Consider the following 72,089-nt stretch of genomic DNA (forward strand, 5'->3'; position numbering starts at 1 on the left):
ACCTGAAAGACACATACAAAAATAAAAAATCACTGCCCTCACCTAGTTGCACCCCCAGAGCTCAAGTTCAAGTCCACAAGTCTTTTCCCTTCCCCAATGCCACGTTTAAACCCCTCCAATTCACCGTTCAGTTTATAAAACCCCTTCAGCACAGTGTGATACAATGCAGTTCATGTTCAGTTCCACACAATTCAGTTCATGTTGCCGTGCAATACAAGGATCAGAAATAATCCCCCTGTGACACAGTTTGAACTATTGCACACAATTGCCAAACACAGACATAGACACTTGAAAAACACAACATACTTTTAATTATAGACCCTCCATTGTTTGACTTTTCTATAGCTAATGACCATGGTTGTTCTGTTGTGTCGGAAGTCAACGACTAAAAATAGAGCTGCTGTCACTAGTTTGACACTCATTATACAGATATCTAATAATCTTACGCTCCAGCGGATCAGATGCAGAGCACTCCTGCATATGAGCTGAAACCTGACATGCTGTGTACACGCATGATTTTTTTCTTCTTTTTTTTTTCAGTGTTTTGGCAATGTTATGATCTTGATATAGCAGCGGTGACATCTCACTGTAATGATGCCACACTGAATTGTGCGCCCGCTGCTCACACACCTTTAAGAACACAACAGAATAATATAATTTTCATTTGTTTTTCATAACACAGCATTAACAAAGCCTAAGCCTCAGCCTGAGCTTTTTTTTTTTTATCTACACTTTCTTATATTGACAAATTCTCCAGTTAATTCACCTGTTGCAGTGTGGCTGTTGGTAAAAGCTCTGTTTTATGCAGAGAGAAACCCCCTCAATATCAGCCAGCCAATCAATACAGCTCATCAGTCTTGTCCTCCAACTGAGCGAGCTGTTGCTCCCTGCCTACTAAGAATCACTGAGCATCAGATAGACCAGACACACTCCAATGGTGCCACCCTCGCATACAAATCCTGAGTCCCTCTGCTCCGCTCTACCTACTCTGCTCCGCTAGGCTCTGCCACATGCACGCTCCTCCCTAGAGATTGGAGACAACCAGACAAGTAGATAATATTTTAGTGAGTCCCATAATGAGCCTTGGAAAAGATTATTAAGGAGATCTACATATTCTGTGTGTATGCACGCGCGTGTGTGTGAGTGTGTGTTCACACGCTTCTCTATGTTTGTTTCTTTTTGAGGCTATATTTAATGCATGCACTCACATGCATGCATGTAATGTTTAATTTTAACAGATTTGTTAAATCTTTGGGAGCAAATTGCATTAGTGCAGAAGGAGCCACTATCGTATTTGCCTAATGAAGGAATTAAGATTGAGATGAAGTTTGGGGCCAAAAGCTACGACATGCCAGAGAAAAAAAAAGCCCAGCTTGTCTCATCTCATTTTCCTGTAACTCCTGTTAAGAGTTTTGAAATCCCTGTGATTTAGGTTTTCTCTTCTCTGCAATGTAAATCAGTTAGTGAATAAATGGCTTCATGGCTTCATTAATATGTATGCCCATGCTAAGCCTGCCTGCAGTCCTCTGATGTCAACGATGATTTGGAACAAACGGGACGCTATTTTGGATGGATGAGGGGTGTGTGTGAGGGGAAGGGGGGGACTGCACCACACGCGCTTCAACTCCCACAACAACATTATTACTAGGGATTACACGCAACATGAGAATATCATCAAGCCGAGCATGTGCCTGTCACAAGTACAAAGAAACACACACGCGCGCAGATCAAGCCCCATCCAGGAGTGAAATGTACACGCTGCATTGGCTCTGGACTGGGGCCCAGACATGGGAATATGTCCCAGCCGATGTCACACATGAGTACCCCACTAACAGGAGCAGGAAGGTTGCGGTGTAAATGAGGACTTGAAATAGATGGAGAAAAGGAGGGAGGGAGGGTACTGACATTCAGTGGGCAATAAGCCCACTGATCTTCCCTCAGGTCCCATGTTCAGGTCAGACAAAGCAACACGTGGTTCGCATACAGATGTTGAAAGCAGCAGCACTGAGTGAAAGTCAAAGCTGCATTTGCTACAAGGCCAGTGACAGAGAGGCCTAATTGCTCCTTCATCATGAGTCATACTGTAGACTGTTCATGTGCAATTAGCGAGTGATTCAATGAATGTGTTGGTGTGTGCACGTGGGCACATAAGCATGCATGTGAGCACACCAGCTCTGGGGACTGAACTTTGATGTGTTTCCTTTATTGTATCCTCTGGCAGATGATAAGACTACGTGACGTGGGGGGTGGGAGGGCATGCTGTGTGAATCAGCTTCGGCTAGGAACAGCTAGTGAATAGCAGGGCCGGCCCCGCGTTTTTGGGGGCCCGAAGCAACAGTTTTCGATGCGCTCCCCCTCATTCGCAATCACACCGATACATAGCCCCTCTCCTCCAGCTTCACACTACCACAGCACAGCTTTCAGTGTGGAGATGGCCTAAACCATGTGTACAGCCTTGGGATACAGATGTTGGCTTGTGCATTTCATTCATTTGCTTTATCTAGGGCCCGATCAGTCTGATTTGCCATGTGATTTTCACTATGTAGCAGAGGAAAAAAGGCTCAAAATTCAGATTCATTAAATCTTCAAATCAGTCCTCAGTCCTCCAAAACATCCTGAAGAACATTTCTTGAAAAACATTTAAAAGATTATCAGAACATCATACTCCAGGATTGAAAAAAAAAAAAAATCGCCCTAATATGTTTTCTGGCTGTTTTATACCATGGAGGATGCCTTAGTATCTTGATATTATACAGTTGGAATTATTTTGCTCTGACATTCTCAGAGGTTACAGTGAGCTGAGGAAGACAGTGTGGTTAGGCAAGAATAAACAAAAATAGGGAGGCAGAGTTAACATGAAGAGTGCAGCTGACTGCCGTGTTCAGGTGACAAAAATGTAGGTAAACTCTAACAGAAGCTGAGTTTATTTACTTCAACAGTCTGTTTTAACTGAGAATATGTATGAATATGTATAATTACTGTTTTTATGTTCTATATGGAGGACCAGTATCTCAACCCAGGGAGTTAAGCAACTGAATATGCCACTTATAGCTGAGACCATCTGTCACACTACACCCATTAGAAAGTGTCTATGGATGAACATAATATTTAGATTTGTGTACTTTCAAAATTAAATTTGCATGCTTAATAGAGAATTAAGCTGCACATTGTTTTGTTGTTGCTTTTCAGCTGTTTTCAGTCGTTTGCTTTTTGCTTTTGTTAGTTTCCTGTGTTCTTGCCTCAGATTAGTTTCTAAACCAGCCCCTCTGTCATCCAGCTTTATCCCAGTGTTGTCAACTCACTGTTTAAATATTATTTAGAACTGAGAGAGAGAGAGAGAAAGAGAAGTGGAAATTAAGCTCTTTGTGGAAAATAAAATCCACATATGTTGCCTGCTATGAATAAAGGCATAATAAGTGTCAGTTGCTTTATTCCTCATAAATGGAGCTCCAATTAAAGCGGGAGGCATTGTCTTGCTCAGGCGAAGAGACGAGGCTCATTTACTGTACCACTTCCAACATCTTGAGAAGTCATGACAGATAAGGAACATAGTACCTCTGTAAAACTCCCTGCCAGTGATTGGAGAGAGACTCGGGGATGGCAAAAAAAAATATTTTTGACATGGAACTGATGGATGTTTCCCATGCACAAAAGCCCAGAATAAAGCCATATACAGATTGAAATAGCATAATGCTCTTAGCTTATAGTGCATTTCTGAGCTAAGTCTCTAAAGGCCTTATGTCCTTAGTCATATAGGGATTTAAATGTATTGTATTCACATTGAGGAAGGAACAGGAGACAGGAAGGAATTTGTGGATTTTGAATGCTTTGGAGGACTGGATTTATTTGTCTTCTCATCCATCCAGTACTCATATGGGCAAATCTGTCTGATATTAAAACCACTCAAGCAGGAGGGAGCTGACTCCATATGGTCATAATTGACACAATTGAACAAGAACATGTACAAGCAATACATTGCAATTAGATAAATAAAAGTTCTTAGAATTCTCTTCATGCCTAACATATGATGTGTGTCCTGCATTGTCTTGGAAGTGCTGTCAGTTTTGGAGAGGTGCGGGTTCGGCAGGCAGCCAAGCCTGTTTACAAGACAGTCCAAGTGAGCAGAGTTGAGTGGCCTTTCTCTTGCCGTTAACGCGGCTTGTCGAGCAACATTACTGTGCATATGGTCAGTCTGTTCCCAGGCGGCCAGGCTGCACACAGACATGCAGCACTCAGAGCTGCCATCTTCGCCTCGGCAGGCAAGCTGGAGAGACACACACACACCCCACACACACACACACACACACACACACACTGTACACCGTCTCCTCTTCGTTCGTCTGCCCTACATCCCATGATTCCAGTTGACAGTAGCAGACGTGTCACAGCTGGCTCGGAGATCAAACTTGAACAAAGGTAGGTTAATGCCAAGTAGGTCACATGTCTTCTTGGAGGCTCCAATCCATTTCGTTTTGACACACACATGCATGTTTTAGAATTCTCTGTCATGCATGTTTTAGAATTCTCTGTCTCTATAAAGGAGGTGCCATTTAAAGTTAAAGTCCATTTACTTCTGTCTATGTCCAGTTTACATTTCCCCCAATCATTTTGCAATGCGTGCTGTATGTAATTACATTTTGCGACATTTACTTGTTTTTTGTTGTTTTTCAAATGCAAACTTTACAGTGTCGAACCTAGCTTTAGATGAACTGCTGTCCCGGCAAACAAAGACGCCCCGAATAAGAAGACGTGGATGTGACAATAAACTTTGTAAGGCGACATGTTTTTGAGGGATTATTTCCTGGCAGAGACTTCCATTTCTTCCTCTGGGTGTCAGGTGATTGACAGTACGCAGAGCCTGATGTAATAACAAAGGATCTCAGTGACTGCTGAAAACTTTTGTCTACATCCTATGTTTACATTTTGACACACACACACACACACATCCTCTGGCCTCGCTCATTCAGTCAAAGAGCCTGAAATATTCTCTGGTCCGATGAGAGGTCTCTGCGTGCGCTGATATGAAAACACTCAAACTCGGTCACAATGACATAATAAATCAGAGAAACTTTGACAAAACCAAATTAAGGATTCAAGATTACAGTGATGGATTATCTAGCTCGGGCAATTTTCAAGTCTGTGGAAGTTGTTTTTCACACTGTACAAAAATGACTGGCAGCAAATGGCTTCTTTTGAAGGGAGGGAAACGAGCCCTGATATCTCCAATTATGCTGACTGTGTGCAGACGCCACCAGGAATAACATAGAGGGAGAGGGGCAACCTAGATGTTTGGCAGAAACTTAAAATTACACCAGTCTTACCCTTACGATGAAAACTTAAAGGTGCAATACATAAAATGTTTATTGTCCCATAGCACAAAATGACTGTAATATATCTGTGGGGTTTTGATAGGTTTGTTGATCAATACCGATGATTCAGTGATTACGCTGCAGATTTCTGGCTTTCAAATCTCATTTTCCAGCCTGTACTCTGTTTGGGAACAAAAACTCGCCGCTTCCCCACACACACCCACTTGCATTTTAGTGTTATGAGTGATCGACTGGTGATCAACTGGCATAAGCAACACATTGCAGTCTCGAGCTGAAAAAGCAAATGACAAAGCAGTATTACAGTATTTTGCATTGCGATATATATTACCTCGTCACTAGATGTTTATGTTTGATCTCTATTGAGCTAGTTCACTGTAAGCTGTGCCAGAGACCTGCCAATGTTATTGCAATTCCTGGCTTGCCAATAGAGATTGATAAAAATCGAATAGATTACTTAATGCCCCTTTAACAGTGTGGTCCTGCCTATCTTTCACATACATTTCTGGAATTTTTGTTTTTCAACTTTGATAAAATAGACTTTGCCTAGGTCTCATATTGCACTTTAATAAATAAATAGGACAATAAATTGTGTTTATGAATTCATGAAAATATCACAATAAATAATAAATACAACAAATAAATGCATGAAACAAATACTGTTACATCAAAGGAAGTCCAGAGACAAAAACCTCTCTATCTATTTCTAACTACCTCTCTCTATCTGGTTTTACATTAAATATACATCAAATAGAGAAACAGAGAAGCTGAGAGAAATACCAGGGGCTATTTCACCGTTTTGTTCAAGTAACATATTTTTTGCATGAATGACTACAATGAGTTCTTTTTAAAATACTTCTCTACTGCCGCACAAGGTGTGAGTGTTGGGGGGGGTAAGAAAAAAAAAAAAAGTCTAATCTGGTTGTTGTTGGACTGCTAGACAGTGTCAGATAGCAAGAGTCAAGAGGAAATGACAAGAAGGGCTTCAGATATGTACAGGTGGGCTTATCTTAACTGGAATCTATGCTGAACCACGCATCCCTAACCTCAAGGCCGATATGGACACCATTTTTCTACAAGGGACGGTGGAGAGGAGAGGGAGTAGGAGAGAGACAGCTGCTGGAGGGCATTTGTATCACCAGGCTAGGAACGGGAGAAGTACAGTATTTCTGTGTGAGATAGTGAGGGAACCTGGAACCCCCACCCTAGACGCACTTACACAGTCACACATGCATACAGTAATGAACACACATACAGACACTCAGGGCTATTAGTGGAGAAGACAACTGTCCTTGTCTCTCTCTTTCCATCTCCCTCTCCGACACACCCACATATACAGGAAAGCGGATGTGAGTGAAGTTGTTGCAGAGAAGTGTACAGGAACTTCTGAATCATTAAAGGCTGGAACATCTGTGTCCCCTTCCACAAAGCACCAGCCGGTCCCTCTGGTGGCTTTAGCCCATCCGTGAGTGCCTGGACTGGGTTCAGAAGCTCCTCGGTTTCTTTTGAGGAGGAAATAGTTCACCTTCTTTTAGAAATTCCACCATTATTTTCTTTTTTTGCGTCCGGTCACTTTACCATGTTGTAGTGAGGGAGAGAGGCGGCATGTGCTTTTGAACACACTTCACAAGTGAATTTATCTGTGTTTGCCCAGGCCCCGCAAACAGCAAAGGAAAATAGAGGACAGACACAGAATCATAGACAAATGCCTCACTCTCTCTCTCCGCCCCACACACTTATCTTATTGTGTCAGTGGAGTCTTTGTGTGACTCGCTGTAATAGTGTAAGAATAATGTCAATGTTGCATACCAGGAATGAGTGGTGGAAAGAAAAATCTCAGGAATCTTGGCATTAAATGGCTTAGAATTATATAATCCGTCGCACATACTGAGTTTTACAGCTCTGTAGTCAGAGCTGTGAAACTGTTTACAGTATGCACTGGCTAGTTTAAGTAACTTTATAATCCATATTCTTAATGTGTGTGTACGGGAAAGTGTGTGAGAGGTGTAAATAAAAAACTGGGGACTGGAAAATTTTGAGATTTGGTGAAATAGCTCAGTCACTGGCTACATTTATATGCACACCAATAATCCAATTATAATGCGATTAAGGCAGTAATGTGGAGTAAGTAAAATGGAGCCCATGTACACACCATACAACAATTATGTTAATGCAATTATGCTCATAGTCGGGGTAACCATGCGATTATGGTTACTCCAACTATGAGCATAATCGCAGTAAGATATGTGGAGTTCTGCGATTTTAATCGTATTATAAAAGCATGTATACACCTTAATCACATTTCTTCCACCGACTAAGTTGCACATGTACCAAAGAAGCGTATCGATAACTGTCACACGCAGGCAACCTGAGTGCCACAGGTAATGCCAGCGAGGATCGCAGTGTCCGCTCCTTTCCAAAAGACCTGCCAAAAGTGTCAAGAGGACGGCATTTTGCAACTGGAATAGGCCGATAAAAATGGCAGCAACAGATATGAAATGGGAGTACAGCATAGTTGTTGCTTGTTGGGGTAGAATTTGCTGATGGTGGGACAATAGAAGTATAAAGTGGCGGGATGGATTTTGAAACTATACCCACAATTCTGCAAATAATCTAATAACCACAAGTAGCATGCAAACGGGATTTAAAGGAACTAGTGCAGCGCCCCGCTGCTGCACAGAGCGCTGTTCGCTTGTTTATTCAAAGTTTATTAATATTGAACGTGTCGCGTGTCCAAATTGCACCAAATCCGACACTGCACATCCTTGGGTCCCCAGCAATACACCCGCCAAGTGTGAAGTAGATCGGACGAACGGTTCTCGAGATATGCGAAGGACACACATACAGACAGAGATTCCTTGCTTCATAGTATGATTGCCGAGTCATGTAAACATCTTAATAGGAGTAAAGCCAAACTCTGATTATTGGCCATAATTGTATTATTAGTGTGCATGAAAATGTAGTCACTCAGCTGCACAGGGCATATAGTGGACAGTCATTACACATAAAGAATAAAGAGCTCACCTGCACGCTACTCTAATAGCCTACAGCTGTGTTTGGCAAAGGAAGGTGGCTGGAGGGCCGTGGAGATAATTGCCGTTTGAAAGGTTGAGCCACTGGTGTTTCATTCTGGGCTTTTTTGATCTCAACCTTTTGTGTTAAGCCCTCTCCAGACGCTATTAGTATTGCCATGGGAGGTCAGTGATTTGATTTTGATTTTGCCCATGCACATCGATAATTTCAGCCAATTTAGGGGGGGGGGGGGGGGGGGTTAGGGTTAGTTAGATACTTGGCTGTGATAATCCGAGGACGGACCCGTGTGAATGAGTCTCACAACATCGCCCATGGTACAGCAAAAAAAGGCAAAACTCTCTTCGAGTGGCTCCATCATTAAGAGTAATGCTGCTGTACTCTGCCACTGGTTACATGGCCCTTGTAATGAAGGTGCCAGGGGAGCAAGTCGGTAATTGCAAGAAAAACCAGGCGACAGTCTGAACAGGAGGTAAAATGACCTTAGCACAGAGTTAACAAAAAATCTAGTAAGTAGCTAGATATACAGTAGGTTTCTGGTAGCTGGAGAAAATCACTGCCATGTTCATGTCAGATGGGATAAAATTTTGGGGGCTCCTGAGGTAATAATTACCAATCACCAGACCTCCCTGGAAATATTAATACTGTCTGGAGAGGGCTTTAGTCTTATCTTTAAACAAATTAGCTTGTGCATGGGCAACAACTGAGTGCAACCACTGTCTAATACTTGAATGACTTGGTGTGCCTTTTTAGCCATTCACTGGGGTTGTTGTGACATTATTAGATACTGCTCTTTTCTCCCCATCGACATGTTTCCAGGCCAAGTGGATCCATTCCCCACTGGGAGCACTCCAAGCCAAGGTGGAATCTAAGCCCCTATAATCTGCCATGTTATTGAATTAAAGGCTTATGCCTGCTCTTCACAGGCATGTCAATTATTCTCATTTCAATGGTGCACTCACTCATTCCTTTTTCAATTAAAGGTAGATCCAGTTCTTAAATGCAAAGGAAGGGATGTGTTGAGAGATGCGTAGGAGGGAGAAAGAAAGGAGAGGAAGACATCATGTGTATCTCCTTTACTCCCTTTCTTTCGCCAGACCTTCATTGGAAAGAATAAACAATTCAGTGTGCTTGTGCTGTACTGATAGTGACTGCCGGCCTGCCATACATTTTGGTTGTCAGTTTATTTCTGCATTTCAAACACACTTCCCTCTCTGCTCCCAGTCAACTATCACAACTTCCCCCATGACACTAACAAGAAAGCACCTACACCTCCCCCTCCTTCTGTTTTGCTTATAATAGACTTTCTGATGGCAGGTAACATGATGCAAATATGTATATTAGGCTTTCAAAGGCCAGTGGACTTGTGAATTAGCACTGCACATTTACTGATTGCCTTTGTCTTTTGAAGTCAAATTGTGTATGTGTGCGCGCATGCGCGTGTGTGTGTGTGTATCTTTTAATTAAGGCCCAGAATGTCCTATAAAATGTTGTTTAAAATCTAAGAAAACAAAAGATGGCCCATTTTGTTCCTTGTTTCCTAATACAATTTCCTATTAGACCAAGTCAACAGGCACAATGGAATCTAATTATAATACCATGTTGAGTTTATGTGGAAAATAAAACATTTAAAAACAACACCTTATTAGGCTTAAGTGATCTCTGTAAAATGTATACTTTCCCTGCGATCATACATTGGTCTGACCTGCAATAGGATGACGTTTGGTGGCGTTTGATATCCATGTCATATAGGTGACTAAAAATAAAGGTAGAAAGGAAGCAGCTGAAGGCTAAACTATGTATTAAGCCTCTAGACATCAGCAGAAAGCCCGGGCAAGATACAACAAACAAGGACAAAGAGGGGAAAAAGAGTTCATTGGGGAGAAAAGAAGGCTTATGTTGAAAACCAGCAAATGGGACTAAGCAGCCTTCACCAAATGGGAACCTTGTGATGGTGTATAAATATACTAACCATCTCTGTGGAAGAAGTGTTGTTCAAATTGTTCCTGTAAAGAACAAAAATGGCAACATAATGAGTTCATAGTCAGAAAAAGTAGCCAGGTGGGTCCAATATTTCCAGGAAGCACTCAGCCTCCTCAGTCCAGGGGAACCAACCGCACAACAACACAATTCCTCATCAACATTAGTAATTTCCAAGGTCAGCACAGCTATTAGTAGCGTTAAGAAGAATGGCAAAGCAAGTGGCATGAATGTAAGAGGCCTTCATTCTGAGACGCTGAAGGCAATCCTCCCCACAGCCACTTTTTCACTTGAACTGATCCACAGACTGAGCCTGTCGCATTATGATGAAGAAAGGTGACAGTGAGAACCGTGATAATTGGTGAGACATCACCTTACTATACATAGTCAGCAAGGTCTTCTGCAAAGAATAGAGGAAACTGTTAACTCCAGCTTAAGAAAGTAAGTGATCCAGAAAAAAAGTGAGTGAGTATGGCCATGTTTTGCACCACAAAACAACACTGACCAGAACCTGGAGTGGAATATATTTTTGATAATTAATTTCAATGACTACAATTAATTGTACCAGCGTTTTTCCTCACTTAACATCTGCCAGTAAGCAACATTAGTAGCAGCACTTTGGTAGTAGCAGAAACTTTCAAATGGACTCAAGCTACTCTGTGTCTCCCAATTCCTCCAAAGTTAATCTAAAACGCTCCCCAGAGACATAAAGTTCAAGTTATCTATCATTATGACAGTGATATTGCTCATGTTCAAAACTTGCTTGGAAATTGTTTCTGGAATTAGATACTGGTTAAAGTGTATGTGGATAGTTTGGGCTTTTCCGCATAGTAGAACTTGATCCCAAATAAGCCTTAAAGGATAAGGCCGGTGTTTTTTTAATGTATTGCTTACTGTCAACAAATCCTATGAAAATAACAAAATCAACAATGCGTTTGCTCTACTCCCGTTACTTTCTGACTTCCCACGTACCGTTTTTAGCCTTCAAATCGGAAGTCATTGGCTCCAATTGTAAGCTAAAAACCTTGAAATACAGCTCACAAAGACATAGTTTCAATTTTAAAAATCGCTAACTGTTACCACGAAAAGTCAGGCTGTTGTAGTTATTACCAAATCAAATTCAAATGGGAACAAATTCTTCATTACGCCGGGGACTATTTTCGGTGCTACGGAACTACTTTCCTGAGATCGCAAACGTGTTTACAGCCGGCTTATTAAGTTGTTTGAGGAAAAAGTCGGCTGGCCCGGTGCATCGTGATGATGAAATATGTTGCCCAGAGCAACGGCATGGCTCTTTGACGTGTTTTTAACCGTTTTTTTAATACAATGGAGTTCTATGGCTACTGGGACATGGCTGCATTGGGCACCGGCTACATGGACGAGAACATGGCAAAACAAAATCATTGCTGATTTTGTTATTTTCATAGGATTTGTTGACGGTAAGCAATGCATTAAAAAACACCAGCCTTATCCTTTAACTGCTACCATCCCCTCCAAATGTGAGACATTTCTTCCACAAACACATTGTTTACACAACCATCCTATGCAATGCCAATAACGAATATATTTGCAATAAAGCAAGCTCTATGCTGACATGCCGCCAATATGCTTAACAGTGTTTTAGATGCATGACTGAAGAAGCTTGGTGTCAGTGGCACCTGGGAGGAAAAATCTGACACCAAAATTAGTGAACTAGTGAAGAAGTTGACACTGTAAGAAACCAGATAAGATGAGGAAAAAACATTATAATGCTAGTATGATACTTAAAGATAGATTGGCACGTAGGCAAATTAATTCTTGATCCACCATGGAATAGATATGCGAGTAGAGAATAGGAAGAAAAGAAGCGATGTGGAGAAGAATAAGAACAAAGTGACGGACACAGAGAAGATAGGTGGACAAGAATAAAAGGAGAGCAAGAATAAAAGAACACGATAAAAGGAGAGGAGAGAACATTGGAGAGGAGAATTAAAAGAATAAAAGGAGAAGAGAAGAAAGGAAAGACGGAATAAAACAGGAGGTATCCAAGAGAGGAGGAATTAACGGAAAGGGGGTGAGGAGAAGATTAAAAGGAGAAATCAAAGGAGAAGGTGGAGGAAAAGTGGAGACAACCAGAGTGGATGAAGAGAGAAGAGAGATATAAAAGGAGAGTAGGTAGGGGACACAAGAGAGAAGAAAAGGAAAGCATAGAGAAGAATGAGGAAACAGAGGAGAGGAGGAGAAGAGAAAGGACAATGCCGAGAGAACAAAAGGAGAGGTGAAGACCACTGAGTTACAAATTACAAATAGTTACAAATAGTGAGTGAATGAGTGAGAATGTAATTTTCCATAACCACAATAGCACATAACTTGTAGATATGAAAATCGCTTTATTTATGTATTTACTCTAATGTAAGATGGGAGATTTTGAGTTACATTATTGAGTTACAAAAAACGATTTAGTGGAGTTTTAAATGAGTCTAAAGTCTTTGAATCTACATGTCAAATCACCTGATCTATCACCCTAATTGTGCCTACCCCAGATTTTTCCTTGCATAGCACCCCTATACACCAGCATCCATCATTTGGGAAGTCTACAAATAGTTAAAGATACATTATGTAACTTTTTCATCATAAAATTTATGCCAGGGCATAAATTTCACAGCGGCCATGGCTGTCGATGTCCCTCTATTTGGCCGTGAAGCCTTATAAATTTTGGCGAGCCCTGAGGCCAGTGTGGCAGGAGTGCCCCTTTTGAGTGAGTGTGTGTGTCTGTGTCGATACGGTTTATCTTTTTTTTTTTTCCTGCCAGTACCGGAACCATAACAGCTGTCTTTGATTTGTTGATGATGTTTTCTACCCAAGCATTTTAGAAGCTGTGGCATCTATGTCTATGGTTCTATGCTCTTGAATGCAGCCATACGTTCACATGAAATTGCACCAAAACTTCTCACGAGAGTGAATCGCGTTGTTTGTGTGGAAGCCACATTAGCTAACAGAGAGGAGACAACATCCCAACAAAAAGTGCTTTAAATCAGCAATGTGGGAGCATTTTGGATAGGCCTGCCTTGGAAATGACCAGGGGGTTGGTGAAGAAGATTGATATCAAAGCAGGAACGGGAGTATTGCAGCATCCATCAATTGCTCTGCGTTTTACAAAGCTCACCAAAGCAGCTGTTAGTCTAGTCCAAACAAACTTTGGCTATTTAATGTAGCCATTTGGGCATGTCAAACTGAATCAACTATTTATATTAAGACAGTCACATATTTTGAGTAGTCCAACTCCTCAATTAAGTCAATAGGACGGCACGATGGCTCAGTGGTTAGCACTGTTGCCTCACAGCAAGAAGGTCCTGGGTTCAAACCCCGGTCCGTCCCAGGTCCTTTCTGTGTGGAGTTTTCATGTTCTCCCCGTGTTTGTGTGGGTTTCTGCTGGGTGCTCCTGTTTCCTTCCACCATTAAAGACATGTATGTTAGGGTTAATACTCCTGTCTGTGCCCCTGACCAAGGCACTGGCAAAAGAAGACAAAATACAAATACAAAATGGCCTTAATGCCCCAAAAAGGCCAAAGACTGCATGAGATCCCCTACTTCCAGCCCCTGTGGTCGGGCATGAGCAGTGGTGGGAATTGATTCTGTAAATTGGTGATATCACTATAAAGTGACTGGGAAGGATTCATTGAAGGTAAAAACCACTGATCAGTTACAACTCGTGGCCACAGATTGCACCAAAATGCAAAAGTTACAGAGTGTAGCATTAAATGCATCAGCCTCGTAGTTATTACCCTATCAAAGTGATTTCCTTTCTAGTATGGATAGAGATATAGATGCATTATCTCCCTCCTCCTCTTCCGTTAGATAATTGCCTAGATTATGAAACAGCTACATCAGGCAGACCCAGAGCCAGTTGGCATACCTGGCAAAGTGTGCATCCACAACAACAAGTTACACCTATATAACTGCAACATCATGTCCATCCTGTTGTATCAGTTCAACTGAAGAATACATGAGGAAGATAGACTTCCACAGCAGCTGTTCCATCAATTATTTCATGTTCATTTTACAGTATGGTAAATATGATATGTAGTAGGTAATTGTGTGGTAAGAAGAAGTAATTGCTGGTAATTATTTTGTCAAGTTCTTAGAAAATACCAGGCAATCAATTTGTTTATGTGGACACCTACCAGGTAAGTGTGTTTTAACAGGCTGTAACACTTACTGATATTAACATTAAAGGTGCACTGCATTCAGCAAGTGTGTAGTACTCTTGTTAATTCAGTGTTACCAGGATAGTATCTGTGTTATTCATGGGTCATACTGTGAGAAGAAGACTGTAAAATAAAGTGATGACATTCACACAATAATTACACTAACAATCTCAAAGTCAAAAGGCATCACTCAAAAAAATATCACTTATTAACTCAGCATTACCATATCTGTGACCAAATAATTAATGAGTAACATTGTGGGAAAAGGACTGTAAAATAAAGTGATGACACAAACTTACTTGGCTGGACATCAGCGGGGCTAAGGTCTGTTGTCAGGCAGGATCAAGGGCTAGTCATGCTTCATGTAGATTGGCTTGTGCTCTCCAGCCAAGGACTTTTCTCAGCACAGTGGCCTTTCAATAGTCAGATCAGACAGAGATTTCTACTTAAAGGGTTGTGGGATCCTGGACCTGCCAGAGATGAGCTATAGCACAGGTTATTACTCTTCTCTCTCTCTCTAACACACACACACACACACAGTCTGCGTATGTGTGTGTGTCCTTGTACTTCTATCCTCATGACGACCATCCATTAACTACATTCATTCCCTATACCCTAACCCTCACCACCACATGCCTAACCTTAGCCCTTACCCTAACCTTAAACTAACCCTAATCCTAACTTTAATTCTAATCTTAATTCTAACTTTAATTCTAATCTTAATTCTAACCTTAACCCTAAAACCAAGTCCTAACCCTAAAACAGCCCCTAGAAGAAGGGAGGACCGGCCAAAATGACCTCACTTTGCAAAAATGGCCTCACTCTGAAGGTTTAAAACTCAAATTGGTTTTCACAAAGACAGTACAGGAACACACACACACACACACACACACACACACACACACATGCAAACACATGCTTATACAAGACCACATTTCTGTATGTCATAGTTCCATTGATTTCTGTCATAAATGGCCCATCAACCACTCTCGTACACACATACACACACACACACACACACCCACACGCACCCACACACACACACACACACACACACACACACATCTGATTGCAAAGTATCCAAGTGACTCCATTTCACCACACCATGTTTGATTTCTCCTTCAAAATCATGTTAGAATTATAGCTACATGGACATTATCATCCCCAAGGTCTGGGACGTAAAACTGTTAGTAGGCGTAAATAAAATATGAGTGCAATAATGCCATGTGCATCGCATGAGAGGGCACAGGATCTCCGAGTGCCTGTGTTTCCATCAGCAGGGCTGCAGCCTTGATTGATGAGACGATTGAGGCTGGGGAGTTTGCTACAAATCAGCAGCGTTGTTACGAGGGTTAGCTGGCTAGCCTGCTATGCCTGGCTCTCCACGATGTGTTTCTGCTGCTCTGCCTGAGAACGGGGTTTTCACAGCGATACCTGACCTCTGTGTGTGAAAGGACAAATGAGGAATGCTTCATTCTGACCACTGAGCCTGCTTGGTCAGTGAGAAAGACTTCCTGCCACTCACACACACATGCGGACGCACACACAAATAACCCTGATCGACAGTGCATCGCTCCCTCTCAACCCACCCTCTTTCAAGTCACGCAACACAAGCACACACCCATATTCGCCCTCCACCCCGGTCCTCCCGCTGCCAATAAAAGTATGAAGAGCGAAGACAGTGAGATGTAGCTTCCCGCCCTGGCACAGGGGGTGTCTGGGTAATATTCAGACAGCATTGCCTCGAGCGATGAAATCAAGTGAAGGCTCCCTGCAGAGTTGGAAGTTGGTTATTAAAGACTGTTCTCTTGCTGTCAGGGTCAGCACAGACCCTCTCATACCCATATCCACAAAAAAACACCCCACAGTGGTAGACACAGGAAAAACAAAAGCTGAGATTGTGTGTGTTCTCAGTATACGACAGACTTTTCAAAGGTTCCCTCTCAAAATAGGGTTCTGCTCTTGAACAACGTGAATGATGTCTACAGTGAGCTGACACATGAATGTAGCCAATAGGAGACCACAGAAGTCTTTAAGTGGTGCTGTATCATGAAGCTTTAGCCGGATATAGGCCAAACTCAATATCTCCTGTAGTGACATCACTAGGGGGTGAAGTCTCATAGTCTTATACATTTTTACTGCTTTGCTGTAGATCCCTCTACGCTCCTTCCCATGCCTTTCTATGCTTTTGCTGCAGCAGTTAAAATCATGAAGAATTAAGTTTGTCGAAGCCCTTTAATTTCAACGGAAAATAGCCTATCCTGTTAAGTGCACTTGCGCATCAGTCGCTAACAGAATTATTGTTATAAGATTGATTTTGTCTGTGGCTCATCCTTGTAACCAAATCACAGCCTGATATTACTTACCATAGCATACTCCCTCACAGGGTCTGTTTAAGTATTAACCACATTATCTTTCTCATTATATATGTAATATGAACTGCTAAACACTCAATCACTGAACACTTTAAAGAAGATATATATTCCCCTGTTACTGATCTTTCTAAGTTCACCCAGGCAGCTTCATCTGCTGTATAAATTATCTATTTTTAGACTGATTGTTCAGTGGATATTTTAGCACAATCCCATGAGTATTTAAAAAAAGTGTGGCTTTTCTTTTATTGAAGCTATGTCATTCCATGCAATTAACAATGGAGACAGATATTTACAATTTTTGTGATTGGTACTAGTGGTGTAACAATTATGCGATTCGAATTAGGAAGACCGGGCTACCTTTGTTCAAACTGAAATGATTCAATCATGTGGCTGTAGCTTATGCTGTGTTTATGTGATGTTGGAATCATTGGTGGAACAACTTGATGGCTCAAAGCAATGGCTTGGAAGTGTTCATGCATTCAAAGTCATTTGAAGCCGTCAAATGCCATGACTTAAGTTTTCGGTAGACTTGGTTGCTCATAAAAATTACTCTCAGCTTTTTCACGTGACGTAACTCACATGCACATATTGAGTACATACATTTGAGTTCATGTTTTACATCAAACCTAAACATTGCCATGTCAACCACAAATAAAAATAAATAGTTGTGTCCAGAGAAATATCAAACAAAGGTACATTATGTGTTGCAGTAAAATGTGCAGCTGGTCTGAAATTTAAGTTATTTCATGGTCCCCTTATATAGTTTCCATGCCTATGTACAATTCTAATGACATAATCATTCTAACATTGAAATTTCTGTTTCATAGCTGGGTAATGTTGATTACCACATGATTTTGTTTTGTCGATTAGCCTAGGGTTAGGGTTATTTCAGTCGTGGTGAAATAAGAAAAACTTTTGCTAAAAATCAAAACTTCTCTTAGTAAAAAAAGTTATTGGCTTGAGTTGGGAATATAATATAATATAATATAATATAATATAATATAATATAATATACTATGTTACGAACAAGTAGAGTGAGGCAGTCATCCTCCTGTTTGGTTGAGGCTCCTCCGTAAGTCAGTCCTGCACATTTCTGCCAAATGCACCCATACCAGGGAGGGACGCATTAAATAAACCAATTTTCGCTGCAATAGTGTCATTTTTTCTACAGCCATTATACCATGTTATCAAAATTAATTTGAGTATGATATATTGAGGTAAATATTTTATAGGGGCTTAAAATCAAGTTGGTTTCAAGGAAAAATGTCCATTACTGTGTGGGATCAATTGGGTATAAAGACTTTTTTCCCCCACTTTTTTCCCTCAAGTAATATTTTTTTTAATCAAGTGTCCTTACAGCAATGCCACCCCTTCTACCCTCCATGTGTCTATGGGAGCTTGATTGAGGGATGTGGATGGAGGAGTGACTGTGAAAAACCACCTCTCTGAACAGGTGAAAACTCGTACAATAGTACAACATTCAACCGATAACTGTTCACTGATGGCATACGCATGATCACCCGAGTTAGGTGACAGCATTACAAAAGTGCCCAATTTGCATAATGTTGTTGCAGATGGCCTTAAGAATTTGTTTTGGAATTAATGCTGCACGAAATGAATGACAGCGAGCAGAGAAGGGCAGTCAACATCGGTCATGGTGATAATATAAAGACAAGTGGCATCTCATAAAGGTTAGACTGCAATGTGAGCTCATGAAGAGGTCAAAGCTGTCAGACGTGCGGTTTAGAAAAATGCAATGCAGTTTTTGAAATATAAATTGAAGATAGGTATTTACACTTGATCAGCAATTGCTAGCTTTACATTAAATTATTTGCATGTCACCCCCTGCTGAAATACTGTTGCCCTACTACAGGCTTTGGGCTTTGTTTAAATTGAATTAAAGTGATTTAGTGGAGTGTTTTTTTCACTCTGAAATGTATTATCTGAACTCATGAGTTTTAGGGGTAGTTTGTGGCTTGAAAGAGTTTAAAACAGGATTAAAACAGACCTGTATTTTGAGTTATGAAAAGGCTTATTTTCCATGTAAAGTCAAACTCTTTGTGTGAATATACCCAAACTTTAGATGTCCAAATGCTGGGTTGGATGTCTAATTCAATTTCTTGTTAAGAAACTGAGGCATATGAAAGGATACTGCTTAGGTATACTCAGATGGTAGCAGAGGTGGAGCAACAGGGTTGGAAACCAAGGCTACATCCTGTGGAGGTTGGATGCTGAGGGTCTGCAGCCAAGTCCACTTGAAGACTGCTCAGTAAATTAGGCATTTGTGGACAGAGCTTAAAGCTGGCGGTGAGGGGTATGAAACAGCAATGGGAGCCACTCAGTGGATCTGGAAATAAAAGGAGTCACACTGGGACAGGCACAAAGCACCTAATGTAGGCAAGGGCGGATATTTCATTTCACTGTTGGGGGGGACAATAAACAGAAACATTTCTCAAGAGCAATTCCCGAAGGGGACAAAGGTGCCGCCGAAAGTACTGTTGTATTAAATGAATATAGAGGAAACCCTTATTGGATAATTGATAGGTAAATAACTTAAGTGTTGTACCAGCATGTTCAAATGTTTTAAATAATTATGTTAATAGTAATAATAATAATAGTTACAGCAGTGTTCCTTATCAGTCCAGTAGCCTATATATACAGGTTTTTGTATGTTCAACCAGCAATACCAAGAATGGCCAGTATGTGGCAATGGTACACCATATATGGGTGTAGTTTTCCTAATTACAATGAGTATGGTGTGATCTCATCTAACAGAATCTCCACTGAGAACCATCATGAAGATGGTTTCAGTATGAATTTGCCTTGTAATCACATTTTTAAGTAAGTTAATCTTAAATATTATATTATAGAAATATTACTGTTACCATCTACAAAAGTAAGTATTTTGGTGTAGAAGTGGCAGGAATGTGGAGACGGACAACTTCTCTCGTTGACTACACCAACTCGTGTCATTTATTTCAAACCCACAGAGCAAGACAATTTACATCGCGCTGCCCAAACACAACAACACTACGTCGAGCTGACGTCACTCAGAAAACCAGACTTTCTTAAAGGGGCCGTGTCTCCTTAACCCTGAGAAGCACACAATATAACTGCGTGTGTTAAACATACCCAAACCACAGATTATGGTGAATAATGTCCATAGAGTCCGCCACATTGGTATGAAAACCCGCATTTTAATTTAACCAACTGGCATTTGTAACAAACCAAACCGCTTGAAAATCGGTCGAAAATTCAGTGAGTTATGATGATTTTAATTGTGGATAGACCTCCTGCCTCCATAGACATACATGCATTAGGAGACGCGGCTGCCCCGTACCAATATGGCGGCCGCGTTGACGCACAAGATTCAACCGCGAGGTAATGGAGCGAACAAAATGTAGTCTGGTTACAATTGTAAATGTGTTTTATTCTATTGAGTGGTAGAAGTAAAGAAAAATGTCTGACACATCCTTTGTTTTAAGTTAACCTTTGCAAAGTAGCTACTTACTGGAGGTCAGCCACCACTGACACACTTCCAGAGATTGCTCCACAGACACTTGGGCTAATGTGTGTGGGGGTTCGGCATATGAGGGGGGGACGCAATCTTTCGAAACTTAAAAACGCATTGTTTTGCGTCACAAGTGCTTTCAATGCATATTATTATATTATTTAAAATTATATAGTTATGTTTACAATGATATTTTTTTTTTTTCCCAGAAAGGGGGGGTCCAGACCCCCCTGTCCCCCCCGTAATTTCCACCCATGAATGTAGGTAGGCTACCCTTGAGAGTTACATGGTTTGAACCACTTGTTTGACTGAAGCATGCTTTCTGGTGCTTTTTGTTACTATGTTTGCTGGTATATCAATTCTTAGCAGCAGCTTGAAATATTGGCTTCTTACCTCTTGTTTGCTTGTGCCATGCTAGCTGACATTGTTTATTAATGGTTGCCATTGCTGTTTAGTACTAGCATGTTTGCTGGGATATTGATCTGTTATGTTGGCTTGTCAGTCTGTGTTTGTAGCAGGTTAGGGTTGCTGTTGACAGAGCGTTTGGTAGTAGCATGGTTACTGGCATATTGATTCTTTAGAATGTGTGGACTTGTTAGCTTTTGGTTGTCTGTAGCATGCTAGCTGACATGTTGTTTGCAGGTAGCTTGGTTGCTCTGGCTGTTAGTAGAATGGTCGCTGGATTATTGATTCTTTAGAATGTGGACTTGCTAGCTGACATCGTGGTTGCTAGTAGATATCAGCTGGGATTCAAAATCATATGACTTAAGACATATGAAATATGTCAATATATGAATATCTAACTTATGATTAAGACAGGAGTTACATAACATATGATAGTATAAATATGGTGAGTTCTGATACACTGTTCTTAGCTCTTGGTAATTATTTGCTGTGGGCTTTGCTGTGGGCCAAGCCAGCAGTGTCAGGTTGCGTGGGCCTAATTCAACTAAACATCTGTGTTGGGCGGTGCCCACTTGATAATCCCCATGACATTCTCACAACTGACACACTCAACCTTGTAACATTTAGATTGGGTGGCAAATGGTGCTGCTGTATAATTATTACAGCATAGCCTGATGTCCTCTTAAGTCACCATTTCTGGGTCAATATGGTATTCATCTTTGCATCATAATTGGGCTTCTGTATGAATGCTCACCTTGGATTATGGAACAAAGGATTGCAACATCAAATTCTGTGTACTGATAAATAGCAGAAAAAACAGCAATGGGGAAGAAAAATAAAATAGAATGAAATAAAATAAAATAAATATGCACTCATACAGGCTGAGGAAACTAAGTGACTCACACAAACCCTCACATACAAGATGCAGCAGTGCCATTAGCCATGTATCAGACAAGGATGATTCAGTTCTATTAAAATGACCATTACTAGTTGAATAAGGGCAATTACCTCAAGTTTCTATAGTGACATCTCTGATAGATTGAGAGGTTAGCATTCAATTGTGGGCTGACCACCTGCAAGGTGAAGGGTAAGTGTTTGGTGCAATGCCCGTTTGGTCATGGCCAGGGGTGGAGTGGATTAAGGCGTAATGGACCCTTGCAATGAATAGTGACCCTTGGAACATGGAACATAACCTCTCTGGGGGAGAAGGAGACTAGCTGGTGTGTGAGGTTGAGAGGTACCAGCTAGATATTGTTGAGCTCACCTCTACGCACAGTATTAGCCCTGGAACCAAACTCCTTAATGGGGGGAGTCTCTCTCCTACTTAGGAGTTGTCCAGGGTGAGAGACGCCGGGCAGGTGTGGGGATACTGGTGAATTGGATCAGATGTTGGGGGAGGCTGCCGGACAGGCCTAGTAGACCTATGCTAAGGTGGTGGAAAGGAGACTCCAACCGATTGTCAAACCTCAGTGTCAGGAGGAGCAATGTGGATTCCGTCCTTGTTGCGGAAGAGTGGACCAGCTTTTTACTAACTGAGGTTTCATGGGAATTTGCTAATCCTGTCTACATGTGTTTTGTGGATTTGGAAAAGGCTTATGACCATGTTCCCCGAGTTATCCTGTGGGAGCTCCTGCGGGAGTATGGGGTGTTGGGGTCACTGCTGCAAGCCACTGGCCTGTACACTCGGAGTGAGAGCTGTGTTTGCATTCTTGGCATTAAGTCAAGCACGTTCATGGTAGGCATTGAACAGGTGGGCATGGGGACAAGCGTGCCCCTTGTCCCCTGTCCTGTTTGTGATATCCATGGACAGGTTATCAAGGTGCAGCTGAGGTCTGAAGAGTGATATTAGGGTGGCATCCCTGCTGTAGGACCATGTCCTAGTCAAAATCTGAAGTTTGGTCGTCATTAGTGAAAGTGGGCATGGCCTATGACTTTTTGGCTTTTAACTCAAACAGAATTTCACCAATCGCTATGAAACTTGGTAATCATGCTCCAGCCTTTATGTGGAACATGCACACCAATTTCCATACAGATCTGACCAGATTTTGCCCAACAGCAGCATTTTGAGTGTACAGCTAAACACAGTAAAGCCAATACGAAGTTGGATATTGACACCTTTTAACTCGCTATTACATTCTTCAGTATCAGAACTTATATGACAAAACTGACAGTAATCTTAATGCAAACTTCCACGTTTCAGCTCTGGCTGCTGTACTGGCATGAACCCAGTCATCGCCGCTAGTGGCTATATTTAATTACTTACATGTATTATTGAGTGTTAAAAAAAATAGTTGAGGTACATACCCTTTATTATTGGGGAGACAATCCCTAGAGGATTATATCCATACATTTTGGAGTGTTGAGTAATAATAATATAATTAACTTTAGATTAGCCCAAGAAGGAAAAATGTTATTATTTGGCCAAATAAAAATAGTTGGGACATACAACCAATATAATTAAACCTGGAGTCTCATTGTGTGATTATTGAATGGCTTTTTATTACATTTGACTTAATGAGGCCTTCGAGGATTGGGGAATTTCTGGGATATACCCTTGCTGTCAGCCCCCGACAGCATCCTAGTTTCACCAATTGGATTAGGAGATACAGTTTTCTGGCCTTTGTGGCACCCCCTATTAGTCAATATTTAAATGGCTTTGCACACATGTTCATTCATTATATGTGAACATGTCCAAGTTTCATGATGATTGGACCATCTATCACAAAGTTATAACAATTTAGCTTATAGGCCATGCCTCCTTCACAACTTTAAGAGTTAATATCTTCAAAACTACAGTAGATATCAACAATCTATAAACAAAATTTAAAGAGCTTGGACCATAGATGCTGCTGACCGATTTTGGTGGTAATCAGTCAACTGTGTAGGAGGAGATGTTAATTAAGAATTAAAAATATCTCAAAAATTTTCCAGGCGAACCTTGAGGGTCCTTATGGCAAATTTGTAGAGTATGGTTAGGTGGACATGTGTACCAAGTTTCATGTAAATTGGACAAACGGTGTGAGAGATACATACAAATCTCCATAATTGCCTGAACAATTCTCTTGACAAATTTCAATACAATATAATGCACCATTGGTGAGATATGGGTCCAAATAGCATGGAAATGAATTTAATCAGTTAATTAATAATTATAATAATCATAAACACATCAAAATCAATAGAGTTCTTCCTCTAGGGGTCATCAATGTTCATACCAAATTTGAAAAGATTCAAGTTATCACGTTCACACGAAGGATCTGCGGCGGACGCAGCGGTGGCGGACGTGGCGGCGGGCGGGGTGAATCCATAATATCCCAGAAACTCATTTCGGGAATATAATAAGTCATCTGCCATTGGTGTACTGTTGGGTGTTTGTATTTCCCTGAATTGCCTGAATTTTTCTGAGAACAACAAATACAGGTTTGCCTCCAATAATCCAATTTGGCCATCTCTCCGCAGGTAATGTGTATCAGCTGACACTGATCCAAAATTTGCCTTAAATTGCTTGTAACCTTACTTCCACCCCATGCTAAAAATAGTTAGAACAGGGCTAAGCAGGTAAAATCACACAATATATATGTAATAACAGTCAATGATACAAGTATAAAAAGTAAACAAATAACTGACATGCGACAAATGGTAAATAAAAACATTGTGTTTAATCACTGAAGATGCCCGATGAAGTTAAGTCTATACTAAATGGCCCATAATATCTGAACAGTAGTACATCAGTTCATCATCAGTGCATCAATACCGGGATGTATACTCTATATATAGGCCATATGGATATGCTTATCCTTCTATCATAATGCTGGCTTATTTGCTGACCAAAACTCTTTGTCACACTCCAGCAGCGTGGGTTGTTTTTGATGTATAAATTGCCTGTATTCTGACATCATGCACCATGCAGTGTTACACTTTAATTGAAATGAAACCATTGAACTCTTACTATTTTGCCTTTGTGTTGTTTTTCTTAACACGTCACAATGAAAGCTGATATTCTATATAGTCATGCCACGGCAAGAAATCCTTTTTAGATATTTGTGGGTAGTCCTATCACTAATGCCATTTATTGTTTCCAGAGTTTATGTATTTCTGCATGGTTGTGGTTGCACAAGCCCTTAAGCTCACATGCTGTTTTCTTGTTTCTATGTATCGACCTGAGTTTTGTTTCTCACTAAATCCCTAATGAAAAATAAGTTGTTGGTTGTTGCCTCTGTCTCTGAGCAGATTAGGTGACTTAAAGACAGAAACCAAAAAGTAGCCTCTGTGCTCTAAGCAGACAGGATTTACACCCGCCTGGTTCTGCCCAAGCTCCAATTTTGTTTTTGGCCACCAGTCAAAGATAACAGCTGTACACTTTGCAGGTTCAGTGAACTCTACCCAGCCCCTGGCAGCCAGTTTTACCCGTGGGAGAGGATCATAATTAGAAACGTTTTGGGTCATCTTGAGAAACGAGATTGTGAGAGAGAGGAAAGAAAGAAAGAAAGAAAGAAAGAAAGAAAGAAAGAAAATGCACAACAAGACAAGGTGGTTGAGGGGAGGTGAATTGTAAAGAGAAAAAGAGAAGCACACAGACCAGTTTCAGAGACTGAAAAAGTGAAACAAATGTCCACACAGAGCAGTACCATCGCCTCCAGTGCTGCAACAGTAAATTTTTTTTTATCTCTACCAGGGAGAGTTTTATGGTGGTCCTAACTACAGCAATGCTCTGACTGACAGAGATAGCCCCAGAGGTCCCAAAATCAAGACAGGGTCTTGATTTTGCCCTTTAGATTTCAGTCTACAGGGCTGCATTCCTTGTGCACACATACATACACAATCAGACAAATGTACACACATGCATGCACGCGCGTGCGTGCACTCTGTACTTCCCTCATCAGTTGCCATTGTTTCAGGAGCTCTCATGAGAAACTGTGACTTCTAGCCTTGGGGCAACGGGACAGTTAGGATATAACAAAGAGTGTCACTCATTTTCTCTCCCTCCTTCACCCCCAGTCATTCCCTTAGTATTTTCAACATGGCCTCAGGTGATGCCCTATAGTGACCCATTAGAAACCCATTTTATTCACTGTCTCACCGAAGTAACAACTTAACTTACATCAGTAACTCCTGATGCCTGGGGCAATTCGCATTGGTCTGCTTCTTCAAGAGCCAGTTATAGGAGAATTTAATAGTTTAGTACAGTATTTACCAATTTGAATTGCATTCCACTCCATTCAGCTGTCAAGAATGGTTTGATGTCTCTAAAGAATGTGGAGAAAAGAAGAACAGGGAGACAAAAGCAGTTTGAAAAACGCAGATTCACACTGAGAACCCCTCATGTAGCCTTTAAAAAAAACAAAAAAGGACTCAAACTTTTAGGCATTTATTGGGAGAAGTTGCATTTCCTGCGAAGTCTGAGTGTATTAAATTACTGAGAAATTGATTAGCATAAATCTTAAGATCATACTGGATTTATTTTCCTCTTTAATTTGGGTAATCTAAATTTTAGCACAGCATAACAAATAAATAGATTTTCCTTTCATTTCAGCACAGCATGGCTACAGAGTTGCCTGCTGGGATGTGAGACTTCATAGCAGAGAGCTGTGTCAATATCAGCGGGTCACAAGAAAACAGATGCAAATTCAGTCAGGGAATGTGGCCACAATCTGGAAGAAATACCTTTACAACATACGGCTAATCATCCCTCTTTTTCATCTTTTGGTGTGTGCATGTGTCTGTGTGTGTGTGTGTGCTTTCTGTACCTGCTTAAAAGTTTGTCAAAATACCCTTCCCCTGTGAAATATATTAGTAAAAATATATCAGTCTCCACTGGAATACTGCTACTCAGCTTGAGTGCGTTAGTGGTGTCAAATGTATAGTATGCAGTGAGGCTTGTCCCCCCCATCCCCATGGCACAAATTAAACATACAATTTTGCCCTCCATGCTTTTTTTATAATCTAATGTCTGACAGTCTCTTCAATATGTGATTTGCAAGTGTATTGAGTGTGTTTTGTTACAAAATCAAACATCCTAATAAACTTTCAGGGAGATTATTTTGCTTGCCCACTATGATGGCACCACTGTAAATAGTTCATGTCAGAATTGTAATCTTTATTATCTTCATGTACAGGACATGGAGTCTGTGCGGATATTTCATTTTAACTACCCGTATGGTTGTTATCTCTGCCAAATGACAAACAGGAAATCTGCCAGAAGCCCAGTTTGTGAGTTGTCCTTACCAGTCCAGAAAGAACGGATTCCATTAGCACCAACGCAGATGTTTGAAGTAGATCTGGGCCTTCGTCTGCTCTCACTGACTTAAATATGCACACAATACACATAATATATTCACAGTGATATGCATGCCCATGAAAGCACACCAAAATCAGTGTAGGGGGCTACACTGAGTTTGGTGTGCTTTCATGGGCACACCTGTCTGCAAAATCCAAATGTGTTCCTAAGCTACTCCATGTAATTGATCTGCTGTGACGACATCTCTTGCTTGTCCCTGGACCCTCCAGTTGAAGCACGGTCTCCCTGCCCTGCTGCCCTTACCTTACCCTTAGTGCATCTACTGTATGTGGTGTGTGCTGTGGAACCAAGGGATCATAAGAGCACTCGGCAGTCATTGAATAGAGCCAATAGACAAGGAACGGCAGAAAGATTACAAGCCATTTATGCCATTCTGAAAAACCTAATGTTGAAATATCAGAAGGCAATCAAGGATGCATTTTCAAGGTAATAGATTATACTGTAGGCTCCTCCCACAGGCACACTAATGAAGCATTCCCTGAAAGGTGGAAAAAAAAAATCTGCCTCTATATCTTCCATGCATTATTTCATCCACAGATTGGGCTGGGCTCTGATTTGAAGATTTGTTGTGCTGAGTTGTGTTAAGCTCACTTAATGTTTGGTGCTGGAGGAGCCAATATTTCACGTTAAGTCCTCTACTTATCATCTAGATCAGTGGTCCTCAAATCTGGTCGTCAGGGTCCAGAGTGCTGCTGGTTTTCTATTCTGCATTGATCTGTTGTCCCAGGTCTACAGTAAATCAGTCCCTGATTAGACAGCTAGAATGATAACTACCTGGCAGAATAGAAAACCAGCAGTACTCTAGACCCTGAGGACCGGATTTAAAGACCACTGATTTGGATGCTAAATTCCTGAAAGAGGTTACTGGCACAATTCATCTTAGTATTTGATTCTGATCATTCACCTCAAATACTTGGTAGGCTCTTGACTCAGCACTTAAGTCACTGCTCATTGCTATGTGGAGATTTCCGTGAGAAGTAATGATATAAACAAATAGCCACACACGCGGGCCAGCTGTGTTGTTGTTTTCACCTCTTTCCTAAAGCTTGTTGTCACGTTCGGCCCGAGTTGTAGCTTTTCCTTTTTTTAAAACTAGCTCCCCTCAGCTCTCTCCCCCTCCCCTCCCTGCAAAAAAATCTGATAATGGCGGAATCGATGAAGCGAGCGAGTAAACGTTTTCAACTAGTAAACTTGCTACCTACCTCTTCACTTGTCATTGTGGGACATGTAACCTTCAGCGGGAGAAAAATCTGGCAAAGCGAGACTGGTAACGGGCGATATTTATTTTAGCCATTAGCCTTTATGCACGGTTTGTCCTTAAGGGCTTCTGTAGTTACTTCTGTGTGTGTTTACAAAAGTGTTGCGGTTTCTGTCACCCTCTAGTGGCCAGAAAAGAATAGCTTAGTGTAGCGTTAAGCTAACCGTTTCAAGAGTGAAACGTGAGACACCACAGACACGGCAGCTACAGACAGGAGAGGTAGGGAAAACTCTCTGGTAAAAAACAATGACAACCGCTCAGCTGCTTTGAAAAAACACACTCTGTCAGTCTATTAATAGACTAGAAAAAATTACAAAAGAAATAATGAAAAAATTACAAAAATGATAATGAGCGAACCTTTGTGACACCACAAAGTTACGAAAGTCCAAACGTCTCGTTTAGAGGCTCGGTTTTCTAATATGGATTGCGTGGATTTAGTTGGCTAGCGTGCGTTTTGATACTTTCACAATGTTTAGATAGCACATCCGACTCCTTTATAATCAAAGAGGCAAGGGAAATCCTGTTTTACACGATATGGGACCTTTAATGACTTATTCTGCTACTCAATAAACATTTTTTCTTTCTATTTAATCATTTTATTTTATTTTTTGTACCATTGTATTTGAATAGCGCTTTATAAATAAAGTCCCTATATGATATTCTTACTAACTCCATTGTGTGTTTCGAACTCCATCTGCCTCCCAGTGAAAGGCTGCTGAGATGCCTTTGAGGTTATGAAACTGCACCATTTCTTCTAGTTTATATTCACAGCAAGATTACGAAAGACATTGGCACTGTGTCTCCCACAAGATGTACTTCAAACGAGCCCAGCCACTTCCATCTCCCATCAATATAGAAAGCAACGTGGAAACAACCCAAAATGATTCAACCTGTTGAAACAATCCAGAACATCTCAATCACCCATGGGCCATAAAAGTGTGAAGAACATCCCTCGTCAGATTGCTCCTGAGAGAGTGGGGTTAGTTTGATAAATAGGGATCAGCATAAAGGCCCTGACACACCAGGCCGACGGTCGGCCGTCGGGCAATGTCGGGCCGTCGGTAAGCGTCGGTGTCCCTAGTTTTTGCGGTGTGTCCCGCACCGTCGGCACTAGTCGGACCCTGTCGGCGTCTTTTCGGCCGATTGAGCATGTTGAATCGGCGTCGGAGCCCGTCGGTGAGAGAGATCACTCTGATTGGTAGTTCGTGTTTTGCCTCTGGATGATTGGACCGATAAATTCCTTCAACATGTGGAACTGAACAGGAAAGAGCCGAGCAAAATTTTTAAAATCGGAGGTTTCATTTATCTCCAGCTCTCGAGACAGGTTCGGGAAAGCCCCTTGAGCCTGTCGCTGGAGTAACGTTATTCATGATTTCACCCATCTAGTGCGGTTTCTCCTTATTTTTCACCTCTGCCTCTTCCTTTCTTCTTCCACAACCAAAAGACCAAGGGCCGACAACACCAGTGCCATTTACAACTTCTTATCAGACATAAGGTATGGAGAGTTATTTCCCCTCACGCAGGCGCAGAATGTACGTGCTAGTTGGCCGTCGGGTGTAGTCTTTGCGGTGTGTTCAAGTGCAACTTTTTGGACCAGACGCAGGCGATGTGAGGCGACGCAACAGTCGGCCTTCGTCGCCGCTGGTTCTTTGAAGTCGGTTTGGTGTGTCAGGGCCTTTAGCTTTCAATCCCCTCATGACCCATCAGACTCGACCCTAATCACTTCCTTACATTTACCTCCCCCCGCATATTGATGTCTATTGATGCCTTCCCCCAGGTGTAACCCAGTAACGTCCCATCCATTGCCCGCACCAGTCCCCCACCCCTGCTTGGCCACACACTAAAGCAAGGCATGTTGCAACGATCTATAAGAGATTAAAGAGGATCACCAATTTGTGCGGAAAATCACATTTTACACTGTTTAAATGGGATCGATGGAGAGACTGTGCATGCAGAATGATTTCTGTTCAGAAGGCTTAGCACGGGGTAAGCACTTCCTCTTGGTCTGTTCCTTTGTTGCATCTCTGTGTAAGACAGCTGATTTGAAACCAGTACAGTAGGCCCTTTAAGAAGAGGCTAGAAAACCTACATCAGGGAGGGAGGAGGGGGAGAGAGAGAATAAGATGGGTTTATGAGAACAATGAGAGAGATCACACAATTTACAATTTGACGAGTTAAAAAGCATGAAATACACGACATAAAAATAATATATTAAAAATCAGTCCCATGTCAACTGAGCATACTATGACTCTCAAATTATCCTCGACTACAGTGAGTGAGAAATCTCACTGAGCGTCTGTGAAGATTTGCTTTATTCACTCGGGCGCCATCATCGTAAATTGGACCTGGTTGGGAAAACCTCCAAGTCCTCCATGTTATGACTGTTGAAAATCTAATTAAAAAATATCAAATCAAGGATAAAAATGATGAAAATGACAGGTGGAAGTCATCTTCATAACTATGATCACATGACACTGACAATGTTTTTTTCTTGGCAAAATTGTTTTCATGCTTTGGTATGAAGTCACAGACCACTACTTCATTTCATTCTAAGTCATTTATTTCACAACAGTTGAAGCCAGGTAATTAATAACAATTATATTAAAAGGAGGGAAAATAATTGTGCACAGCGTGTCAGTCGAGTGGTTCTGGTAATGGCAAGAAAAACATCAAAGGAGTAAAAAAAAGCATATTAATGGCTGTAACCACAAACTGATAAACCTGATGAAGCTATAAGTGAAATGTATACCTCATGTGTGCGTTTACAGCCATAAATGTGCCATGTTTTGCTCCTTTAACAATTATATTAAGTTTATTCATATAGCACTTTTCCTGCTCATGGCACAATTTCCGTTCCATAAAAAGATAAAATGAAATGAAGTAAAATACAGTGATAAGGGATGTCCCGGTGGCTCGGAGGTCTACGGCGTGTACCAGTCTGGCTGGGGACTTTTGTCGCATGTCATCTCCCTCTTTCTCCTAATCTTTCGGTCTTTCCTGTCTCTCTGTATTTCAAACTATCTAATCAGAATCAGAATCAGATTTATTTTCGGCAGGTACATTTTCACATACTAGGAATTTGACTTGGTGAGGTTGGTGCAGTGCAATATACAAGCATTTAGACAAACAAGCAGCAATCAAGCTTTACAAATAGAATAATAAAGGAATAAATAACCATCTAATAAAAAAATATAATTACAATGTTAAACCTGCAGTAAGCGATTTCAGACCCTATCACCGATCCTGAAACTAACGTGTGCTATGTGGAGATTGTTTTGAGATGTAACAATGTAAACAAATAGCCACACACTGTGTTGCTGTTTTCACCTCTTTTTCTAAAGCTTGTTGTTAAAAGTCGGAATCGAAGCTCCTCCCGACCCATTCATTAGCTTTTCCTTTTCTTAAAAACTAGCTTGTCTCCTCCCTCGCTGTTTCCTGAAAAAAATTCTGGTAATGGCAGAATTGATGAAGCGAGCAAGTAAACTTGTTCAACTAGTAAACTTGCTACCAACCTCTTCACTTGTCATTGTGGGACATGTAACCTTCAGCGGGAGGAAAATCTGGCAAAGCGAGACTGGTAACCGGTGACAATTCCCATAGGTACGTTTATTTTGGGGCTTCTGTAGTCCAGCAGCTTTGCTGTGGCTTTATTTCCAAATATGTTGCGGGTTCTGTCACCCTCTAGTGGTCGGAAAATCGCTTAGTGTAGCTTCAAATGCATGGGATTAGGGCTGAATGATTTTGAAAAAATATCTAATTGCGATTATTTTGACTGATATTGCAATTGCGATATAATTTGCGATATTGGAAGGAATGATAATTTTTACATCATTATTCTCATTTTCATTGAAAAACGTATTAAAATGATTATGGTGTGATTTTTGCGGGATCTGTACCAAACAAAGATGTTTTCTTAAGTCTGTAGAATATGATGTGTAGGCCAGGACATCTCTGCAGCATGACAATATTTAATTTAAAATGGTATTTTGACACACATTTCGCCTTTAACAAATATTGCGCCTCCTGCGATTTGAAAATTGAAGTAGGCCATATTGCGATTTCGATAAAATTTTGATTAATTGTTCAGCCCTACATGGGATAAAGACAAGCCACTGTTAAATGCAATTTAACTTTAACTTCAATTGAACTTTGAACCAACCTTTAGATATGCATGATCAATAGTGCCAAAGACTGTGCTAACGAAAGCAGCACTAACACAGTCATGGGTGCATAATTCTGATAATGTTGCTGCCGTAGCTTGCGTGCACCTCTCCGAAAATGTAGCTGCGCGTACGACGGCACGGAGCCGATCGAAGAGAGACTAGCTGAGGAGGTTCGCAAAGATGTTCATTTGTAGGACACCTCATCTCCGAATTATAAGTTTACCAGATGTCACTGAATTTGTGGCAACAAATATCCCAGAGCATGTGTTTCATGGGTTTCACTGCCATGTAGTGTTTCGGTGGTCTATGCGCAGAATCACCGACGCAGAAGTATAAATGCTCACACCGCCGTAGATACCTACAGCATAGCAACAGGCACCTCAACGCAGAACTATAAAACAGCGTTTATACCCCATTGCTTCAGTCAACCAAAATGGCGGAGGTGTGAATGAAGCTTAATTATCATTAATGCTGTGGAAACCAAGGGTAGTGCTTAACTGGTCTGTCATACAATGCCCTTTCACATCTCATGCTTTTGTTTAGTGTGTGTGTGTGTGTGTGTGTGTGTGTGTGTGTATGTGTGAGAAAGCAGTGCCAACTCTGCTGAGGGAAGCCTCGCTAAAGATTGTTTCGGTCAGTTAATAGATGGTGTGACAGAGAACATGTCAGAATACAGTGTCATCTGCCAGAGACAGCTAATTAGATCACACTATAGGCCTTTTTCTTTCTCTCGTTTCCCTCCACCTCCCTCCCTCCCTCTCTCTCATCTCTTTCTCAATTCTCAGGGTAATTTTCCCCCTGCCTGCTTTAAAGTAACACCAGCCATGGAACAGATAAGACAGCAACACAATTATGAATATATTTGCATTCTGCTTTTAATTAGAACTTTTGTAATTGCGGCAGCTAACCTATTTCGTAGTGACAATTTCAAAAGTTAAATCAATTTGAACAAGCGTGAAAGTGGAAGGGAAGAAACAGCCGTGCCTGAATAAATAAATGGAATAGAGCCACTTGAGTTTTAATTATAAAAGGCATCACCATGTGTCTTTGTTTGAAATGAAGGCTGTTCAGAGATTGGTGTGATAACAAGCCAGTGGCACATCCATGCAGCCTTGCTCTCCCTTGACTGATTAAGACCAGACAGTCTTGAAAGGCTACTGAGTTATATATGCGCGTGTGCGTGTGTGTGTGTGTGTGTGTAAGTGTGAGTGTGAGAGTGTGCGTCCATGTGTGGGCAGGTGTGAGGTTGGGCGTGGGGATGCTGGTGCATGTTACTGTAACCATCCCTCTCTAACCACTTACAAGATGTAGCCTGACTCTATTCCTATAGGAAGAGATGTCATGTCTTGAGGTGTGCAACAACACTCAAGGCCAGGGTTGCCAGGTCAGGTAAAGTGTTCTAGCCCAGTTACTGAGTTATTGAAAACCCACCCACACAGCTTCCAAACCAGCCCAAAATATACCTGCCAACATTTATTTATTTTATTTTATTTTTAGATTGATTGCCATTGCAAAAATGAATTTTATTTGAAATGAGTATGGAGCTCCAAAGTGAAATATTCTTTATTTGTGATGTGAACTAAGACTAGGGATCCAGACGTTCTCAAGTAGCCTCAATATAATAAACTAGTGTAGTCCTCAGTGTGTAGCCTCTCACTCACTCACTCACTCTCACACACGCACACATGCGCGCACACACACACACACACCAAGCTTCCCTCTCAGTTAACCCTTTCAGACCTGGCAGATTTTATGTTTTTTTTTAAAAAGATCGCAGATCGCAGCCATGGCACGCAAAATGTACCTCAAAAAACTGCCACCTGCGGCATTTTTTTTTTTTTTACATGCGACCGAATTTTAAAACTAGTCCGATTTGGCGGGAAAACTGCAGACCTGGCAACCCTGCTCAAGACTCCAGTCCAGAGTCCAAGAATACAACCTAAGTACTATGTTCATGGATAATTATCACAAATGTATTTAAATGTACACACATATATATGCGCATATACATGTAACAACACTTCAGGAAAGGCGTGAGAGGCACAATAGGCTGTGTGGAGTTGTACTGTACCAGGCTACCGTGCATAATTCATTAACCTATCGATCGGAGGCATTTGGTTCAGCAAGTTGTTCAGAGTTGCCTGCCTCTTGGCTATATTCACCATGGAGTAAGTTCCCAAAATATCCCTATTGATTTTTGATTGGGATAACAGGCTAACTCCAGGAAGAGGATCTTGATGTGTCTTTGGCTAGCAAACAGAGCGGACATCCGAGTGTATCCACTGATGAGTCATGTGACTTGCAAAGGCATCAAAGACATGCTAAACGAATGACTCAGATCCTGAGGTATTCACTATTGTCACCATAAATTGAATGTTTATCAATCAATGTCTTTGTGTTCCAGCTCAAAGACAGCACCTTGAAAGTGAATGAAAAAAAGAAAAGAGGAAGGATTCAATTCACAAGAGTTTCTGTCGGTGTATATTGGTTTAGCATATGAGCATGTTCGCAAATTAGTATGCTCTCTCTGACTAAAGGAAAAGAGTGGAGTGATCTCTGCTTGTTTGACCCTGAAAAATATATAGCTTTCAAAAGGAATGGAATTCACTCCCAAAGTACATTCATAATCTATCAGCCATTTCTGTGTGTGTGTGTGTGTGTGTGTTGCTAACAGACTATATATGAATAATGAAAACAACCAGCCTCCTCCACTTCATGGTCATCAGGTTCAACTTTGTTAAATAGCTATTATTTTTTACAACTGGTGAAAGTAATAGGTGTTTCACAAATTAACTTATAATGCATGCTAACCTAACTCTTTCTTTACTCATTTGTGAGATGGCAACAATTGAATCAAATCTTTACTGAACCAATCAAAAGTTTCTTATGTTTGAAGAAATACCCCCCCAATAAGCAATAATTGATACGTAGCTGAAATACCAGTAAGCATTCTGTGTGTGTTATAGTACAGTACTGATCCATACTTTGCAATCAGCCGTCAACTTTGCAGACCTGTTTCTGCGCACTCAGATTTCTCAGAATTTAGACTGATAATATATTTTGCAAACTTAAGCTGTGTGTCGATTTTGCTGCAGGTCAGTCTCATTTCATCAAAGATACGTGAAAAGATAAACTGCAACCATATTATCTACTAGCACTAAGCAATACTATGTGTGTAAATGGCTCTATTAAATTAGAAGACGCAGCAGTCTTCTAATGTAGCAGGAAGCATAGTACTGTACTTTATTGAGTCTTCTGCTCTTCAGTGGGGAACACAGCTAAAGCTAGAATGTAAAAATAAGGATTAAAATAAGCCAAAATAATAATGATGATAAAACAGAAATAAGCAATACATAAAATTGCTGTAATAACATAACTTTTGTCATTAGCCTGTAAGAGTGGTAATTTGTTAATTGTAATATCCTCACTCAAATTAAAACAGCAAATTGTGGCACTGTTCATTACTGACAAAAGTAAAAATATTATCGTAACCCTTTACTGAATAAGATATTATTATCCAACACTGAGGAATGCTTATATTGGCGTTTTAATCGCTGTTCTGTATACAGTACAAGTGTTTATGGTAACAACAGCTGTGCCGTGAGACACGAGGGATCACTCCGGGTCATCTCATATACATATATCCATACCGTATTATGATGGCATGGCAAGAGGTGAGAGTCTGCGATCATGTCCGCGATGCTGTGTACTAACCCCAGTGTTAGTGTGAAACCTGCTCCTCAGGATAATTTCTGATGAAGAAGCTATATAGCATTGCATTCCCTGCAGAGATCTCTACCTCAATATGCAATCATGGCCTTAAACAGAAATGTTAGCAACACCGACACACACACATACACAGAGTACACACATGCAAGCGCACATGGGCACGGCACACACATTCCTTTTCTTTCTATATAGTCTTGAAAACACTTGAAAACATTGTCATAAAGCAAAATCCAGCTTCTATGATTGTTGTTGCCCACCTAGTTGATATCTTAATCTCTGACACTCAAAAGGATTCTACTTACTTTGGTTACTAAATAAACCGCTCCTATTTCTTCACTTTTAACCTATCTGTGATTTATATTACTGTACATCTACGAAGTGAGACCACAGGGTACTGAAATGCAGCTTTGTTTTTGTATGCTATTTAGCCGTTTGATTGAAACCCTATAAAACAATTTAGCTGTCCAAGTAACTTGAGAAGAAGACAGCGTTGCGGTTTGTACAACAGATTGGAAAGAGCCTTGTTTGGGGGATTATCTCAAAAGAAATGCCCCCTTCAGTTTTGCATGCCTCATCGCTTATGACATTCTTCACTTGATTATATTAGCATGTTAGTTTATTATTGTACATGTGTTTTAGGGAGGGAGAGGGCGGAGGGGTGGGAACGAGGTTTCTAGGGCAACGACGTGTTGGATTTATGGCTGTTATCAGCGAAATGAGAGTCATTGAACCTGTGCATGCTCTGACAAGGAGGGGGAGGTGAAGAGATGTGGGAGATGAGGGGAAGAAAGTGAGAGGAGACTGAATGATACAACAGATTAGATTAAAGAGTATGTCCACCGCAATTCTTGTATGAGTAGAATGCATGTGGAATGAAGAGAATTGGGAGTTGCATTATGGAGAAAAATCGGAAAAGTCTGATCTCTTTATTCGCATCAGCTGTGGTTATATTTGTTACTTGCCCATTTTAATGTCCCTTCTTATTCAAATGTATATACCATTTATATACGTATATGCTATCGCTAAATATCAAGTTAATGATATGTGTTTGGTTGTTCTCTTGGTTTCTCAAAAAAAATAAGATGTTCCGACTGAATTTCCTAGTTAAGTGCCACACTTTGGCTCACCACGGGATTTCACCAGACAGCCTGGCTTTGATTGGGGCCTTTAAAAGTGATTTTGGTTATAGGTAGTTATTTCTCATTTTGTGTCAGAAAAGCAATCTTGAAGATATAAACTATCACCTAGTCCAGGGAAAGGCAACTGTGTGCCATGGAGTGCCAACGGCGTGCAGGTTGTCATTTCAGCCAAAGATTACACCAGGTGATTTCACTGATTAGCTCCCTCCTTTCTGGTTGAAGGTGTGCTAATCAGTGAAATCAGCTGCCGTGGTGTTTGGTTGCAATGAAAACCTGCATACTCTCCGCACACGATCCCTGTTCTATGACTTGTTTCATGTAACTTTCTTTCACAGCATAGCAACATGCAACAAGCCTTAGCCTCTTCATTTTAATTGCAAGATGCATCAATTTATAGATTTGATCTTGATCTTCTATAAAATCAGAGAAAACAAAACAAACAAAAAAAGCCTTCTTGGAAGTGTTGATTTGCTAGGCTGTGTCGCATTTTCCTTTTTTAGACCCCCATTTCACATATTCACACCTAATATATAATGTGTCTCATGCAAATTCGTTGAAACCTTTGGGTGGCTTTGCCAGTTGATTAAGAAAACATGACGTTGCTGGATTTCCTTAGGGGATTGGAGGCTTATTCGGTATACAGATATTTCCATCACCATCTGTGCTGAATGACGCCCCTGTATATTCAGTGGTCAATTTGTAAAATTGTAACAAGGAATGGTAGGTGGCAGGGAGACTCTGCTGAGAAATCATTGCGTAAAGCCAGGAATACAACAAATTTACAGGCACAATTTATTCATTCATTCATTCAAATCTCTCCAATTCTGTGGTTTAGTGTTATGATGGGGATGCTACCCATTTGTTTACATTTGGATTACAGAATGAGTTTTTAAAATGGTAAATTGTAAATTCATTAGTCTTAATCTTTTTTTATAATGTTTATAATTTATTTCATTCTCAACGATGAGGGTTAAGGGGGGTCAGGTCAGTCAAGTCAAACCCAGCCATGATGAATAAAATGTGAATCTACGAGAGAGAAAATTGATAGGTTAATATATTATAAACTTGACTACATGGAATATGTGCACTTTTACACTACAAATATTCCTAATGCTCATGATGACTGTCACTTTTTGACAGGACACAAAATCAACGGAAATTGCACTGATTGTCTGTGATTGATCAGTTGGCCGATTGATCAGTTTTTCAACCCTTTTTTTTTTTCTCTCTTAATTTTAACTTTGATTTCTGTTCTTATGAATGCCAGAGGGATTAATGAACAACAGAGGCTGCATCTATGTCTCCTATCACTGCATAATTACACACACATACAGTATGAAAAGTCTGGCCATTCCAATTTGAGTCTTGGCACCAAACAGGAGGATGTATGAGGATGGATGACAGTTTTAGAGCTCACTGAACCAAAAAAGGCATTTCCTCACAAATTAAAAACACCTCTTTCAAAGCAAGACACACTGGGACCACAGAGCAAGATTTTTCATTAGAAGATATTTCCCTTTAGGGTGGTGATGGTTAGACACTGAAAGGCAGAAACTAAACTGCTTGTCCAAAGAGACGCTCTGGGAGTCCAATTTAGAGTTTATTAAGCAGCAAACTTGACATTATGCATATAAAATGATTTTCTGTCTTTGAAAGTGGCTGCATGGTTGTTTTCTGCAATGGACTTAAATGACATTAATACATTTTGAAAGTTGAGATTTAATTTGTTCCTAATGATATGTACCTACAGGCTAAGTACCTTCTAACTGATCGCATGTTTAAGTCTTACAAGATTAATGGAAACATATTGACATAAATGAAAGGGGGAGAAACAGAGAGAGAGAGAGAGATGGAGACTGATTGCAAGATTTTTTCCAAGGTGTTGATTAATGTGGAGCGATGGAGAATAACTGCAGGCTCTGATAGAGGAACACAGCTAAATACTCCTTTAGAAAGAGAGAACGGCTCTGATTTCTGTCTCCCTGCCTCCAAATTGCTGGCGAAGAGAGCAGATAGGAACACACACTTTCTTCTGCTCTTCCAACCTGCTCTTCTACCCTTTCTCATACACACTTTGTCTTTCTGTGACCCACCTCACCCGCATTTCATCCTTTTATTCTGTCTCTTACCTTTCAATCCCTCCCCCTCTCATCTGTCTATCTCTTCTCATCTGTCTACCTCTCCCTGCTCCCTCCTTCTCTCGGTAATGGCTCATGGAACGTGCCCTGAGTGTGGAGTGCCCTCCATCTGTAAACATGGCATTTTCTGGGCAACGGGTGAAAGGATGGCTGCCATACGAGAGGAATGGATGGGTTGTACAGCCTTCTTTCCAATCAGAGAAAAGAGATCTGGAGTTCAGGCAAAGCTGACAACGATTCCCAAGACTGCAGGAGTCAGAGATGATGAAAAAACTTCAGCTGAGACACTTAGTTCTCTTCCCCCTCTTGTCTCTTATCCTCATTTTCCGCTCTCTCTCACATTAGAGTAAATGTCCGACAAATAACAGAGACGGAGAGACAGGAATGAATAAAAATAGATTGTTCCAATGCCAAAAATAATTGTTATTGGTTTGATGTCGCTCAATTACACAAGGATAAATTGAACATGGGTAGTCAGTCTTTATTTTTCCCGTCCCTTCACCCTTTCTGTCTCGCTTCTTTCTTTTTCCTATTTCTGTCTTATCAAATTTTAGTCATGCAATTTGTTTGTGACCATTTGCCTTCCTGCAGGTATACCTCAGTTATCACAAACTGACAGGCCATTGAACAGTCCAGCCTCAACACAGTGTGTCCACTGAACAGCATCGGGGGTGTGGGCAGCTCAACATTTAACACCCATCAGCATGAAAAACAACATTATCCTTGTGAGAATGTGTTGTGTTCGTAGCACTTGAAGAGCAAATGATGCATTCTGTTGCCCAGTTATGCCCAGATGTGTCAGTGGTCATTTTTGCTTTTTCCCTGTCTCTCTTTTTCCCATTCAGTGCTCTTCTCACTACTCATAACTGCTTCACTGACTTGTCTGTTGTGCCTTCTCCCAATGTGCTGAAGTGCATGTCTCATTATTTCCCTACACTTCTCCAAAAATGGATGTTGTAAGGTCATCCAGCAATGGGATGAAAATGACCGCTGACTGGGTTGATTACTTTGGTGCTTCACCGCTTTCAAGCAACAAATAGTGTATTTGTTGAGTTGTTCATGATAAATGACATTTTCTTACATCCCTCTGTCCATTTTCTTGCCCACCGCCAACCCCATTAATCTTTACTCCCCTACTTCCTTATACACCCCCTGCCTTCACAAATGTCCAATTGTTGGAAAAATTCAAGCACACTGTTCAATTACTGGCCATAGTCGTTAAAACAATGAAAACAGCACAGTCAAAAGTGTCTGTCTGAATCAGGATGAAGGCTGTGAAGATGTAAAGGGAGCTTGTATAGACACTGTAGTGAACATCAGCCTCCACACAGGCATTGATCATGAGATCACAGCTCTAAATGTCTGCCAGAGCTCCTCATCCATGTCAGAATTACTTCCTGACCCGGTTCACTGTACCAAAAAATATAAGAAATCACATAGTGAATATCCACTACAATAGATTCATCTATCCATGCATGTGACATTTCATAGCATTGTGAATACAAGCTATTTTGCATTAGTGATGAGTACATTCACATATCAATCGTTCATTTGAACGATACTTTAAAGTCAAACTCTTTTGCCAATGGAACTGAATTAAAATTTCAAATTGGTCAATGTCTATAGTTGGACTGAGCTGCGTACAGCTCTAAGCATGCCGACACACTTGCAAACACAAAACAAGCTTGTCTGGGAAAAAGACTTGCCACTGACTTCAACACTGGCTGACTACTCCAAATCAATCATAGTCACAACAAACTCACAATTTCTCAAACTTCCTTTCCTCCAGTTAGATTATTTATGTATTCATTCATTTTTTGTTGAAAAACCTTAGGGGCAATCATTAAAACAAACAAAAAGCTTGTTAAAACAAAAGCAGTACATGCTCTGCGCAGGTAGGTGCAATCATAGGGTGCAATACTATTAATGACTGGTGTGTGGTGTGTGATGCAGACAGCAGTGCGCACGTGCCAGGACGTGCTGCAGCATATGATTTGAGGGATGTGGTGCACATTTTCAAACGCGTACGCACGCCTCATCGAATGTGGGTACCTTGACTAAATCTTGCACAACTGGCAGCAGGCTCTTACAAAATAGATACACAAACTTGTATAACTCAATATTCTGCACAGCTTCCAAGTTTATACAATGCAAATCCACAGGGTTACTGGGGATGGACGGTTACATCCTGGGGACGAACTGGATGCAGTAGTTCACATAGGCCCACGGACTCGAGATGTTCACTGCTGAGTCTTGACTTGGCTTTACATCTTGAGTCCCACCGTGACCTGATGTTTTCCGGTACCAAAACTTTATTGCATGCCGTGTGGCACAAAGCAGCTGGTCAAAATCCAATTCTGACTCTTCTGCCGGGGACATAAGAAACGCTGATATATATCCAAAAACGAATCACCCAAAAGTGCAATTTAGTTTAAAACTAGCTTTTGAAAGTGTTCAGGACATTCTAAAGTTCTCACTCCACTCTACATCACTGAACTCCCTCAGGAACACCCGTTCCCACCAATTCTCACTCTATATCTTCATCCAAAAATGACTGGTTGCTGGGGTGCAACAACTACATGCATCATCTCTTTTTTTCCTAGGGGTTTCCCAAAAGTAGTGCCTTAAGGATTTCATTTTTTTTACTTGCAAATAGAGATAGGCCTATGGCTGTGAGGAACAACAGGATGTGGTAAAGCAGAATCATGGCAGCAATTGTTTTGGTCAAATTTGATCGTGGCAGGACAGGAAACAGGAAGCTGATGTTTCAGCTGAGCTTGTGTGTTGCCATCACCAGTTGGGCGGTCTGTTTAAGCTGTCAAACTCACTTGCTCATTCTCTGCTGCTGCTCACCCTGCTGACACTGTTGCTGCTGCTGCATCTCACACCCCACCACTACTGCAGCATCCACCTGTAGGCTCTGTTTCCTCACGGTTCACCATGTGGTGTTGCATTTGATTTCTCCCAGTTCTCACTTTTGGTTGGCTTTAAAATATGCTTTGCAGAAGAGTGATACGAAACAGAGCCTTGACACAAAAAATTAAATCTGTATATACATTTAGTCTCTATACAAATGTTCATATTCAGTTCATGTGTTGACTGAACTCTTCTGCCGGGCTGGTGAGGCCTCAACAGGTTGAGGAGTCACTGCAGTGGCTTCTTTCGCTGCTTTCTGGGGCGAGAACGAGTGGTTACTCCAACGCAAAACTCACCAACAATCACTGAGGCTGGATTATGTAGGAACCCAGTAATCAATCAAACAGCTTTAGCTTGGCCAGACCGGGGCAACAGCCTGTTAGGGTGATCCCACACCACTGGGCAGCCTTCCACCACTGCCTTTATCCGGGGCACTAAGCTGTAGACCGCCTGAGGTGGAGGGAGGGTGCTGTCCATGGCACTGCAGGTCTCTAGGTATAGTGGAAAGGCCTCAAGCCCTGTGGCAACCCCCCCTGCCCACTAACAAGGTAGAAACCGCTGCACAGATATAACCAGGGTGTATTTAACGTTGGATGGCTTTTGGGATGTTGCCATAGCTACCTTGCTCCAGATGAAGAGAGCTCTAAATCACAAGTTATCTAAATCATGAGGTATTGTCGACAACACTCTATGAACGGTTGATGCACTTGTTAGCCTACAAAGAGAAAAGACCAGGATATTCAGAATACAGACTAATCACCTTAATCTTGGACCTTTAAACTTTCATTAATGCTATTCTCTTAAAAGAGAGTAGTCTGAAATAAAGATCCTAATTTTTGTTTGTGCCCCATGGTGTTCTTTTCCTGGGCTACATATGTATATGTCAGGGTTTAAGAAAGTAGCAATGTACCAGCTCAAGCCTCCAAGGTTTGGTTGGATGGGACTGATTTTGAACTACTATAATGTTTTTGTTTATTTCACATTAGTGGATTTATACTCACACCGCCAGCATGCTGCTAGAGTCTAATTAGCTTCTCTGGATAAATGAATTGAAAGGGTTTGCTAAGGGCTTTACAAATAGAAGGCATTTATATCCATTCTTATTATTTGAGCTGTTATGGGTTATGATTGTGATTTATAATATGCCTTTTATTTTCATAATTGCAGCCCTGCTTCTTGAATGCAGTCATATGTGATAAGCAATTATTCTATCACCCCATTCGGACCAGCTCTTTCCATAATGGGGTGTCCTTGGAGCTCATTTCCCCCTTTTGTGTCCCACCCTCCTCTTACAGGAATTTTTGCCATCCTTTATTTGCAGTGTTCTCTGTTAGTGCATGCTGTGAAGCAGTTTGAACGCAAAGGGATATGCTTGGCTAGACAAAATTATTATGAGTGTCTCATGCTCTGTCTCAGCCCCTTCCACCCAGATAAAAAAGCCGACTTGAAGCCGGCTTATTGGCAGCTTAATGTTCTGTGTGAAACGGTCAGACCAGCATTTTTCAGACCTTCCGACCCAGTCTTCCGACTTAGTCATGAAGAGATGATTCAAAGCCGCCTTTTGATAACCAATGGGAGACTACTATACGCCGTGACGTATGCTTACTTACTTACTAGCCCGTGCCTGGAGAGATAGACTCCTTTTTGTGTGATATCGTCTCCTGGCCGTGGGTTTTTAGAAGACTGGTCTGTATTACTAGTAGCTGTAAGTACAGCTACTTAGTGCGCTTTCAAACTAAGAAGATATTAAAAAAGTAAACGAAACTTCTTCTGTAGTCGCTGCATTCTTTAACAGCTGTTCAGAACGCCTGTGCGTCTCTTGCATTACTTAGCAACAAAAGCAGTCGTGATTTGTGTGTGACGGCTTGCAAATCGATGGCTTACTAAATGTAGTGTGAATGGGTTTGGAACTAGCAATGCCACATTTCCAAATTAACGCCTTTTTGCCCACTTATCTGTCTCAAAAGAGCTTTTGTCTCTATCTTGGTCTTTTTCTCCCGCCCACCCGACTCTCTTGATAAAGGCTAATGGCTAAAATAAATGTACATATGGACAAGTGTCGGCGGTTAACAGTCTCGCTTTGCCAGATTTTTCTCCCGCTGAAGGTTACATGTCCCACAATGACAAGTGAAGATGTAGGTAACAAGTTAGCAACTACTTGGAACAAGTTTACTCACTCGCTTCATCGATTCCGCCATTACGAGAATTTTTTTCAGGGATAGGAGGAAACTTGGTCCGAGTTTGACAACAAGCCATATTAGTGAAATATATATTGTGTATTTACATTTGTAGTTGTTTGAAATTGGACTATATTGCCAGCACCAGACACTTCATCATCAGTCGTTAAGTATGGACAGTGCACAGTTTTGAACACATCATGCCTCTGCTGTATAAGCCATGCATACAGGTGTCATGGGCCTTGGCTGGAGCATGCATGTTTTAAAATGCCTCCCATTTTTGTTTAACTTGTTACAGTAAACTTGGTCAACTTGGACAAGGGACAAACCAACCTCATGGGTTGAAAATAATTTTGAAGTCAAATTAGGAAGGTTAGGTTAAGAAATATGGGTAACCAAATACTTTTTTGTGCTTTTCATTTGCCATGAAAAGCGCTGTGCAGAATCTAATTCACGTGGATATCACCATTTCATAGCCAGCAAGGGGAACGGCATTACTGAGTCTGAGGACAAATCCTGGTTATGCAACTTGGATTTCCTGTGTGACAAAACAAAGCATCTCAGTGCCCAGAATGTGAAACTGCAGAGATGCAAACTGGTGATCACAAATATGCATGCCAAAGTGTGAAAACAAACAGCAAACACCTTCTCTCCATTCTGAAAGTTGTCATAGGTCAGGACTTTACTGGAGAAATGGGACCTGTAGTCAAAAAATACAATACTTTTATTTATATATTTTTATTTTTATAATACTTTTATTTTAGATACTTTATTTTGCTTGAATAAATGCCACTAATCACTGATGTCTCATCTTAGGCCTGCTGTGTAGCTATGTGGAACCTGTAGAAGTTTTCAGAAAAAAATAAATAAAAATCTTCCAGAGATAATTGCTTGACTAAATACCACATAGAGCAGGCTGTATATGCTACAACAAAGAAAGTACATTATTTTGCTTGGTTAAATGCCATGCTACACTGCCATTTATGTGTCATGTTGCTTAGGGATTTATGTTACAGCCCAGTCTTGCTAACTGATTTTAAGGCTGCCTCTCTGCTTTGCTGTCAAGGGATACTCCAGCTGGCTCTTGTAAAAACAGCAAGAGGAAGAACCCCAGCAAGGTTAGCAGAGCTACCGCAAGTAAAAAGCCAGATGAACTTGTTAGCCTCATAAACTAGCTTCAGAAGTGTTCAGAGCCTACAGGCAAATTGATAGACCTATCTCTATATCCATACTATTTGCAAAACCCCAAAATACAAAAGCGCTGCCATATTGTTGACATGCATGACAACGACATCACTTTGGTAGCACTGCAGCTGAGATTGTTGAACAAAGATTTGCAAAGTAGTTATGCCTAATTTAGTGATCTAAGAAGAAATATGAAGAAAAGATCTGTTTAATTGGACGATCGATAAAGCTTGTCCAAGACAGGTCAACATTCCTGGGGTTGTGCCAAAAATGGCAGTGTGTCCTTGTTTTGTCCTCAGTGTGTGTTGTTTTGCCACTGCACAAGGAAATTATAGTGGGAGAAATGCACTTAGTAAATGACAAGCAGACTAATGTATAGTCCGACAACTTCCTTGTAGAATCAATGGACACAAACAAGCGTAATCTCTGTTTATTACGGGGTGACTCGGTTAGCTATTTTCAGTAGGCTACTTGAATTCTTTGTAATCCCGTTAAATGTTTTGAAAATGTTCTATTCTTTGAAAAGCCAGCACTAGGAAACAATCCACAATAATTGAAATAATGTTATGTTTTTCCCTTGGGTCAAGGCATAGATGTGTGTCTCTTCTTCTGTAACCTTATAAAATCCTTATCTAAACCTCAAACCTTAATGAAGATATCCAAAAAAAAAAGAACATGTACAAATAAATATGATATACTTTCATAGTTTATTTAACAAAACTGGTTTATTAAACAAAAACTCAAATGTCCCTGGGTGCAAAAACATGTGAAACTTTCAGTAAAAAACTTGTCGCACCTCGTTTAGCAGCAATGTCTTGGAGAAAATGTCTCCTATAGCCACCAATCAGTCTCTGTCTGGCATCTTCCTTGAGGGATTTTTGCCCATTCCTCCTTACAGAACTTGGCCAACTGAGTGAGGTTTGAGGGCTGTCTCGCATGAACAGCCCTCTTCAGGTCCTGACACAGCATCTCAATTAGGCCAGGACTTGGACTTGGCCAATCCAAAACACTAAATAAGTGGAACACCCACTTTCGGCCCAGCTTTAGTTCTCAGACTGATGGCCTGATGTTCAGTTCAGTTCTGTTCTGTTCAGTTCCGTTTAAACTTGATTGTGCCAATGGGAAATTGGTCATGGACTTTGCATGGCCTTCTTAAAAACAATTCACATAGGTGAATAGGTACTGTACAAGAGAAACACACATAGGTTAATAACATAGAGAAAGACATATAAAGTGTAAATATTCATTAAGTTCAATGAGGCAGCAATAACTAATTGCATAAACCGTATGGCCTAAGTATTGCCCTTTGCATTTAAGGTCTTGACTGACACTGGCACAAATGAGTTTTGTTCAAGAATTCTCTGGTATCCATTAGAAGTGATGGTTCCCTTAATGATGTCGAGTCGTTCAGGTCCAGAGGAAGAAAAACAGCCCCAGACCATAAAACTCCCATCACCATGCTTGACCGTAGGGATAAGGCTATTTTGGTGGTGGCCATTTTTGATTGTGACTGAACAGTTCAATTTTGGACTCATCTGTCCAGAGAACAAACTTCCAGAAATGTTCATGTTTGTTCTAGTGGTCTCTGGGAAACTTAAGACGATCAGCTTTGCTCTTTTTAGACAGTAGAGCGGTCTTCCTGGCTACCCTTGTATGAATGCCATTTCGATTCAGTGTTCTTATTGTTGATGGATGCACAGTGACATCAGATGCAGCAATACAGGCTTGTAGGTCTCTGGATGTTATTCTTGGATTGTTCTTTTACTAGTTTTAACATTTTTCTTGTGGCTCTTGATGATATTTTAGACGGATGTCCACTTCTAGGTGGAGTTGCTGTTGTGTTAATCACTTAAATGCTCTCCAGTTATGTTATTTTTATCACAGTGGACTGATGGAGCGCAAATCTTTTTAATATGACTTTTTTATTTTGCCAATGCAGAAGCAGGTTTACTTATTTTGCACCTGCACTAACTCCTTTTAAACTATTTTTATTTTACTACATGTACAGTTTCCTCTAAAAAACATAAAAAACCAGTTAAGAAATGGCTAATTTTGATTAAATAAGAATTGTTTGGATTCCAGTTGGAGACAGTAGATGATACAACAAATTTTCCAGTGTTAATAGCTGTTGATTTTTCAGTGCCAAATATTTGGAGTTGGCAAATGTTAATTGGAGAGTTGTTTGTTCACTCATAGAGCTGATATGGCTCTGGGGTGAACGTTCAAAACTATTTAAAGGTGTTAAATTAACGCTGATGAGTGTAGACTTAATATCATTTTTTACACCTTCAGAGTTAAATTAACACTTATGATTGTGCTGTGTATAACAGTGTGGTGATCCACAAAAGGGGGAGGGGATCTTCTCCTCAAATAAAGTAGTGACATTGTGTAAGTGTTTGAGTTGGTCAAAAACATACAGGTGAGTCAAGGCGCCTGCATCACCTGACTCATAATCACTTCTCATCCAAAATATCAAGCCTATCTCACTGATAACTATATAAAGTACCGGTTACTGAGTCCTTTACAGCCGTTTACTTTTTTTAATTTTTATTTTTAAAGCGGGATATCCTCCTCAATCTGATGACCTTATTGATATTAGTAGCCTTGTAGTGAGAAAGACATGAGAAAAATCAATCTTTACATTTAGTGCTGTGCCAGAGCATCACATCCAATTCAATACTGCCTCTGGTTGTATAAAGAACGGTGAAACTTAAAATTCCATGGTATGCTTCTAACGCTAACTTCTCACTTGTGTTTATAACGCTATTTTCTCGTCAGGAACCTGACACTCTTTAGTCATCAGAGATGTGTAAAATTGCCCAATACTCGCATATAAGGTGAACATGAATGCAATGCCACCCACGGACTGGCACACTGCCTCTATTTAGCCGTTCTATTCAACTCGACACGCTGCACCGATAATTGGCAAGGATGATTAATTAATAGATAAGCCACTACAGGCTGTGGTATATATAGTCAGCTTTTTGTTTAGTTGTTACATACTGTGTAACAGTTTAGTGGTGCTGTAACATTAGTGTAGTTTACATTTGTAACTCCAATCTCCTAGGATAAAGGGCTTTATGTTCCTATGGTAGTTTACTGGAATTGCATGTGTCAGCGGGGGAATGATAAGTGTATTCTACAGCTACACTCCTGAAGTTTAGTTTAGCGTGAATTCGGTTAATCTACGTGTTCGCATTAACAGCACTGGACAAACTGGTTGTTCGCTCTGCAGTGATGTACGGTGCAGTCGTCATGTGTTTTGATTCGTTTTAAAAATGGACAGAAAACACAGCTGACTTGGTGCAGTGAACAGCTCCTGCCTCTGAAGGTCACTCATGTCCCAACAGTGATGAATGTGGCAGTGATTCTCCTCTTTTGAGAAGACCCCCTGCTGGGGGAGGAGAGGCTTCATCCATAGGTGTCCTCCCAGATTCTGAGGAGATTTGGAGTGGCAGATGTAGGTCTTTTTTGCCTCCAAGGAAAACACTCATTGGTCCCTATTTGTCTCACTGAGTGTTGAGGATACACTGCTGGGCATGGGTACTTCAGGACCAAAAAGCTTACAGTACTTTGCACATTTCTCCCAGCAGAGCTGATTCTTCACACACACTAGAGAAGGTGAATTATGAGGAGTTAACCATGGCTTTGTTGGTGCTATGCTGGCCAAAGAAGAAATGGTTTCCTTGGAGCTCCCATTGCACAAAGATGTATTGACATAGACCAAGAGAGAAATTTGGTTTTCAAGGCCTCTGAATGGAACAATTTGATGGCTAAGGGATTACCCATTCATGTCATTAACACTATTCAGAGTGCTTGTGTCTCTTAGATGCCTTTACTTCTTCAAATGCCATGTATTTACGGCTCGGCTTGACAGCTTGTCAGCTTGCCACATATATATAATAATAAAGCAGTGCACACCTTGGCTGTGCAGTTTATGAAACATGTATGCACATTCATACTAGTGCATGAAACTGTCCTGGGTGCTGTGCTGCTACGTCACACCCCATTGGAACCTCTGGATTCACTGGGCCTAGATTTTTCTTTTAGCTTATAAAACTGCCCTGCTTATGGCACTTTTAAAAGGGTAGGTGATTTACATGCGCTGTTGGTTCACTCCTGAACCAATTTCACTCTTAAGAATCGAAGGTCACTCTGTACCCTAATCTGGTTTACACACAGCCACACAGACAATGCCAGACACACTGGAATGTCATCTCTGTGTAAAGGGTTGAAAATGGAGTGTGGGCAACAGCAATGGGACACTCTTTATTCTGCCATACTGATGGGCTGCTTATGAGGCACAGAAAGCTGTGTTCTCTGCTCACCATGGCAACTGATGATGGGAATGTGGTGACTCATCTCAATGTCCCTATTTGCCACTTTTCCTCTCCTCCGAAGAGCACCATGTACTCCACTGCTGTTGTCATTACTACTATCTACCTGGGCTTTGAAAACAAAAAGAAGGTTGGGTATAATAGGATGGAAATCATTGAATGATTAAAGCTTGTCAGTGCAATAACTGACCTCCATCCATATGTAAGTGAAAAGAGCTGAAAAATGCAGGTTATTAAACACTCAAGTTAAATTTTGATCAATAATATATATTTGGTCTTTGTGGTTGAATGTGAACTGTATGTGGATGTTCAGACTCCAACTTGAACATACTGTACTGTGGGCAAATTTAAACCTTCAATGATTAAATGATCATGTGACTCACACGGTGAAAAAAACATAATGTCTCTGTGTGCTACACTAACTGCAACTACATAGTGAAAAGAAAGAAAGGCCAGGCCGTTTAACCCCGTTCTCTCTCTCTCTCTCTCTCTCTCTCTCTCTCTCTCTCTCTCTCTCTGTCTCTCTCTCTCTGTCTCTCTCTCTCTCTGTCTCTCTCTCTCTGTCTCTCTCTCTCTCTCTCTCTGCGTGTCTTTGTGCAGGTGTGACATTCCTGTGTCAAATCTAATATGTTTGCATGCAGTTGAGACTTTGACATATTTTTCAATTTAGCTGCTAATACACCAGATGTTGTAATTGTTAATGAGGAGAATAGAGAATATAGAGAATAGAGAAGCATGTGATTTGGAGAGGGGTTGTACTTCTGACTAGCCTTCCTCACTAGGGTACTCAAGTACCAGCCTCTTGTGGTTTCTATCTCACAGCTTGGGTACAATTCTTTGCTATGAGTGTTCATATTTGGTACCCTGGGCAATGTACACAATGTGCAATTGGCAGGAGTGCCAAAGTACAGGGCAAAGCAGTTGGCAAGGTATTGTTCTCTAGGATAGAAAGGCATGACACTCTCTCAATGTCCAAAAATAGATTTCTATTTATTAGTTAAAACCATGACGTTACAGTCTGGATGACCTTCATCATGTCTGATGAATATATTGATATTGAGAGAGTGCCTTCTTATCCTTGCATGCATTTTTACATTTAAGGTAGGACCTCTTATCTTGTTGCTGCAGCATGGATTTCCCTTCCACTAAGGCAGTGGCTCTCAAACTTTTTGGCTTGTGACCCTTTAAAATGAAGCGACCCCCATCACAGGCTGCATATATAGTGGCGAACAGGTCAACCAAAAAATGATTTTCCCTTTTCAGGTTGTTTCATTTGATTAGCAGGGAGGAGGCCTACAGGCTGAAAATGATTGATGATAATATGGTGATAATGATAATAAATCTGTATAGTAGAAATATGTTTTTTTTCCTATCCCATAAATCATCTCGCAGCCCCCCAAAATTATCTTGTGACCCCTGGGACATTCCAACTCCCAGTTTGAGAACTGACACTAAGGTATGTTTCTCTGTCTGCAATTATTGGCAGTCACCATATATGGAGAAGGCATTGTTTTTGTACCCTTAAATGCCATTTGTTTTCTTGATGTGTTATATTGCTAGGCATCCATGTTGAGGTCCAGGCATTGTTCTGTGTCCCTATTATCATATCCTTGGCAAATTATGGTTTCCTTGTGGATATAAATAAAAGATTTAAATGTGATAGAGTGAGTTAGATGCATAAAGAGAGACAGTTACAGAGAGAAAATCACTCACCTGGTATACGAAATAATCTACTTCCCCAAAAAGTACAACTGATATTATATAATTAATACTTTTCTTCATAAAATAGGACCATACATAGCTATTTGTTAAGACAATAGCTTATTGAAGAAAACTCTTCTTTTTCACGATCCTTCCTATCCACATTATACTAATTTAGTGTGAGGACTTTGAAGTGAAACAAATGGAAAGAGTAGCTAGAGTGTAGTGGTGTTATTGATAGCCATTCACTCATTCATTTTCTTTACCCTCTTATTCCTATTCAGGGTCACCGGGGGACTTTCCACTCGGCAGACTTTGGGTGGAAAGTAAGGAAACACCCTGGATGGGTTGCCAGTCTATCACAGGGCCAACAGATAGAAAGACAATCACTCACATTCATACCCATGGGAAATTTAGAGTTTCCAATCCACCTCATTTGCATGTCTTTGGAAAATGGGAGGAATACCCAGAGGAAACCTATGTGAACACAGAAAAGGACTGGGGTCGGGAATGAAACCCGGGTTCTTGCTGTGAGGCAATAGTGCTAATTGAACAATTGTACCGCCCTATTGATAGCCAGAGTTTGTTAAAATCTACTGGACATTTGTGATTTAATTGATGTGGGTTATACAGGTCCATACAGTCCTGGGACAACATTTTCTGTCAAGTTAGAACCTGATTCATTATTCTAACAGTGTGTGCTCTCTGTTGGAAGCCCCATCCTCATTACCTATTGGTAAATCATTTCTTTAATTGATAACACAGAACGCTGAATGTTTAAAAGCATTAACAAACTATAGCTATAACTTAGTAAGAATTAAGTTAGAATATCATATCTAATTCATAAGACCTTCTTTAACTTTGTCAATAAAGTTACCATTATTTTGACTAATGATGTATAAATTGTTTTTCGTATAGTTATATTAATCTTTAACAAATAAAGCTGAAATCCCTCATGAATTATTTATGAATTTTAAATTGTTGCATTTGACTGTACTCATGTTTTACTCATGTATGATAAACGGTTTGTTAGTACATTTGTTAAACAAATGTTAAACAATTGTACTGGTTTTTGCAGAGCCTAATCTAAAGCTGAAACTGTTTGTCATGTACAAACATGTATAAGAGTATTAAGCCTTTCCTACTGTAAGTATTTGTAATCCTTTATGAATGTGCTCTAAATGTATTCATAAATATGCTACTCATTAATAAAACAGTTTGCAGTTAAGCTATAGCTATAAATTGAAAAAAGTGTTGGAAATAGCTTTAAAAAAAAACCTTACACATGTTTGTACATAACAAACAGTTTCAAGTCTAGGGGCTGCACCAACCTGTACAACTGTTTAACAGATGTACTAACGAATCATGCATGAGTAAAACACGAGTACAGTCCAGTGCAACAATTTAACATTCATAAATAATTTATTAAGGTTGTAAGCATTATTTGTTAATGATCAACAAATAATTTATACTGTACATAGTTTGTAAAAAAAATGTGTAGATCTGTATCTAGGTCACATCTTAACATTAGGTAATGATGTACAAATTATGCACTAGCAATATAGTAACCTGCACTTATTATACATATTATACATGTATTGCTTTTGGCCTTGTGAAGGATTGTGTTGCTTTCTGTATGAAATGTTCTATACAAATAAAATTTGACTTGACTTTTGACTTATGAATGAAATATAAAATTGTCCTTACGAATGTACAAGTTACATAAATTGCAAATATTTAAAATATGATATGTAACTTATTATTGTAATTTGTTATTGTAGTTTATTAGTGCTTATAAACATTCATTATTCTAAAGTGTTACCTCATTCTCATCATTAACGTCATTGTCATCGTTATTATCAAATTTACTGTAATGGAAAAGTCAAGCACAGGTTCTATTATAGGACAGCTCTAATTGGAAGTAGCAGTTGCTAGTTGGAGTTTGGATTTTACAGCACAATATACAGCACATAGTTCATTCATCCTGGCCTGGCTTTGTTTTAGAATAATATTTCTGATGCTTATAAAAAGTTGTATTGAGTTCAAGCCTATAAAAAACTCACAACTATAACCAATCAAGAAGTTCATGGACTTTGAAAGTAAATTTGGATTGATGGTTGATGGTGCCCTGGGCAGTTACAAACTGTAGCAACAATAACTACAGTATGTGTCCTGACAGCACACTGTATATTGCACAGCTGTCTCTCAATTATATTAAGTAGTCTCTATATTAAACACAGTGGCAGTCAGTGTGCACATCAAAATGAGTTTTTTAATAGCAGGCTTTTTAACTGTCCTTTTCATGACAAAAATGAGGGCCTCTTTTCTGTCAACTTCAAAGCAAAATGGCATGGGAAACCAGTCAGATGAGAAATAAGAGAAAAAAAAAAGAAAAACTTGTTTCTGTCATATGTAAAATTGGCCAGCATGATGAAAGGAAAAGTAATATTTCCTCCACAAAACAAGCTTTTTAAACCACTGCCCAGCTGGTTGCCATAGTAAAGTGTTAGCAAACTGAAATGGTCATATTTCTTCTATCATGTGCCACTTTAGACAAGTTGCCACAGAGAAGAGGGTTGGGATGTAACTTGATATTTCTTTCTTTCTTTCTTTCTTTCTTTCTTTCTTTCTTTCTTTCTTCCAATGTCTATGTGCTCTTTCAATGGTGTGACTGAAAAGAAAGAGATAGGAGAGGATTTATTAAAGTTCGACCAGACTGGCTGATGTAACAAAACAGCAAGGCTTTAGAGGCTTACGCCACGCATGTAACAGACAAAAAAGGTACAACGTATAAACAGGGATTGTAGGCCTGTACCTGTAAAACAAAGGTGATATTTCATGTGTCAGTCGGTTTTACCTTCACTGTCCTTTGAATTACCCCCAAGAGAAACATGGCCCCAACTGAAATCCAAACATCTACCACTGTATCAAATAAGAACTGACCTCTTCCCTGGAGCAACTCTAATATCTGTGCTGTAAAATAACAGTAAAAAAGTACCTTAGTCAAACTTGCGTCCAATCTGAAATGAACATTAAAATGAGCAGTTTCTAGTAAGTATGTGATTGGATGGTGGTTCTGTCTCTATAAATAATTACCTTACTTTTAACAACAAAACGTTTTTGTTTTTTCTCAGAGCATCACACTTTTTTATCAAGAACTATGACTAATAACGTGACATTTATCTAGTACATTTACTACAGCCTGTGTACTGTAAGAAATCGCCTCCTAGCTAAGCCAAAGCATATCCCATTTAAGTGCAGACTGCCACCCACATTGTAATGAGCCTTTTTTCTCTTCACATGCTCACTCCTCCACAACAGAATATTGTTCTATGGAATAAGAAAATCTCTTCTGAAGTGTTCTTCAGGAATGTACATCTCTGATGTTTCACAAACATATCATTTAAGGTCTGACGCATGATAAAAACAGATCCTACTGAATGTGACAATACATTTTTGATTCCTTGTACTTTTTGTGCAAACACATGCAGATGGTAAAACATCCCTCTCTTTAAATGTGAAATACATATCTGCAGTGTGTGTATTTTGCTGGACATCATAATCTTTCTGGCCTAATCACAACTAATGACTAAGATCTAATGAGTGAGTTAATTGCCATGCCCATGTTGGGAGTGGTGGTTTTATAGTATTTTCAAAGGTTAATGAGCATGACCTTACCCAGCATGAATTTTTTAGCTCCCTTGCTCTGATATATCTTGTGTTTTTAGAGCTCTTGTTTTTCTAAAGAGGTTATATACCATGGGTGAGCAAGTGTGAGCACCTGCATAGTATAGCACTACTCGGTGGTGATGATCGGAGGTTCAGCCTCCAATTTAAAAGTTTCACTAATGCTAGTCAAAATGACAGTGACAGCTACCCATTGTGCTTCATGCATACATCTCAACATTTCCATTTGAAGCACAGGGGGCAGAGAAGACTCAGCTGGATGCATCACTCTGAATTAATAGGGGAGGGAAGTAACTAAGTACTTTTAGTGGAGAACTTCAGTTCAGTTCTGATGTACTTTAGTTTCCCCATTTTTGCAAACTATGCACTATTTACAATAGATTTACTACTGCCATAGGTTTTATACATTACCTTAATCTAACATCTTTAGTTACTAATTATTTTGAATTGAAATAGTAACATTTGGACATTTGGAGACAATATGAGCCACAAACTTTCGGATGTCGCCTTCATGTCGCTTTCACTTAAGTATAGGATTTGTGTACTTCTTCTACCACTGGATTTAAAAGTACTATTGGAGACGCTATGTAATCACACACTGATTATTTTGTTTTTTTAACTTTTAACATCAACTAGATGGCACTCAGTACAGCTCATACCTCCACCAACGCTATGCAATTGTCATAATATGCCAGTTCCACATGTCGGATTTTCACCAAAAAGTTAATTTCTTCCATGCCCCATTACCAATGTGTTTCACATCAGGAGATGCTCATGTTTTCATGACTGGACCTGAAATGGGACATGAGATCTGCCTGTTCAAATTCCAGCCACTTTTAAGCATTTTAGCTGATTATCTCAACACCAGGTGGCCAATCAGCACTATATTTGTTCAGTGGCCATCAGGGCTGTCCCTCTACCACTGGACCACTTTGGAAAATTGGCAGGGCGGTTACGTCTAAAACAGAAATGAGCTCTCCAGTGCTCTGATGTTGTTTGATTAGGCCAATAATGGATGGTTTTCCTATTCTTATGTCTGATAGGCCGCAAAGTTTGATGGTGTTGCATGAATCCGTTCGAAAGTTATATGCCTTTTTGTGAGAAGCCACGGCCACTGCCACGCCCCCCTTTGGCCAATTGGTATGAAAAGTTAATCACACCCACAGCCACCCTTTCCAGAATGTTCCATGCAAATCCATTCATAACTTTTTGGGATATCCTGCTAACAAACAAACAGACAGACTGATGGAATGGGGAAAAAACAACTCTGTTGGCAGAGGTAATAAATCATTACCACATTCATTTTAAGACATTAGTCTAATTTCCGTAAATAACAAGACCATTGGCAAGACGACTGGCAGCCTTTACCAGCGCCTACACTGCATTTTACATTGTTCTCTGCCAGGTTGGAATTCACAGGAAATCTGATGGATTGCTTTACAGCACGAAACAGAACAGGGACGCTATTCCTCCAGAGCAAATAGAGCTAAAGCTTTTAAAGTTTTTTGTAATGGAAGATGAATGACTGAAAGGCCTATAGAAAAATACTTCCAACATGTTTATCCTCTTCAGTAAAGCTAAAGAAAGAAACCTTTGACTGAAGAACCTCTTTGTGACAGGAAGCAATGTTTTTTGGGGGAATGTGGTCTTAATTTTGAGAAATGGCATGTGATAAAGGCTACTAACTGTTTCCTTTCTGTACATTAATCATATCAAGGCATCACAATTAATTTGACAATGATATATTGATTTTTAATATTGCTACTTTGAGATAGCAAATGCCAATGGCAGCAAATCATTTTATTGAAATCTCTGGTTTTATTTTCTTTTTTAAAAATGTATAACGAAATTATAATTATAATTAAATCAGTTATTGGTTTTTGTGCTATTAAGCTTATGTGATGGAATAATGAGTTCCATTTATTTCCCCCCATTTTTTTTTATAATGGCCTTTGTAGAATTGTATTAAGATGTCCTTTCCAAACCCATCACTGCGAGTTGTACAAGGAACTTAACTGGCTTACTCTACATTCCAGAAGACACTTTCACTGGCTCTTATTTATATTTAAATGCATTTTAATTATGCATGTTATTTAAAAGAGTTACTAGAAACCTATAATTCCGCATACCCATTAAGACATTGTGATCAACTTTTCTTTGCTGTTCCCTTAGTTTCTAAATAAACCGGCAAAAAAGCTTTTTCATTAAAGCCACCATCAGATTGGAATAATTTACCTTCTCATTTACAATCTATTACCTCTTTTGGTCTGTTTGAAACTGCTTTACTTGCGCATCTGAAAATTACTTGCTCATGCTTTTAATTCTTTGTATATCTTTTGATCCTGGGATGATGAACCACCTCAATTGTTGACTGGACATTGATGTGCAACTCTTGTATATTGTAGGACCCCCTCAAAAACAAGATGCAACATCTCAACGGGCCTATATCCTACTAAATAAAAATGTCAGTATTTAGTTTGCACAACCAGAAATGTCTGCAAAGGGTTTACAGAGACTGGCATGGAATCTTTTCAAAAACTCTTTCTTATACTTTTCTTATGTAACCTCTCATTCATGAAATACTGACCAATAATCGTTCACCCTTTGAGTAAGAAAAAAAAAAAAAGTTTAAAGAGTCCTCAGCACACTGTCTCAAAAGCCTGACAACTCAATGGAATTAAGGAGGGTTTTTGTCAGGAACTGATTGTGGGCGGAGGTCACCGAGCATGAACCCATAGATGACTGAGCAGAAGAATAAGAGAAGATCAGCCAAATAATCCATTTAATTTTCTTTCTTCGACTGGAGGATAGGAAGTAAGAGTTGGTGGTGTGGAGAGGAGGGAACAAACGTCTAGAGATGTGGGCGAGTGACAGGAGACCTGAATCTACTGCTGTGCCACATGCATTATTGATGAAGGCCTTTGTGCCCAGCTGTTGTGAAGTTGTGTACATCAAACACCTTCAAGAGGTCTTGAGGTGGGGTTCCTCTGGAATGGCGTATCTGTGCATGCATTTGTGGAGGTGCGTGCGTTCATGTGACTACATGTGCGTATAAACAGGAGATACAATTTTCAGGGTCAACTGAGTAAAAACGACAAAAAGGAGGGGAGAGGCAGACAGACAGAGACAGATAACAGTATGCTGATTCCTGATGCATCGTTTTGGATTTTATTTCACTCTGGCTTTATTCCATGTTTGAGAAGTAATATATTAATGTGTTCTTAATGTATAAACTATGTGATGCATTTAAATTATTTAAATGATTACATCATAAGGGTGGAGTTAATATGAGGAATGCAATCCATAACATCCAAAACTGGACAGTTGTCAGTTTGCCCCTGACGCTTTTCCAATGTGAGCAGACTGACATACAGTATATTGTATTGTCTTGCATTGTCATTTGATATCATGGTATTTTGTGTGCCATTATTCTTACAATTTCCCCTCACTCCACTTATCATTCCGGGCATAAGGTCTGAAGAATTAATACTTCCAGACATTTGATTTCTGGATCTAATTAGAGAATAAAGACACACTTGAACCATCTCCATGTGCCTGTTTTCATGAATTAAGCTCCTATTATTACAGCTGCATATGTATTCATCACAGTCTCTCCCAAAATAACCCAGCCTAATTATTCTGCCATCAGTGAAGGATGTTCTTTTAAAAGATAATGCATTTCTACAGCCAATGATGCTGTTGTAATGTCCAAAACGCTGGGTGTGGACAAAGCAATGGAAACAATAGAATGAAGGCTTCCCTTAGTGATGATGGCTCTGTAAATGGGACGTTTTTTCTGGCACGAGGGGCAGTTTGGCACTTGGTCCACTCATCTGCTGGCAGGCAAGGTCAGTGCTTATAATTACAAACATAACAATTATAAAATGATGAGTGATCATCTGGATGCTCCAACTCTGATTGTAGAAAAAGGTCATTTTATATGGATTCCTGCATCTAGCATGAAATACTCGAGCAGGATTATATCTGTTTATTAAGAAAGCCATGCCATATGACTAACATCGTTATCATTCTATTCAATCCAAATCCTGACCAGTTGCTCCGTAGGGATAAAATTTTCGTCAGCCTTGAAAACATTGCTCCGATTAGAAAAGAAATGCATCAAGGGGGGAAGGTGATAACTCATAATTAGTGCAACAGCTGTGATTGGTATAGATCTAGCCATCTAGGGAATATTTAACAAAGCCATACAAGAAAATAAAACCAGCGCTTGTACACAGCTAATAAAACCTCCTATATACTGTGTATCACATTTTCACAAATTGTAGAAACGGCAAACACATACATAAAGTATACTTACAGCTATAAAATATAAATAACACAGTAACTGTAATGTCACTAGGTGACATATTGTCTACAGCCTTACAGCCATTTGTCAGTCTGGTGAGACAGAAAGAAGCTGATATCCAACTACAAGGAGCAACATGCCTTTCAACTCAAATGGAAGGCTTACTAGAGAGAAAGTCATCAGATATGGCACAAGCCTAAAAAATTCCACCGATAACCTTCACACTGCAATGCCCCTGAATAAATGTCAAATACTATCTGCTGTTTGTTCAGCGGAACCATTGCATCCAATCCGCCCAAATGGGAGTGAAGAGCTGCGAGAAATAAATGCTGAAATCACACTGTGTGAAGTTTCAGAAACCAGACAAGACGAAACATCGGTAGATTTCTACATGTTCATTGAGTCTTTGTTTTGTAATTGTGGGAGTGTATGCACGGTGTAGCCCGTATTCCAACATATTCTAGTCCATTTGCAAAACCTACTGTTGGTTTGTTTATCTTCTGCTGCAATTTTATGTCTATCCTATCTGTATCTGTGTGTGTTTGTGTGTATGAGAGAGAGAGAAAGAAAGAGAATGAGAGCTATGTTATTACTGTTTGTGTATGACCATATGGACATTGTAGGAAGGCTTGCCCAAGGACACACACACACTGACGTCAGCTCTATGAATATTCCATTAGGGTAAGCTGTAATTGTCCCTCTGTCCCCTGGAAGGCTCCTGCAGTACATAATGAATCTAAGGCCAATATCTGTGTCTGCTTTCATCTGAGCCAGGGACATCAGTATGTGTGTGTGTGTGTCTATATGATTGCATGCAAGAAAGGAGCTCAATCATAGAGGGAGAGTAGGCTTAGAGTAGGGTTCCCTGTTTTTTTCATGGATGCGGCCATTTTACATTCAGGTAATGGCAATCAAAAGTCTTTACACAAAGAAGCATGTATGTTTTTCTGGCTCTTTGTTTACCTGTTTTGCCCCTGCATTCTTTTTATATAGATGTAGCCAGTGATGAAGTCCCATTTTTCGGCATGCAACAATCAGTTTTGTTTATTTTTAAAAGCAATTAATAAAAAAAAAAATTCTACAATATATTACTGCTTAGCTTTTTTTCTCCTTCCAAAAGTAGCCAGGGTTGGAATTTAAGCATTCTGGGCATTAGCCTACTGGGCTAGTAGAGAGTGAAATTTCAGACTAATTACTTAATGTAATATTCAAGTTTCAAAAGGCAGATCATGCTGTTCCACACTTGAATAATGAGGCCATTCACAAGTGTGTGAAAACTGAAAAATACACAAATACACACACAGAAGGCAATCGATCAAGCATGTATGGTCTCACTTCTGTCTGCTGTCCAACCGAATAGTAGTAGGAAGTCATGTTTTCTAGTGTAACTTTTGATAAAATAATAAAATAAAATAACATATTGAGAGGGGGGCTTATTCTTCTGAACCAACTCTGATTCCCCACAATGCTCTGAAATTTCATACATGTAAAAATGTCCTTTTGTGTATTTCATATTTAAATTTTACTGGCTCAGTGTGAGTTTAAACTAAAAAAAGATTTACCACGACATAACATTTCTGGGGTGAGCTTCTGGGGAGGTTCTCCTACTGAGCTTTTTGTTTGCATTCAACAAACATAATCATAAGAATTCCCTGAAATCCCATTTATTTACCTTATTAAAAACCTCAGCCTCACCTAGCGAGCTCAAAGTCTTGATGATGTAAACCATGGAACATTGCATGGACGTCAGCTACAAATAGCTCCAACCATCAGACATGGTTTAATGTGACACAGCCTGCTCTTTGTTTTCACTTCTTTTTACTGTATTCTTTTCATCCTATCCGTTTATAAATTGATGTCAAACCCCTCTAATTACTTTTTTGAAATGAAAGTAATGCAGAGGTTTTTAACTCTTTGGATTGTTCTTTCCCACACTCTGCTCTTCCATCTTCTCCTCCTCGTATGTAAAAAATGTACAAATTGAGTTAATGCCTGCCCATGCCTCCACTAATCATTACATTGTTGATTGAGTGAATGGTCAAAACACTGTTCTGTTTGAATGTGTGATTCAAACACTGTTCTATATTTGAACATGTGAGATTCACCAAGGCTCAGGGCGTATTATGATTCGATTTTTTTTTCCTATCACATTGACAACTCAATGGACAATCAATGTTATGGATTGCTGTGATAATAAAACTGTTTGTATCACATGAGGAGTTCCCTTTCAGTCAGCTCATTCTGAGCAACACTACATTATTGGGGTGTGGATCTAAGTCTCTTCAATCTTGCCTGTTGGGTCAATAAGTGTTTCATACCTCAGGCAAGGCCCCATCCCCTTTTTGACCAAGGCCATTCCTTTTATAACCATAAAGTGTGTTTGGCAGGTCATGTAGGTATTGATGGAAAATTGCCAGGGGCACAACACCTGATTACATATTTTATTAAAATATGCATGCCAAACTAATTCTCCCTTCGTTGGATGTGGCCCCTTTGCAACTTTGGGATTTGGTGAGCCTGCATATTTTGTCCTAAAATTCTGCTGTGCTTTGGCTCTGTTTTTGGCTTAAAGGGTAGGTGATCTGCACACTGTCTGTTCACCCCTCATGTGCCAAGGTTATTTTACATACTCATTTGGCACATACTCCCCCCTCCCAGCCTTTCCAGCCTCTTATGAAGTGCTGGCCTTTGACTTGGATGCCTTTTCCCTCCTCACTTACTTCCTAAGGAGACTTCATGCCCTCTGCTCTGTGTCCAGGCAAGGTTTGTCTCATGGGATTGTGGAGGTTCTTACTAACGCCTACAATGCAAAGAGGTTTAAGATATAATAAAATGAAACTATCTTGATTCCCATGGGGAAATTGGGTGGTTTGTGTGGCTTGAGGCATGATATTTTTAGAGGAATATTGGTAAAGGATGTCTGAAATTCTACCATCTGAATGTGAAAGCCCTCAGTATGACACAGTCTTATGTGCGGGGTGCAAGTTACAACCCTTTTCTCTCTTAGTTAAGCTGCAGGTTAGGTCAGAGGGAGTGGCACCAATCCTGTCAGCTGAATAAAAGGTCCAAACAGGTAACAATAAACAATAAACAAAAGCTTACACACAGGGTTAAAGAAAACACATTTCCAAATAACTTCAACTTCAACTTTCAACTTTATTTGTCCCTGGAGGGCAATTGGTTTTATAACATGACAAGTCTAGTTCCTCGCTAAGACCAGTGGGTGAAACAGTGTTCAAGCAATATATCCAGCATGCCTCGCGCTGTATGAGTGTCTGGTCTAGATGCCCTCCACTGGGATGAGGTTTCAAAAATTTTAGTTCATCACAACTGTGAGAATGCTGTGGCTGGCTAATGGGGTGCTATCATCCTTGGGATGATAGTTCATCACAACTGTGAGAATGCACACTCATGTCTGTACTCAAAGGGGCATGATGGAGCCAAAGGACTCAGTGAGAGATGTTGTCCCCACCCGGCTTCCCCGGGTTCCTCCAAGCCGTCCCACAACCTATTTGACCCCTTCGACTATTATTCGACCCCTTCCCAACCCCTTCAATCTCGACCCCACCTTGCTCAATAAACTGTTCAAACTATATCCCATTATGGTGTGGTCTTATTTTTCCCACGGCGCAGCCGAGGGCATCACGAGCCAGATTCAGGTCAGGCAGTCAGTTAGTCACTCAGTCAGTCAAGTAATGCTTAGTGAGATGATGCACTTTGTCAGATTGCCTCTAGAGGGCGTTTTTGACTGTGAGATGCAGTGTTTCCCATACAGAAGCACAAAATAAAAATTTGGTCAGTAAATGGATCTAAATCGATCTCTAATGCGCCTGATGTGCGCACCATGTCATGTCTGTAATTTGGAGATGTACAGACAGCAGACCAGCAGCATTGAACTCAATCCACAGAGTCTCCCGGTGTGAAAACAAAAGTGAAACTTAGCATTCCACAGTCAGCAACGGGGATTTGTAGACTTTGTAGATTTGTCTTCACTGCCCTACAGACTTTAACGGTGAGTGACTTTAACATTACCTTGTGGTATTTAAGTAACATTAGTGGAATTAGGTGTAGCAGTGCTTCAATGCATAGAATTGAACACATGCGCAGTGGGTCTGTACAAGATCTGTACTTGTTTTTAATCTCAAGATGGCTGCTGTGGGATGTCCACTTTTCCTCACGAAATGATGGTACAAAAATATAACTCATGGACTATTCTTTGAGCTATTATCTTTGGTAAGACCTTTGCTTATCTTCACTTGTGAGGATCAAATCAACAGCATTTATTAAATACTAGGAATTTATGAAAATCTTTGATCTTAGAAAATTAGCGATCTTGACAACTTTGCTTACAAACAATTTCAAGGATCAAACCACCAGTGTTCTTTAAATATTGGATTTGCACAAACATTTCAAATTTCTGCAAAGAAAAAATGATATGAGAAAATGAGACTTGACAAAACAAGGACTGGAATTTTCATTCGTGAAGACATTTTAATTAAGATAACATTAAGCCCCAATTTCCCAATATTTTGACGTATTGATAGTTTTGGAAATAGCTCCCTTTTACAAAAATGTTTTTTGCTTTGCGTGGATGATGGATCTCCTCAATAGACTGCCAAACACGAGGATGTATCTCATAGCAATTGTACAATATGCCATGAACTGTCATTAAAGTGGAAGTCTAATCAGGAGGTTTGGTTGAAGTTACTTTGTAGTAAAAGCAGCAGTTGATTATTTATGAATTAGATGAATAAATGGGGACTTTTGAATGGATACATACCATTCTTGAATAAAACCAAGGATACACAATTCTACTAGTTTTTTATTTATTAATATGGAGTGTTGACTAGATATTATGTATATTACCAATTTTTAATTTGACACTGCACCATATAAACTGTTGTGCTTTTGATCTTCCCAGTGATTGTTGTAGCTGCAGATCTATGCAGGGACACTAAGCTTAGCTCCGACCACACCAGGCAAAGAGCAATCGATCTTCTCTTCAAAAACAAGATATGACACAAGAGGCAGTGGACAGATGACGCACGACAAGAGGATATAAGTTTAACTTTGTTTGGTGAGGTTCTCATTCAATATAGGAACAAAGCCACAAGTCACAAGTAAGAGAGAAAAACATTGTCTTTCTACCTATACATGTGACTCTTGCTGTCTAAAAAATCACCAACCAAAATTGATGTGACTTGGTGAGTCTGTGATATGCACCACACCTTACTTGTTTAAGTCTGGTAATGAGGTTGATTTTCAGTGCTCACACAGTAATAACAGCAGATGAGAGGGGAGAGGTGAAGGGAGATGATCAGATAAACATCTCACTCTGTAGCTATCGGAGCACTTTGCTCTCTGCCTTCCCATGCTTGCCTCAACCTACCGCCCTTTAAACCATACTGTGTCAGAGTGAAGTCGGGGCCCAAAGTGCTGCAGGGCTCTCTAGCACAGTCTTGTGTTCCTCATTAAGTAGCATAACCTTAGATTTGAGGTCAAGACCCTGAGATCTGCCCACTTTCACCACTATCTGCTCACTGCCAGCAGCAAGGTGTTCAGTTGAGAGGTCACCTCACCTCACCAGCCTATCAGGGTGATGCTCAAAGCCCCTTTGCTGTGATTGGAGGTGAGGAAGCCTGGTGGGTAGTTATGTTAGAGCAGTGCTGTTGATAGTGCTGTGGATGATTCCCTGCCTTGCAGACATCAAATGCTGGATGTTGCTAAACGTTTTACAACTCAGTTGAAGCAAATATGACATTTCTCACTTGGCCCTCCCAAATACTGAAATCTTATTCAATTCAATAATTCAGGTCAGGCAGTCAGTCAGTCAGTCAGTCAGTCAGTCAGGGACGCTTAGTGAGATGATGCGCTTCGGCAGATGGCCTCTAGAGGGCATCTTTGACTGTGAGATGCAGTGTTTCCCATACTGAGGCACAAAATCAAGTTGGTCAGTGTATAGAAATTGATCTAAATCGGTCTCTGATTCGCACATCACGTCATGTTTGTCATTTGGAGATGCGCAGCAGCATTGCACTCACTCCACAGAGTCTCCACAGAGTGTGAAAACAAAAGTGAAACTTAACATTCCACAATTTGTGGATTTGTAAACAGTAACACGTCTTCTGCTGCCCTACAAACTTTAACGGTAGGTAATGTTATTACATTGTGGTATTTAAGTAACGTTATGGAATTAGGTAATTGAACCGTGTTGCAGTGCTTCAGTGCATAGAAATGACCACGCGCCGTGGATCTGTACAGGATCTATGCTTGTTACAATTGAGAACATGTAAAAACATTTTTATCTTCTACAGATTTAGGAATCATCCATGATTTTATCTCATCTTGCTTAGACAACTGTAATACTCTCTATTCCTGTATTTATGTGTAGTTCAGAATGCAACAGTTTGGATCTGGAACTTAAATTGTAGAATCGATTTTAAGATTTTACTAAAAGCACAGCTAGATCTGGCCTGCAGTCTAAACCCAATTGAACTCCGGTGCGTGCCTCATAACAACACCAAGACCACTTGAAAATGTGGGTTTTCATCTCTTCCAAGCAAACTGTTGTACGGTTTGTTTTGTTTGAGAATGTAATCATACCAACTACAGGAAACAACCACAAAACCATATGCTTTGATTGTTTTTTGATTTGATTGTTCTGATTATGTTGTTTGTTGTTCGACTGTTGTTCCATGCGGTTTTAAGGGTATAAGGAGATGGATGTTGACATCTGACAGCCAGCAATTACTTATGCTTGGAAAGCCTAGCATAACAAAATGAACCAAGGGCAAACAGTCTGGACTATATTCAGCTATTTCTTCATATGTTCTTACCTGGTATGAAGACCAGGACTGGTAAATTACGGCAAAGAGCACAGACAAGTCTATCATGCTTAGCTAAAGTTACAGGGAATGGAATTGTTTTGATTTGTTTTGACAGCCCCCGGCTCCCTAGCTGCCAAAATCTCTAACCTGGAAGGATGACAGGTTGCCAATAAGCGAGCTACTTGTGAATCCATGTAACTTTTGTTTACAAGCCCTGGTTCACTTGTAATTGGGCAGTGTGAACCTAAACAAAGCAAATACAAAAATGCAACAAAGTCAACTTTTCAACTATGGTTCAGACTAAAGTAAACAAGCTGTAGGTGTGATCTCACCCAAAATGTAATTGAGCTTTTGCCATCAAGGCCACTAGACTGGAAAGCCCTGCTTGAGGATCAGTTCTTTCAACTGATGTGTGCATATAGCCTACTGTATGTGCAGAAGTTTTTACCACAGTGATTATTGTAGACAGTTCTAATTTGAAAGTTCTGATTAAAATTGTTATTATTAGCCACACATTCCATGATTTTGTTAAAAGTCACTTGTTAAACGTGAGGAAAAGGCTACAAAGCCTGGTTAACTCTGTGCAATACATAACATACTACTTGAAAAAATCAGTCGACGTTACATTTGTAAGATGTTTCTTCCATGCTTCTTTGGTGTTGCAGTTCCATTGCCACCGGGGTATTGGTGTATGGCAAGTCAGCATCGATGTACACTCGCACTCGCCATTAGAGGCTTCTGTAGTCCTCTCTCCCTCCCCGCTAACTGGTCTGGGATGCCCTTCAATATAGTGAATGCTTCACGTGAATGCACAATGGAGGCGGAGTGGATAAGGTGAAAGAGTACGGGATGGATTGAGGCTGAGCCAACAAAAGTCCCACTGAGACACCACTGTGCCCCAGTGCACATTTCATTCTTGTATTGTTTCTTATGTGTGCATTTTTGTGGAGCACTTTTTTCTTTTGCATGCGTTTCCCACTTTTATATCCTTTCCTATATATTTTACTCTGTGTTTTTATTACTTTTTGTAAAGCATTTGGTAAACTCTGCTGTTTTTTATTTTCTTGAGTTACAAGCCATTATGAATGTGGTCCTTGCCCACATGCACCAATTAGAATGAATTTTTACTAATACCTACCTATAGCATGTGTACCAAATTATATGAAATGTCCTTGATTACTAGATTATTAGATTAAGAGATACAGTTATTAAGTAACCTGGTTTTGGGTCAGTGCATGTAAATGGCATAACTTAAGTTTAAGCTTGAACTCCAATTATGAGAAACCCGGTTAAGATGCCTGGGTTACTCCAATATTAAATGGGTTACTGTGGCATATAACCATCTTACTCCTTTTATTTTTGGTTTACACTCTCTGCCCAAACTCAGCGTCATGGGTACATTTTAATATCAGCAAAAAACATGGCAGCGAGTAGTGTTTACTATTACTATCACTACTTGGATCATCATTTCTTTCCACTGCATTAGAAGTAACAGTCAAGGAGGGTAGCTGGCAGCTGCATCTTTTTCATACCTTTTTGCTGGCGGATTGTTCTGTTTGTTGACAGGACACTGCAAGTGGAAAGGAATATTCTATTAAGCCATTTATTCATGGCAACAGGAATATTCAATTGCAAGGTATCAAAGGCTCATATAAACAGCTTAACCCGAATAAGACCTTAACCAAAGTATGACCAATAGCTGGGTTACTCTGTGCATGTAAATGTAGTCACAGACATTGGATGATTTTCCTCCAGTAGACAACAGTAAGTTTAAACTCCAAGGTAAACACAGGAAATGTAGAAAATCAAGGTTATGAATTCACTAAAAGTTAACATAGGAAATAAAGTATAAATAAAATATAAATGTGCTTCATTGACGAAGCACATTGAGTGCTTCATCAATGCCATGTCCTAGTTAATGTAATGTTAGCTTATGTGATGAGGCCAGCTGCTTAACAACATTGATGACTGCACTTTTTCTCCTGGCCACTCACTATAGTTTAGCTCACATCCTTGTCAGTGTGTCACAGATATTTAACATTAGCTATGTAGTAAATACATGTGGTTTGTGGTAATGATGCGGACTAGACCCACTACATGGAGTGTGGGAATGATAGGCTCAAAGTAGAAATGAGAGCAGCCAATCATATCGGCAACTTATCTGTTGTTTAAACTAAGTACAACTTAGGTAATTAGGCCTATGTTCCACTGATTTGTTTATCTAAACTTTTACTGCCAGTTTATGTTGAGCTGCTGTAAATTGTTTAATATACAGTATATTATTCAGGTATATGCACACAGTCAGATTTTTTCTTTCAGTGATCAATAAATAGTAATTTATCCAAAATGTACTGCATGTGTAGACATTTTTGCAGCACACAAATACATAAGCTGCTAAAATGTCAGCGCTCACAACAGCGTTCTCTTAAGGTGGTACTCCAAAAAATTCTCCAAGGTTGGCATGTCTGCATAATGACCACACCAATTCACAAGTCATTGGTCAGTGGTGGTTATCTGTTTTATCTAATTAGTTTGGTGTGTATGTCAGCCCAATAATGCTATGTGCCATATGCTGCTTTAGGAAAGTAACTGTCATTGATGGAAAATATATCATGATGCAGTGAAATCCCCCCTTTAATAGCTATGTGGTTAATCCTTTTTCAGCCAGTATATTGTTGATTGGTGGAGCAGCCGGCACTCACACATTAATGTAACACTTTTTGGAAGCAATTTCCCTTGTCACTTTTCAAAACCACTGTCAAAACCACTGTCAAAACCAGTCCCTGCATTCTGATCTAAATATGACAAAGAATATATTTTAAACTCAAGAATAATATCCATTTTATCAATTTTCCTCTGTTGTATCTTGAAGCAAATGCTGACCAGAGACCAAAGAAACTTTTTCAGCTCATAATAACCACAGCCCTTCAAATCTTGACATAATTCATTGCTTTAGGAACTGCACTCCATTAAGGATCCACTGGTGTTAACATTGCTCAGCCTTGTTAGTGCTAGTTGTCATTTGAATTGCCACTCAGTGTCTTAGCTGGCTCTTGGGTTCTCTGCTCCTTTCTACCAGTCTATTTCCTCTCAAGAGCTAGCAGGGTTTCAACCACCTGCTGTGACCATTAGACGGTGGTATTAAAACATTAGCTGGCTGGAGATGAAAAGTCACTTGTAGCCATTTGCCTAATCTCCAGAGTACACAAGCCTCTCATAAACGCAGTGGACACTCCTCACCCTGTGGGTCATGCAGGTGCCATGCAGGACCATGTCAGAGCCTGGGCATTAGACACAAGGGCTTAGGTCGGGCTGAGTCCTTTCTGGTAAAGCCATTATTGTCTTTCAAGTGAGTGACTTTTTCTCTTATATAAACACTAATAAAAGATTGCTGGCAAGAGGCATGTAATGAAAGAAGCAAATTCCTCTCTGGCAGTTCCTTTTAGGAGGGAGAGCAAGAGAGAAAAAGAGAGATGTTGTATGAAGTCTCAGGATCATGATGTTTAGCCTAACATTAGACTGTTGAGAGAGCTCCTACATGGCAAGAGAGTGTGTCCCATCTTACACTGTGTTTGTCACAGAGGCAAGGAAGGAAGGAAGGGATACACCATGAGGTGTTTGGCATTCCAAAGCTCCAACAACCATTAGCACAGTACTGTTAATACCATAAACTAATACAATTTCCATCAATTATTCAACTTCCCCGAGGACCACAAATAGAGTGGATTTACAATGCTTTTGAATCCCTCCTGCGGGCTCTTTTTGCCCCCTTTTTTCTCCCTTACTCTCTCTCACTCTGTCTCTCTCTCTCTATTGCTTGCACAGGCAGACACACAACTTCTAAATTCTGTATCATGACAGGCTAGTGGTAGAGTTTCTTTTCTTTGAGATGCACGGCTGAAATCAATTTGAAAGTTTTTAGTGTCAGTTTTCTGTGAGTTAATCTGATTGTAAAGCAATGTTTTTGTGGAACTGGTTTACCTAAACCTGTGTCATCTCTAACTCTGGGTTGAGGTACTTTGAGCACCTTCAGTGTATTAATTTGTGTGGTTTGCTGTGTTGTTGGATGCCAGCCTAGTAGACCTCAAAGCTTCATTATTTTCTGCCTATGGACTTTGTTCTGTTTGGGCCTAGCCCATCCTGGGTAACCAAATCCCCAGCAACCATTACCCCCTAATGCCCCTTCCAGCCTCCTAGCAACCCCATCCTTTCTTATTATTTGTAATTTTATTTCCTTTTCTGCTTTCCATCCGATTGCCTCACCCATTCACTGTAGTTTTCCTGTGTGATTTTAAGAATTCTGGCTTACTCGTCAATAAAACTTTGCTTTTTGCAACATCAGCCTCTGGCCCCACGACTGCTTGGACCATCACTTTCATTGGCAATTTTGAGAATCCCTTGCTTCTCTATGTGAGGGGTGGCATAGTCAGTCTGTTCACATAAATGGTACATGGTGACGACTTGTCAACAGGGGTAATAGTGTGGTAATAACTAGTAATATGTAATAGCTGAGACAAGCTCTTGTTTGCACCACATCTATAGCATTTCTATCCCCAAGGAAAGGAAACACAAACCAGTGGAGAATGTCCATAAGTCCATCAAACAATTTTCACTCCCAGTGTTTTTCTGTGACAACACCCTTGTTTTAGGGGAGCTTTTCATGCTGGCTTGGACAAACATCACAGCCACATCATCTCTCCTTTACTTGCCATGCTTCCTGTCAGCAACTGGCTGTTACCTATTGGAGCAGGCACCTGGACAGGCCCCTTAGGCTAACAGATATGTCAGCTTTCTCCTTGGCTGCAGTTGACTTCCCCTCACCTGGCCTGTGAATATAGCCAGCTGATCTCTGGCTCGAGGTAAGCGGGGGGGGGGGGGGGGGGGGAGCGGAGGAAGGGGAGAGAGAAAGGAGTGAAAGGGAGGGAGGAAGGGAGGGAGGAAGGGAAAGATAGGCAACAATAGGCTGAGGAGCAACACCTGGGACTGGGCCTTGATCCAGCCTGGACATCTTGTCACACCTGTAGCATCGTCTGTCTGGCAAGCAGGGATGAAAAGAGTAAGGGGGTAGCCATCTGCTCTTCCATCATGCCCTTCTCCAGTTTGTTGCCATGGGGACTTTCTTGTCCAGCCAACATTTACAGCAAAGGCCTTGCCGATAGACAACAGCTCCCTCCCTCCACCCGTGCATCCCTCCTGAGCTGATTAATTTGTTTGTTTTCCCAATTAACATCCGCTGGCTATTGCTAACATAGCTGTTAATCCTAGACATGGGGACAGAGGAGGGGTTAAGGACAGAATATTAATGATCAGCTCCTCCAAAGGGTAAATACCCGCAGACTGTCAAACTGACTGAAGGAAGCTTGTCAAGGAAAATAGTCTCCCCTCTAATACATCTTGCAAAATGTGAGGTACA

Source organism: Centroberyx gerrardi, chromosome 1 (assembly GCF_048128805.1).
Source record: "Centroberyx gerrardi isolate f3 chromosome 1, fCenGer3.hap1.cur.20231027, whole genome shotgun sequence".
Lineage (NCBI taxonomy): Eukaryota > Metazoa > Chordata > Actinopteri > Beryciformes > Berycidae > Centroberyx > Centroberyx gerrardi.